This window comes from Asterias rubens, chromosome 21 (assembly GCF_902459465.1).
Source record: "Asterias rubens chromosome 21, eAstRub1.3, whole genome shotgun sequence".
Taxonomy (NCBI): domain Eukaryota; kingdom Metazoa; phylum Echinodermata; class Asteroidea; order Forcipulatida; family Asteriidae; genus Asterias; species Asterias rubens.
The window spans coordinates 487,087-559,175 of record NC_047082.1 but is presented as its reverse complement, the minus strand read 5'-3'; the positions used below and the strand labels follow the sequence as shown (position 1 = coordinate 559,175).

The following is a 72,089-nucleotide window of genomic DNA, read 5'->3' as shown; positions in this document are numbered from 1 at the left end:
TTTTTTGAGGGAGTGTTGACTCTGACAAGAGCCGGGTGTGGTCTCGACGTTTCGAACAGTATACCCTGCTCGTCTTCAGGAGAAAGCATTTCATGGAAATAGATTTAAGTAACTATACATCAGTGACATAGTGACTGAAGTCAGCCGTACGTTTTGTCGTTTATCTGGATCCAGGTCGTGGGACCTGATCCATTCTGGGTCATCTGATCCGGAAACTATGTCAAAATGACCCGGTTATAGGTCACATTTACGTACGCAGAAACTGGGTCAAGATCCAACTTATTTGACCCCGTGTCTGCCTGTGGGTCAGAGACCTTGAAACCCGGGAAAGTTTAGATTGACTCGCTTGCTAAATGTTGAGAGTATCATTTGTATGATGACCTTTGGACAATCTCTGGTTCTCTCTGTATACACCCGCGGGTCAGAATTGACTATATAGGAGTCAGTGTCCCTTACCTGACCTAATTTGGGATCAATAGACAATAATTGGGTTAGGTGACCCGGAATCAGTCTAAACATTACAGTCAGAGTTCAGCACGATCACTCCTATAAATAGCACCCTTTCCGGATCGTGATCTTGGCAACTTATTACTAAGGATCCGTACTTAATCTTCCTACAAAAGCTCCTTTACAGCTGATCCCAAAATGACCAAAGGGGATCCCAAATAACCAGAATGTGGAATCATAATGGGATATCCTTCAGCGGAAACACAAGCTGCGTCCATCAGCCATTCCTAAACCATAATGTTAGATACAACTACTCGTTTATGCTACGGCATTCTGCTTGATAGACAATAAAGTTTAAGGAGTAAGGACAGACTCCTGAAAGAGCAAATGTCCTCCTGGTTTAGGAGCAGAAGAAAGATGTATATAATAGTAGGATTAACACATCTTTTGAGGGTGTTAATTGGCGTGTATGGACGGCCATGGATGCCAACGGGGCTGTGTGATGTAAAGCATATTGAGGGTTGAATGGGAGGTTGCTTCAGCCGGGAAGGACACCATTTCAACGGCATTAGAAAAGAAAGAACAAGAGAGAAAAGGCTCAGCTTGAAGAGGCTAACAATTACGTAGAAATGTTCAATGACACTCTGGCTGCTTTTTAAGATCTTTTGGATCAGTTATATAAAAACAAATGTACCTCCATGGCCAGCACGATGGAAGTTGTTCCATACACTCTAAAAACTTCTGGGTCTTGAGCCCGGTTTTGGGTCGCATAGCGGCGGCCTGCAGCCGATTTCGAAACGCTGGGATCAATCCTATATCGAGTTCGGACGAGTAACTCGTCTTAAACTAAGGATGGGTTCAATGCATCCTAACGTCTTTGAATACGGAACTTAACTCGTCCGAAGTCCTAAGATTGATCCTAAGTTAGGAAGAGTTTGTTGAAATCAACGGCTGGGTCTTGAGCCGGAGTCCGGGTCGAGGGTTGCCTGACACAGTTCTGGGTTAACTTAGGCTGACCCGGAAAGAAGTTAGAAAGTGGGTTTAGCTTAGATCTGCTTCAGTTTGGCCCTTTTGGGGTCATTTTTAACCACAATGCGGTACCCATCGCAAGAACGTTACATTTGTCATTCTAATATTTAATAACGAATACTAAAGTTGTTTATAAAAGACTTGTCAAGTTTTTCTAGAATATTTTCCTTGAAAACCCTGCAAAGTGTTTCATTTAATGCAAGACTTCAAATTGTTAACATGAACCATATATGGAAGTGAATTTTGTTTGGGGTTGACGCTGGACGCTGGACGCAATCCGGCCCCTGGTCAAAACAGTCAAGGTTCGTTAAATAGCGTCTGATCCAACACCACGGTCAAGTTTCAATAAAGAGCAAACAGTTTATTATGATTGATGGTCTGGTTCGAGGGGTCAATTCTAGTCTAGCCACAACAGTCTAGCCGACCTGGGGCTGGCCTGGTCAATTGGAATCCCGCTGGTCTAAAGGGTACCCCCAATTGAATGTGAACAAGTATCGCCACTTCTATGATATCATCACACACACTTCAACCCATGGAGGGAGGAATTCCAGACTGTGCTAGTCTAGAGTTCAAGACCCTCATTGTGTATTTACTGGTGGATTGTAGAGTGTAAACAACGGGAATGACTTAAATTAAGACTACTGTATGACGATGGCGTGTTGGTTCTGCAAAGAGCCGGCGTGGTCTCGACGTTTCGATCAGTATACTTTGCTCGTCTTCAGGGGAAAAGTACATCGTTGTACCCGCACTTTTATAGTTTCTCCCTATTTATCCACACCATGCAAAGCTTCAAACAGTACTGGTTTATGGCGTGTGTTTTGAGTTAGTGTACTCATGAAACAGGTAACATGTGAAATCATATTTCTTTGTAGAAAGAGTGTGCCGAGTTACCGTGAAATTTACAGTCCTCTACAAACTTTTAATCCAGCTTAACAAAGTTTTGTTTACATCAAATGTTGTGTTTACATGAAATGTTTGTTAACCTTCCCTCATAGCCTGTCAAAGTTTTTGTTTACATCCAAACAACCTTTTAGATTTTCGACAGATGACATGAGAGAGAGAAAAACTGTGGTCACCTTGACTGGAAGCGTGAAATTGAGCACTTGCAAACAATAAGTCAGCTATTTCGTGTTAGTAAATGGTGGTATGGTACGTGGTGTTGACTGATAACTCCTTTGCTCAATGATTCCTGCAAAGCCCAAGGAAGGTCAGAAATTATAAAGCTCTAGCTTTTGGGTGAAGCTTTACAAGTGCCCCTTTGTTTCGATAACATCAAAAAAGACCAAAGGTAAACTCGAGTGGATCGTGTCATTTCTTTGGCAGAATTCCGTTGCTTAAAATAAGCTAAATTAGAGGTCAGCCGTATTTTCTCGGCTGAGACAAACCCTCACCGGACAACACCGTCCAAGGATATGTACATAGTGACGAGGTCGACGCAGTGAGAGACTGCCGATGATCGGCTTGTTTGAACCCACGGAGGCAAACTGTTATCCCCGCTGAGAAATTTAGCTCCTTGGAGAAAGAATATTGAAACAACTTTGCGGAACTGTGTTATTAGTTTGAAATGGAGACGGGGAAAGGTCATTCACCAAGGAATGGCGTGACATAAATTCCCGCCACGCGAGTCGAATTTCTTGGTGTTTTTATTAGCTCAAAATGAGGTCGACGTTTGCGATCATTAAAATCGTCTAATAAATTGCTATTCACACGGCAGCAATTTAACTAGACTTGTGGACAAGTCGTTAATGGTCCCACTCGATGAGATAGTCGAGTTGTGGCGGTGCTCTCGCGAGATGCGAGATCACTGCTCTCGCGCGAACTGCTAGCTGGATGGAAAAGTCGGGCAACCAGCAGCGCGAGAGCATGTGATCTATCTCATCGCGTGGGACCATTAACGACTTGTCCACAATTCTACAGCTTAACTGGGGTTCCTTGCTCAATATTGTAGCATGGTTGTAAAATTGTACCTCATGTGAAAGGCCAGGACGAACAATTTATTTTACTGTTCAAGTCCACTTGTAAACTATAAAACATTGCAACATTTTACAACCATGCTAATTAAACAAGGGACCCCAGTTAATGCCGTCGTGTGGATTGTCGGTTCGGATTGCTCTATTTTCATCTGTAAGGTTTTTGTTATCATGCATGCATGGTTGCTCACACAAAACACTCATGAACACTGGTCGAGACTATTTGTATTTGTAAGCTAAACCAAACCTTTAATAATGAATAGAGATGATCATTACACATGTCATTCTATAGTTGTATGCATACTCATTGTCCACTTCGATGCTTGACTCGTAACAAGCTGCTATATACTCACATGGATTAGTTAATGGATTGTACCAACAGTGTACAACAATATTATCTCCAGTAAATCCCTCGCGTCAAAGTGATTTTTATCCACACTAAACATGGAAGCTGACCACATGTTACCAGAAGTATATATAACCCAAACACCTAGCCATATTATTTCATACATCCCCGTTAATCCTTGTGCATTTTGTACCTTGACGAACGAGGCGTGTTGCGTCAAATTGATTTTCCCACAAGGGTGTTCACACGTTGGGAGTTACCACATGTTACCCAAAACCAAAATGTATGATAGTCATTTAGAACAACGGTCTAGACCCTTTGCAAACCCTGTTTAGATATGAATTATTATAATTAGGGGAATATCTCGTATTGGTAACGTAATGAGTTAATTTTTAATTGTTCATTGAATGAGTTGAATCTAAAGCTAACAGATAAACACTAATTTATATTTTTGATTCTATATTGACAGTGTAGTAGTTCTATAAATAACACACCACCTGTTGGGTATGACGTGCTCATTGCGAAATAACCAAACGGTATTGTGCGCGAATGTCAGCCTAATATTCAAAACAGATATTGTGAAATAATCACCAGTGATGAAATTTTCATAGGCTATCCGCACCGTTTCAGTCCCATGAAGACCATCAGAGTATACTGATCGAAACGTCGAGTTGGCCAATAGTTCTTTCCTGAACCACAACAGAAAAAGATTACTGCACGGTCTTGCAGCAAATCTTTACCGGGGGTACAATGTCATAAATCTAAAAAGCAAGTAGCTAAGCACAACACATTTATGCTTACTAGAAAAGTGTTACCAGTGAGCCCCCAAACCATGTCAGATATGGCATGTCACGGGCATCCCGTTCACTTTTTCTTTAGCATGAAGTAATAGATTCTGATTAAGCAGCTCGTAATTACTGAACAGGGCCCATAATTTAATAGAGTTGCTCAAGCAGAAAATATTACTTACCGAATTTCAGGTTAACAGAACAAAATCAGACTATCGGTCACAGACGGTACACGATAAATATGGTGTTTTGGCTGGTAACCTTATTTTTCTTATACCAGTATACTCAGACTATTTAACTGGCGATGACTGCACTGGCCACGCAATTCATTGATTTACGAACTCCACCGTACTACGGCAACTAATACCCCGCCCGACAGCATGATGACGTCACTGCTTGCGTCAATGTTTGAGCAATTTGTATGGCGGGCGTGTTTTGTTATTGCGCGCCGAGGGGATGGAGTAACATTTAAAACAATATTTTGAATCTATGGATAAAAACATGTTATGGTTCGAGTGTCTAATACTTTTTTAATAGGGGGTTGTTTTTATGTGCAAATTGATGAAACACAACATGCAGTTCGGTCTAGAAACAATGAAGTTCATACTGCTCTGAAATGAAGTCATAATGTTCGAGGAAACTATATCTGAAGACCTAAAAAGAAACGCAAATGGCAAGATGGCATGCCCTGAGTTCTGACCTATAGAAAAATGGCCCACTGCCATGGCTGGTCATTTCTCTCTCTGACCAAAGCTCCATTCTCCTAGTGAGGTGTGGGGGGCGGGGACCATCCCTGTTTGGCAGGACCGTTAGCTTCCTCCTTCCCCAACCATGCATCAACCTTCCCCCCAATTTATCAACCCCGCCCTACTTAGGCATCTTTTGACCGCCCCTCTCTCATCGTGAATAGGGATGCCGAACTATCAAGCTAATGAAATTAAGAAACGTCCGATATTTTCATGACCTGTTAACCTTTGACATGTGGTTAAAGTATCGGAATTGAAAACGGTGACCTATTTACTCTTACGAGTGAGTGGTGTTAGGTCTGGTGTAGCACTCCCTCGAGAGGGGTCAAGAGAGGCAGCAACCGCCCCGGTCTAACATAGTCCCACCAGACACCTGTTTTTCTGTAGTTGAGTAAATTCAATTTCCGCAAATCATCTGATCATCGGGTGATACCTACCGGGGCCGAGCGCTCTGTGCGACCCCACCGCTACCAGGCCAGTGGGTCTCTGACCCACTATATCTGATAATGTAATTACGGCCAGTATTAAGTCAAGAATGCTGGGATTATGCAACATTTGATGATCAATCCGTCATCCCATGTGTTCCGAGGTCCAGTTTGCCCGAAGCTGTCTTAACTTCTCTCATGCTGGAACAAATCTCCGTAATGTACACCTAATGCAGGGCAGATGAGCTATTTATGCAGGTTGCCGACCAACTTTTATGCAGATTGGTAATTTTTGGTAATCTTTCTAAATAAATGCACACACTGAAAAGACCAATAAGAAAAATCCCTCATTTGACAACACAAAATATCCATTCGATTTAAACTTAAATACAGATAGTCTGCATGGGCTTTCTACAGGCACAATTTGCACAAAGCTCAAGTGTAAGAAATGTCGATCTTTTCATTTTGTGGAGATTGCTCTGTCTGTTTTGTCATCAAGTTTTGATTTGAGGTAAACGGGCTACTTCTCAAACTTCTCCAGCTATTGCTTCTTTAATTCTTGATTTTATGTCGTGGTAGTTGAAGAGGAATAAAGGACTAAGTTCTCCAAACGACCAGGGCCGAATATTGAGCAGAAAACATTGCTTAAGAGGTGTCTGCTTAACAGAAACGACAAGTCAGAAATTGTACATGTCAGTCTTATTTTAGTAAGCAAACTGTTGTTGTGCTTAGCTACTTTGTGTGCTTAAGAAGCTATATGAAATTACTGGCCCAGTGCTGTATCTTGCCTGCCAGTCGGTGCTTTGGATTGCACAAGGACTTTCTCATGATCCACGACCCCCTACTTTTCAGCAGACCAGTCGGGCCGAACGAACACCGACGATGACTGACCATTCAATGCCGTCCTTATTGCCTCACACACGGCCTGTGTAATGACTCCTTTATCAGTCGGTCAATGTTTGTTATGATATTGGACTTAAGGTCACTTTATTTCCAAGGCAATTAACACCTTGTGTTAGTTGATACCTATCAGTCTCTCTACACATTTGAGTCCCGACGGACAGCTCTGCATACAACTCAATCCATTAAAATAATCTCGCGTTATCAAAACTTAAAGATGTCTAAATATTGTAGTTTGGGGGAAGTGTAGCTCGCAAGCCCGAGGACACAAACACCACTAGGGTTAAACTGCCCGCTCTTCCACGATGTTCTTTTACAATACACGGGACCTGTGGCTTTATGTCCCATCCTTAGGACAAAGTAGTTATGATAAAGTGTCTTTACAAGTACTACGACTGGGACTCGGACCCACGCTCTGTTGGTAGAAACTACAAAACCTCTCGGCCAGGGTATGCCAATAATTGTTTTTCTTTCAAGTGGTCAATCAGAAACTTATTTCGATTTGAGGGGGAGAAATGGGCCCCGACCGCACTGCGTCCAAACTCCATCCAACCATCATCAGACGGGTCAAGAATGGTCACCCAGAAAGTGCTTTAAGTAGCCATAGAAAAAGCACTAATTATGACTAATTATGATTTGAGAAAGAGAGGGTGGTGGCTATCCCACCTTATTCGGCTGATATGGCTCTATGTTAACATCGGCCTCAAAAAGGTGGGGTAAAGGTTGTGGGAACCGAATTGCGTCCAAACTCCGACCACTGATGACCCTTAGAGCTTTGACCATTCCTCCCCGTTGACCACTTCCAGACCAGATCGCGGAAATCGTTGACAGACTCTTAATTAACACTTAAGACAATATTAAGCTCGGTATGTGAACCACATGGCCTTAGGATGCGGTGTCATATTTCCCAATGATGCGTTTATACACAGCTCATCTATGGGAACAAATCATTATAGACCTTTGGTTAGGACAATTATTCTGAAGCAGGAAATTATTCATTATATCAGGAAGACAATTGATGTTTAATTGGTTGAGTTATAATTCGGTCACCCATTTATTACGACAAGTATAGTGTTATGTAAGTAAGAACACAGTACATTATTGTTTTCGGAAAGCTTTATAGAGGCATGGGGTACACTTCTGGTAACTTAACGACCAGTGGCCTTCTACTATTGGTGTGTCCCAACATAGGCCCATGCATAACATAGTGTTACAAACCTGTGGAAATGCAAAATGACGCCATCGAGATATTATAATCTCGTGTATGAAGAAATTAAAAAATTTCCGTCTTCATTCTGTGCCTTGTGCACTTTTACTGGTTTTTTTCCCTTCTTTTTTTGTCTGCATTTTTGACTAGCTTTCCTTTTTATCTTTTTGACTTGATGTACGAAGTGTCCTCAACTCAGCCTCTGGCTGCCATTGAATATTTTTGAATGAATAAACCAATACCACCAATGAATGAATGCATGAATGAATGGATGGAATGATGACGTCAGGGCTAACTGGCTAACTGGCTAACTGGGTCAGTAGGCAATTCATTTCCATTCATAAAACGTGGACCCTCGATTATCCATCTGGAAATCTTCACTCGCTTAAATATTTAAATCATTGATCCTGATACAGTAATTCCCTAGTTTGACATGATCTGACCTCTGGTTATTTCATGACCCTACAATCCAGGCTGTGACTCTTCAGAGCATTTGATTAGTCGCTGCTCCAGACGCGAACATCACATACCAATATTGCACTTTATTGATTTCATACACGCATGAGTGATATGACCAGCTGGGGGAGAGCCTACACCATGGAAGCACCCCGGGTGGCCCAGGCCTATCAGTGACCCTTTTTAAAATGGAGATCGGAATGGAAAGGTGATCCAATCCACTTAATCTGGTGACCTTCTTGTGCTAGTTGGAGCAGAGACCATTAAGTCAGTGTTCAATGGTTACCTATTGCATGCAATACATCCTGGGTACCAGACAAAGTTGCCCAATGGTCGACGGGTCCCTCCGTCGAACTCGAACCATGGTCGAACTTGCTCCTTGCTTAATAGCTGGTGGTGGGCATGGTGGTGGGGCGTGGTCCTTGCTTAATAGCTGGGGGTGGGCATGGTGGTGGGGCGTGGTCCTTGCTTAATAGCTGGTGGTGGGCATGGTGGTGGGGCGTGGTCCTTGCTTAATAGCTGGTGGTGGGCATGGTGGTGGGGCGTGGTCCTTGCTTAATAGCTGGTGGTGGGCATGGTGGTGGGGCGTGGTCCTTGCTTAATAGCTGGTGGTGGGCATGGTGGTGGGGCGTGGTCCTTGCTTAATAGCTGGTGGTGGGCATGGTGGTGGGGCGTGGTCCTTGCTTAATAGCTGGTGGTGGGCATGGTGGTGGGGCGTGGTCCTTGCTTAATAGCTGGTGGTGGGCATGGTGGTGGGGCGTGGTCCTTGCTTAATAGCTGGTGGTGGGCATGGTGGTGGGGCGTGGTCCTTGCTTAATAGCTGGTGGTGGGGCATGGTGGTGGGGCGTGGTCCTTGCTTAATAGCTGGTGGTGGGGCATGGTGGTGGGGCGTGGTCGGGAGGAAAGTTAACTTGACACTAATGTCACTGATAAAAAGTGAGAAGTTGTGTCCTACAGAAGTTTCACAAATGTCATAGTACCATTCCGTGGCAGCCATCTTCACAGTATTTTCATCAGAGCGAGGCTTGAAGGCCCTAAGAATCGTGGCCTCTTTTATGATGTCTAAACGCCACAGCTTTTGTTGGAATAGGGAGGTTTTCTTGTTGAAGGCATGGGTAGCACTTTTGGTAATATTGTCAAAGTTTTTGAACATTGTTGGTTCACTTTGATCGAAGTTATAAGAAGTGAAGGAAAAAAACTACTCTCGCTGCATGTGCCTGTTTAAGATCAGACTCTCTAGTTTTGGGGTGAAATATTACCTCTTTAAAAAAAACTATACATTACTTCAAAGGGGTCGTTTCTAACAATGTTTTATAATATCAACAGCTCCCCAGTGATATTTAGCAATAAAAGTAAGTTTTTATTATCACTATATTACTTGTGAACCTGTGAAGTAATTATCAAAAGTGCAACCTGAATGTTTACAACATTTGAATTTCTCGCAGTCAATAGATTTTTCTTTTTATATTTATTGCGTTCAAAAATACTTATGTATAGGGGTTGAAGTATCATGACCATAATATGCATCGACCCTCTTGAACTGGCTAGGGTACAGGGTTCGGGAAAACAGACAAATGGTTATATTATACTTGATGTAGACGTCATTTCCAGGAGTTGGAATTCTTGTTTGCCCATGGGGTGTATATACGCCTAACTCTGGAGTTCATACTGAGGACATGGGTTCAGTGAAACTAAAGTCAACTCATACTTGGGTCGTAGGACAGTTAAACCATGGAGCTATAATAAAAGAAACGTTTGCGTTATAAATAATTTACGATGTCGTCATGGATATTATCAGTTCTCCCTGAAGACTTTGCTTTATATGTATTGAAAATTATATAATAATATTTTCTTCTTTATAAGTATCGTTTGTGACTATTCCTGGTAGGTCTAATCCCTGTATAGCTCACAACTCACAAGGCTGGGGACACCTGTAGGTCTTAACACGAAGTGAACCAGAAACACCGGGGTATAGCCGCCACGATAAGTGTTCTGGGTTCTTGGGGCATACCAATCCAAGTACAACACACGGGACCAACGGTGTTACGTCTCATCCGAAGGACAAATTAATTATTGTAAAGCACATTTTCAACGACTGATGCCACGATCGGGACTTGAACCCACTCTGCTGACCAGACACATCAGAGCTGAGCTTGAATCTGTGTTTCTATATGTTGTGACAGAACACACGTTTTTTAGGAAGTTCGTCTCTTAGGCCTATTACTGGTTTGGCAGCAACAGGCTGTAGAATTTGAAGTATTTTCAGCTCACTGTCTAAAAACGTCAACTCGAAATAAATTATATGATATTCGATAACTGTAGACTCATCGTAGGCCTAAGTATTACAAATTTCTGCCACAGTTATGGCCAACAACGGTGGGTTGTGTACTTTTATTTCGCAATCAAGAATTATCATATCAGATCAAACATTTTGAGGTTTGAAGTCCCGGAAATGGTATACCTGCTAAATACATTATAATATATTGCATGCCTACGCATTTTCCCTTATGAAAAAAGCAAGAAATATAAATGAATGAATGTAATGCTGATTCAACATTAGCAACGACAATTACATGTGGTGGTAACATGGTTTGTGGAAAGTACAATTGCAGATGTCGAAATGGGGGGGGGGGGGATGTGTAAAAGTCGACCCGTGCAAAATGATATGAAGATAGGACCCGGTCAAAAGGTCGCATTCATATTGGTCCACCGGCATAGCATGGGCTATACGAATTATAAATGTTGTCACTTCATTAGACTAGATAATTGTTTTATTGTATTACATTGAATTCGCATCGGGTATAAAGAATATCTGTTTGTGTTTTACCCACCGATGTGTGTCAAGCAAGTTCAAAGGGGGTCATTTCTTTGATCAGTTTCTTCAGTCCGTTGTAAAGAGAACACACCGGCACAATTACTCGGGAGGGATTCGAACCCACGACCTTTGCCATTTTATAGAGCAGATATCATAGCCATCGAAATGACTTTTTTTTTTTTTTTTTGCTATCTATTACTGGTTTTACTTCAACATTACGAATTAACTATTTGACATTTTTTGTAGGCAAACGAATAATGTTCATGGGGAAAAAATCCTGAAAAGCAGTTTATTTTCAACTGGCACTCCCATAATATTTCCTAATTGGCCGGTTTGTATAATGTACAGGGTGTATTGACAACATAGTACATTATTTAGGTAACTCGTGGGTCACATACCCACCGAAGATTCCCCCGGGACGCCGATTCATCACTCAAATATTTTCTCAAGAAGTCCTGACCTCGATGGGGTCAAAGGTCAAGTTGGGGGTTAATCTCACGCCAAAACCGCTACATGTGTCAAAAGAACATGTGTGTTGAAATGAGGCGTCGGATGACTGCGCAGAAAACTCTGTCTTCTAAATTATTTATTGGATCGTAAAGAAATCCTTCAGAAGACAAGATGGGTGAGAGAATTTCAGTTTATGGCTTTTAAAAAACACTATACCTGCATTCTGTCAGAGACTCTGTCATTTTGACGACGCAATTCATAAATATTGCAGCATAGAATGAGGTTATCGAAATTATAAAAGAAGTGGAACAATGACAATTGAAAACCAGAAAATAACCAGTTACAGTCATTCAATTTCGTTCTTGAAGGGACACAGCAATTTTCCTCTTGTAAAAAGGGGCACTTCTTATGAGGAAAATTCAAATTTATATTAACTTTGCAAAGGGCACCACAGAATGTACATGGGTGTCGTGGTTTTTTCGAGACCTGTAAGTTTTTAAAATGTGGAATTCATAAACAGTTCAGAATCAATGTTTTTAGTGATAAACAACGATGATTTGTATCCTTACCAATACTGTTTAATACGGAACGAAGGTGGCCCCCACAGCTCTGTTTAAATTTCCAAAGGTGGTTTTTACCACAATTGAAAATTGACTTCCAATCCCACAGATTTTGAACTCGCCCTGTGTGGACTTAAACCGGATATTCCACTTAAACCGACAGACAATACAAAAAAACCAAAATGCATTTGGGACGGCGAAGATTTTGGTCAAGTGTCGTTTAAACAAATTCGGAGTTTGTACTTTGAACACTGTGACAATAGGAAATGAACTTACGATTAACTCATTTGAATTATTATGAAACATAGATAAAAATCGGTAGAGGATTCGTGGGAAGGTTTGGTCTTTATGGTCCCGGACCCAAAAAGCTGTTAACAAAAAATACCACTTCTTAGCTAAGCAAACATCAGATGGGGCACCAGCCACAACAATAATGCAAACTCCAATGTAAATTTGGCTGGTTACCTGTTTCTGCTAAGCGATACTTTATGTGCTTAGCAAACTTGTGTGCTTATTATTATTATACAGACTTGGGCCCAGTCCTCCCCGATTCAGTGACGTAACTACATGTATACATTTCCTTTGGGGGCGGGGGCAAAGATATCAAGGAGCTTTTTAATGGTCGTTTGGGGGGGGGGGGCTGGTTCCCCTGCACTCACCCCCTCTCATCCCCCGTGGCCCCCATTTACAGTTTGTTAACACCCAAAGTCAAGGAAACCCTTTCCCCAGGGATTAGTTCGAGGTCGTACGATGGTCTGGGGAGACGGGTGATAAAGCCGCTATCTCAACACACATCTTGTTTAGAGAAAAGATTAGTTTCTACATGGCTTACCGTGGTTGCATTGTCTGTTGACTTTATGGTGGGTATCAGCTGATTTGCGGTGGTCAGTGGGGGCTGTAGGGGCCCCCTAGGTTGGAGTGTAGCATTCCATGGGGGGTAATGCAGACGTTTTCTATCAACTAGACCTATGTGATTGCGTTTTTATGGGTGGGGAGTCTGTTTATTGGATGGGTCTAGGGTTGGGAAGGGGGTTGCTCCAGGAGGGGTTTGTATGGGAGGGGGGTAGTTCGGAGGGTTTTGGTTTCCTTCCTTCATGGTCTTAGGTGGGCTGGTTGGGGAGGGGTTTGGTTTGATAGAGGGTAGGGATAGGGGTGAGGTGAAATTATTGTACTACGTAGGCCTAGTGAAGGTACTCTGTAGGTAGGCATACTATACTAATCTACCAGCACACATTCAGGAGGACACAGTGACAAGACACCTGTATCAATCTAGTTCTGCCCGCCAAAGCCCAAAATGTATTTCCGTAACCCCACCTCAGTTAACACCACCAGCCCACACCAAATCTAAACCCCCGGACCCGTCCGATACCATCGACCCTTTTACCATGACCCTAGCCCTAACCCCCGGACCCGTCTAATACCACCGACCATTTTGCACCCTTCCCACAATAGTATACCCGTCCCCCATTAAACCCCTTCCTTCTCCCGGGTCGCATTGTCACAACTATTGTCCCATCCATCCCAACCTGCGGCATCTTCTGAGGCTAGGCCGCCCCACCCGCGTGAATAAATTATACATCTAAAACAAGATTACACTCTAACAAACATATCAAAGTCTAACTTTTGTGACAAAAATGGTGCCGGCGGATGCAATACCTACAAACGATACAATGTATTACTTTTTGGCAGACTGCCCGCTGTACGACCCCGGCGCGCGAAAAGTCTAATGAACGTTTTACTATAGACTTACTACACACACACGCATTTCAATGGGGCTTTGTAGACACACGTGACACAACACACATGTACTATTAATTTTTGTACTTTAAAAATGTGTTTCATGTTCATGTACTTAACACAATGTTGTACATGTGTGTGTCGGCCTACGTGTATGTGTATTACGCTTAAGCCGATCGTACATAACAGTGTGTGAGCGAGTTTAGATCGACGGTTCATAGACAAACTTTACAGGTAGTCATAAGGGTAGCGTAGCAGGTCATCTTTGTAAGAACCATCTATAAGTAATGTTTTACTTTAGGGTAGACTTGTTTTGGTGTGTTTGGAAAACACGTACTGCGAAAGGGTATAATGGTTTTAAAACACTTCTTGTTGATCCATTCCTTTAGCTTCATCTACCCAATAAGATTACTTAATACTTGCCTTGTAGGTAAGTAGTTGGAAAGGCTTGACTCAGACATCAAACATTGTCTAACAATATTGTTTACTTTCCAACTTCTTTCACAAACAGTGGAACCATCGAGCTTTTAAAAAACATCATGAGCATGCACCACAGTCAGTCGGTAGCTTTTGAACAGTTGGTGATATTTAATGCAAATAAACATAACTCCCCATTCATACAAATAAAAGTAGCGTGTACGAAATTATAAAGCAATTCACACAAATGCTTGAGACTTAACTTCTAATTGCCTGTTTTATCCATCACCAAATCAGAACGTTAAAAGTGTAATGCCAGTAGTAAAATGTGAGCTAAGTTTTATTGAAGTTATAAAAGAATTTCAATACAAAGCACGAGGGACAATTTGTCTGAATACTGAACTAGTAAAACTACCGCTTAGAACTCTTCATTATCGGTGTGAGTTTGCAATAAATTAAGGAAATTGAAACCTTACATGTTTTACGTTCCTCAAATGAAACAATTTGCGTTTAAAATCGGGTGCACAGGTACGCGCTAAGGTATTATATAACTTGGCCACAATTTAAAGTCTATTAATTTGGAGCACTGTGTTCTTTGTGTATGTACTTTAAGCTCTAACTGTGTAGTGCAATAGTTCACATTCCATAATACAAACACCCCTGGAGTAAAATGAAAGGATCTGTTTTGGGGTAATTCTTCTGATTGGTCAATATCTGTGGCGCGGGCTTTTTTCGTTCCGCCCCCAAAACTATTTCCGTTCTACGTTTGCTAGACTGAAACCGTCCGCGCCGCAAAACATATCTCACAATATTTCAAATAAAACATGCAAAATGTATCTGTTTCCAATAAGTGAATACAGCTTAGTGGAAAAGGCATTGTAAACTTTCCTCTAAATACATATCTGTCATACATTTTGATTAAATTAGATGAATTTTTAGACAAAGTAGATCATTACTTCAGCGGGGAGCACACTATCAAACTGTTGATAGCCGTGAGTAGAAATAAATAAATAAAATTTACTTCATTCTAACTTATTTTAATTGGAGTAATTTACCCAATAAGTAACTGACAGAGTCGGTGGTAATATTCTAGAACCACTTTATTTATTTTGAATTTAATATTGTTCGTCCATGTCTTTGTTTGTATATCATTTTCTCGGGAGACCCTAATGAGTATGTACGCGCTTTGTTGTCGTATGTGTCTGTGATTCGCATAAGAGTGGTACCCCCGTGTAGTCACTGCTAGCGCGCAGTAATCTCTACGGGTGTTGTGTGGTTGCCATTTATTAGCGGGATTTCCTTGTGCAATCGTCGTAGTAAAATTGGCTTGAGTGACTGAACGTCGTGCGAGAGTGTCCTGCTCAAATTCTTCAAACTACAGAGGCATTTTCCTCATACTATCACAGCTTTTGGATACTTCCGTTGCTTGACAAGCTCTTGAGGTAAGTTGCTATACTCTATGTTATCATTATAGTGCTACACTTGCTATTTGTTGTTGTAGAATTTTTAAAAACTGTAGAAATATGGCTATGTTTTGATGGCATGTGTGGAATGAGGGCGATTTAAATGCCCTCACGTTTCATTCATGAGAGCTGACTGAAGTTACGCCCCATTTAAAAGTCTCATGCCCTGCTAAGTAAAGTGTCAGCCGGCTTAATTGTATTCACTTATGTCTAAGATTTTTTGATGGGTTACTCAAGTAAATGTCTAGTGACTCAACAAGAAGTATGTGGAATACTACTGTCAAAGTATTGGGTAGATTTGACTGTCGTTTATGAGTAAGTTCACCGCACGAATGTCATCGAATTTGTCATGTTTCAGCTACACGAATCTTTCTCAAGTTGTTACAGTGTGTTCTGAGTCACCGGCAATTTCTTGGCCTCTAGCGTTGAAAACTGTTGCATTTTTGTTGTTCAGGTCATGTTAGGATACACCATATACTCCAGCTATCAAGCCTGCTTAGTGCAGTGCTTATAAATTGTGTAGTATATTTCTAAGGTTGGTAGTAGTAGGCCTAAGTATTATTTTATACATGTGTGGGGGCGTTGTGTTCATGTTCATATATACACTGACCTTTCTTTTGTACACGCTACACAATAATGACATGACATGAAGGTTGTTTCCGCATTGGCTTAGCGCGTAATTCAACAGCGCAAAACAGTTGACTTGTTATACATTTGTATAACATTGTTGCGGTATTTAACAACTTGGTTAAATTGATGCCACTGAGCGCGCCATTTATTACTATGTATGATGTGTACATGTACTCATTATGTATTTCTTTCATTCTTTCAGTGAGTTGGCATTGACAAAACTCCAAATTGGATTTATATATTATAAGAGTTGCTTTCGAAATGGCAGCAATTGCACACCGATTAGTGCTCACCAGCGATCAGATTCAAGTCAGAGATCACCGAGACCACAATTATCATCGGTCATCTCAATCCATACCAGACGACGATATGAACTCACTTGAAGACAGCGATTCTATGGAGTCTTGCTTCGCAGGAGAGGAGGAATTTTACTCCTCCACGCTAACCCCGCCCACCCCCAGTGAGGACATTTGGAAGAAGTTTGAGTTGTACCCAACCCCACCCCTAAGCCCAAGTCACAATCCAGATGACAAGGAAAGTGATCGTCACCCAAGACATCATCAACAAGATGGCGAAGCAGATCTCCTTCAAGAAGTTACCAACATCCTTATGGACGATGATGACCTTCCGTGGTTAACCCGCAAGTGCCACTTCTCCGACCCTGTCTTCCGCACCCCCTCCCCAATCAGCCCTGCCCTTATCCAGGATTGTATGTGGAGCAGCATTATCGCTGAAGAGAGGCGGAAACTTTTCATGAAGTCTGAGAAGAAACATGCGGAGGAGAGAGCCACCAAGAAAGCATCGACGCCGAGTTCCGGAGTGATGCTCCCACCCCTTGTACCAGCATCTGAGTACGGGTCCTCGGACTGTGTGGATCCTTCTGCTGTATTCCCATACCCACTCAGTGAAACCAGATTGGATTTATTCAGCTCGGGAACAAATACACCTTCTGACTCTGGTGAGTATTTTAAAACTTGCAAACAAAATTCAACCAGTAGACTCGATTCCTATTGAAGAAATTAATTGTGGTTTAAATTACGAGACAAACAAAAGAAAAAAAAGTCTGTTGCATTTAAACAAAAAAGCATTAACTCCCAAAGTTTGAGTTAACACCATGTCCGAATATGGCAAGCTGCATTTTTGAAAGGGCAGGGGCACAAAACTTAGTAAATAAGGGCACCAAGGAAATTGTAAATATGTATTTCAAGGGGGGGGGGGGGCGCCGGGCGGGCACCAACATGGCAAGCAATTGCCAGCTAGGGACAACTGAGGCGATTCCCTTCTACTGCTAAAGTTCTTGTTGCAGTATGTCACTGAATAGGTCTGCACATAATTAAAAAAGGCAAGGCCAATTACCAACAGTATGGTACTTTTGCTGTACAGATACCTGTATTTTATTGCGCTTAAGATTGAGTTGTAACTATATTTTAATTTCCGTGTGGAGCATGCCTCTCTCCCTAGCTGGCCTGCTTTACATGTATTCCATCTCTAATCAATAGCTATGCCACAGCCTGGGTTAACTGCTGTACTGTGCAACAGCTGTGGTTTTAATACATCCTTGTGAGGTCACCCAAGGGTTGATTCATAGGAAAAGCCTTCTTCAATATGCCCTGATTTCATAATGATGTCTTGACATCTAAACCCCATTCAATATAAGGAGGTTTTTAAATGGTGCTTCTATTGCCAAGTTCTGGCTAGGTTCAAAGTTATAATAGAAAAGTCTGTTTAAATTTTGGAAGGGTTTAAATTATAAGATGACCTTGATTTTAGCTTGCCTTGTATTTACCCAATACAATAGCTGACGGTGCATCTTGAGGAAATTGTTGAATGTAGGGAGGCTATTTTTGGCAATTTCCCAATAATGTTGTAGCAAAGAATGCTTGAAAGTTCAGCTTATAAGGAAATCCTTGATGTCACAATTCACATAAGGATTGTTGAAACTGTTTCCCTGTATGGACATGTGTTACTGTCTTTCCGATATCATGAAAAGGTCAAGCTACAATTTTTTTCTTAAACTCGCATGGTCTCTTGTGGGTCATCTGAATAAATTGACATTCAGTTAATCCTGGTCTTTAAATTGAAGGTTTTTTAATTGGTTAGCCACAAACTTTGCTATATTGTTAGTTTACCAGAGCTCAACAAAGCCTTAAAATCTTTATGGTCAAGCTTTGACGAACTGAGGATTTACTTTTGGTCAGATCCAGGGATCCTTTTGACTGCCTTTTTATATGCACACCAAACCTTTTCAGTACATGTGTAATGTGTTTTCACACATCCCTTTTTGAACTTGTAAGTCCCTTGCTAAGCTTGTATTCTCACCAGGCTTAGCTTGCTGTCCAATTAACACTTTGTTGTTACAACAACACTCTAAGCATACTTGCAAGTTGTAAACAGGCAGTTAAAAAGGGCTAACAAATTGTTGTCATTGTTGTATGCTGTGTAGGTTTTGCTCCCTTACTTTTTTCCATTGGCTGTGACAAATAGGATCTTTAATCCAGGGGTGTGCATTGTTCATAAATACCCATCTAATCTAGCCCTGTTCTATGTTGGTATTAACTAAACCACAACAGAGGGGGCAAGGGCACACACATCAAAGCCCTGTCTAGGAGGTATAAATAGACTAAAAACATTTGCAGAAAGGAACCATAACAAAGCTATCCTTGGATCAAACTGCCACGACCAGACCACTGTAGTAACACATCATCACTGTACCATAGACTTGTATTGCACAAAGCCACAGTGGGATTGCGCAATATGCAGACCTTTAAATCCACCATATGGGAGTGTAGTAGAGTAGAGGGGCCGGCTTTTCACAGTGTATTGCGCAATAATACTCCATGCACACAAATGTCATGGGCTTGATACATATTGGGAAATGGATCACAGGTTCATCTGGAGTGTCGTAGTATTGTTGGATGTTATCAGAGATACAGAAATGATTGTGATAATTTTAATCTCTGTTTTAATTTACACAAGCTTAAACAAAAATACTACTAAAAATAAGACCACCGACGCAATATTGGCAGTAAATGATACTTGAGTTGGTATTAATTGACTATTTGGGCGTGACCTTCAAGTGCAAGGTCGATGTTCCTGCTGGCAGCAAATATTGCACAATTTAGTTGGCTGGGTTTTGTTAATATCACCATAAGGACTTGTGTTTTATCAATTTGTAAATATGTATGGTTTGACAACTACTGTTTTATCTTAACTGAGATGTTCAGACAACATAAATATCCATGGTTTGTCTGTTTACATGCAATGTAGAGCTATCCACTGCCACTTTCCATTTTTTACGAGAGAATCTGACAAACCCATGCATCTTTTTTTATTTTTTTACCAGACTTCTCAAGTTTATTTACTGGTATCAATTAATGTATCCATGTTCGGCTCAATCAAGAATGAATGGGTTGACACAAATGCCCACTCAGCCGTTATTGTTTTAAATGCGTTGTTAATTACTTAGCCATTCCATTCTGTACACCCACTACTCGGTACCCACCCACACACTAAAGCCATGTTGTATCATGGAGCAAAATATATTAACTGAGGGGTTGGAAAGGGTCGTCAAAGTGAAATGGGCGACGACGACATGTTATACCTTCCCTACTCAAGCACTAGAACAAACGCCCACCCCCTGGCCCCAACCTAAGGCTTTCTATTTGTAAATATCAGTTTCATTCTGAAATGTCAAGAGGAGGAAGAGTGTATGGGGTGCTAAATGGGAAACGTCATTGACGTTAACTGTAATTTTGAATTTTAAAGAAATAAAATAACAATCTTTTTTTGTATGGACACACACTACTGACCTTGCTACGTATAAATGAACCATCCTGAACGACCTACCATATGGCATCTTGTACTTAATAAAATAAAATCTGTGGTTATGAATGGTTGACCAGTGACTTAATCCATCCCTTAATCCATCGTTATAAGGCAAAAGCTAAGAGGGGATTAATGAAAGATTTGGGGATAACTGAAGATTAGCATCTGTTTCACATAAGATGTATCTATGTACATGTACATGTACATAGGTTCATCTTCTTATATAGATGGAATACTCTGCGGCACTGGTCTTATACCCAGGGTCCTCTTATGCAATAAGTGTATTGTGACCTCCATAGTGTTGATTGTACAGCAGTGTTATATAAGTGTTTTCCCTTGGGGATATATTTAGGTTAACCAGACTGAAGGAAAGTAGTTAATTAGGACTCAATCTCCTCGTATCTTGTGAAGCTCAACTTATAAGAGTTGGTTCAGGCCTGATGCTTCAGGAAGGCAATGAAGGTGATTGCTTCGATGCTACCTGGTCATTGCCTTGGTGCCCTTAAAATGCTCCAGTAGAAATGTTCTCATAGGGTGCCCTTTACCAAGAAGCAAATGCTTTTGTGCCCTTGCCCTTTCATAAACGAAGCATACAGGCCTGAAGACTTCATTTGAAAACTTGTCACTTCTTAAGATTTCAATATTAAAGAGTGTGCAACTTAAACTTATGTCTCGTTTCTTTTTTCTTTGTTTGTGCAGAAGAAGAGATTGATGTCGTCACAGTTGAGAAGAAGCACCACTCCGTTCACAAAATCAACACGACAAGACCGTATCACAAGCAATCAACGAAAGTACGTCACCAGCACCATCACCGGCCGATAAGCGTGGCCCTGGTCGGGAGCAAGCGAGGGCGCCCTTCAACGGCGACGATACTCTCGATACCTATCAAGAAGCTGAAGACGGAGGGGAATCTGGAGGAGGTCAAACAAATCTTACAAAAGTCAAATTTGATTCGAAGTTCATCAGGAAGCAGTCGTGGGAGTAGTCGAGGATGCAGTCGAAACAGCAGTCAGCCGTCGAGTCAACCAAGCAGCCACCCATCATCCGATTCTGAAGACACCGAGAAGAGGGCGTGTCACAACGTCTTGGAGAGGAAACGAAGAGAGGATCTCCGAACAAGTTTCCTCCTTCTCCGTGATGAGGTCCCGGAGTTAGGAACCTGTGATCGAGCAGCAAAAGTTGTGATTCTTAAGAAAGCAACAGACTATGTGTCATCTCTTCGAGACAGGGAAGAAACCCTTAGAATGGACATGGCAACGGAGAAGAACAGAAACCTTCAACTAAGGAGGAGACTGGAAGCGCTCTTAGCTCCTCTAACTTTGTAAATAAGTTTATATCCTTTAAAGAACTGGACTTGGACCACCATGATGATTAAAGCCTTAGTTGCCGTCAAGAATTTGTGAAGGAATCGCAGAAACACTTAAACAACTATTTGTTTTTATTTTTAAAAGCATGATGGAAAAGAAAAAAAAGGACTCGCAGCTGATTGTATATAACAAAATATCACAAGGAGAGGAGAAATGGAAAAGATTTAGAGAAAAGTGATTAATATGAAAGATGTTTATTTTTTTTGTAAATAGGTGTTTTGATTGGTTTGTATGGAAAGACACATCTGTATAATAGTTTATACAGATATCGTGTACATATGTAATAAATAAAAAGATTGTAATAATATTTTAGTTCCTTATGTATCCTATGTTTTGTAATTCTTTTATATATTTTATTTGCACATTTTTAGCTGTCAAACTAACTATCACAATTATACCCAGCTTACATTTTTAATGTAAAAACTAAAAATCCAATTGTTTGTGTTTACTTGGAGCCAAGTAAGAATTGTAATGAGTTGCCCTCTATCAGTAGTTAACTTTTGGCTGTTTGTTCTTCCAGTCATGATTATTTGTTTCTGATTGCTAGGTTGATGGGTTTCATGTTGGAGGTTGCATAATTATTGTTTTAGTTTGGGTTTGTTTTTCTCCTTTTTTCATATTGCGTAGCTTTTTTTTCGAATAATATTAACGAAGTGCAAATTTTTTCAGAACTTATATATTTTCTTATTTTATTTTTGTGATTTTTTGAGAGACAAATTATAAATCCATAATTAAAAAAAGAGGTTGTTTACCGACATTATAAAATCAAACTTGATTGTTAAATTCCCAATGAATAAGTAAATGAACAACATTTTCCAATTAAGTTATATGATCATAACAGAAAAATATATTTATGATTTTGAAAGTTGCCACAAGAAGAACAACTACATTGATTTAAAAAATAATGTTCATTGAATGTTAACTGTTTCAACTTGAGACCACGTTTAAAACAGCCAGCGAAATTTGAAAGTTGTTATTGACCAATAGTCTGTATTGTTCCAGTGGTTTTGTGATTGGAGTCCTAAACTTACGGCCCCTCCCCCTTCACAAGTTCCAGGTTTTTATTTTTAAAAGGTTGCCTTGCGTATTTAAATAAAAATGTTCAACCATTGGCATAAAATCATGCCGTTGAATTATTTATGATAAGAATAATTTGAATTCTTACCCAGGTAGGGTCATTAACGTTAACTCCGCCATATCGTTATCTTCCAATTTTTTTATTGTAATTTTTCACTTGATTTAATCCAATAATGGACATTTAAATTATTATTCAAAAATTGAACCTTGCTTTTAGTACTGCCTTTTGTATCTTAAAACTGCCATAGAAAATATGAACCATAATGATATTTCCCAAGCTTGTATAATGATTTGTTTTGATTATGTTGATTGTTGGTGGTGTTGCCAACTTTTGGCAGAAAGAATTACTTGTTTTATTTACATGTAATTGAAGTTTTGAGAAGTTCAGTCCCGTTTTGTGCTGAACAGATAAATAAACCTACTTTTCCCAACTGACAGCTAAACCACTGGTCTCTGACGCACTGAGTTTCTTTGTGTTCTTTGTCTAGCAAGCTATACCAGCTGCTTATGCAGTCTTTTCTTTATCTCCGTGAAAAAGCGCGCGAAATGGATCACGTGTGCCGGCTTTGTAGTCTCTGGAATGCTCTGAATATTCATACAGGGGGTGTCTGCGATGGTTGGCATGCCAGTATCAAACATGGGATTGTTGGGGTTGCCGCAGAGTGAATGCTTGGGAACTGAACAGGGAAATGAAATTTGAGGTGAAAAGTGCAGTGTTGAAGTCCAGTACATGTATTAGTAAACTTTATAGGGTTGAGCGCTTTCCCATAAAAGTTGGGATTGGTTTAAATCATTGAGTATTTTAAAAGCGAACCTTGTGCTCTAGTGCGGTTACTGGGCCAAATTTCAAAGAGCTGCTTAAGCAGAAAATGCTGCTTAAAAAATCATTGCTTAGCAAAAAGCAGGATACCCGTCCCACACGGCATTTTGGCTGGTAACCGTATTCTGGTTGGCATATTTTTGTTTTGCTTAGCTTTATTTTATGCTTAGGCAGCTGTATGCTATTGGGCCGTGTATTCATAATAGGATGGAACATAAACTTATAAAACAAAGTCGGTTTCGAATTCTGATTTTTTTATAAATATTTATTCGGTGGTGACTTTATTCAAGTTGCTGAAATTAATGTTTCTTTGCAACTGGGTGGGAAACAGTGAAAGCGAAACAATAATATTATAACACAGAAACCCGGAAGTATTAAACATTTTGATACTTTCGTTTCGAGACAGTCTGCAAAATATTGTCTTTATGGGGGGTATTTTTTAATGTAGTGAATTATTGAGCTTCCAAGTTGCACAATGTTGTGGAATGACAGACCTGTGTGCCTTGTATTGTTTTTGAAAGGGCATCAAGGCATTTTCTCCTAGGCAATGACCAAGGGGCATGGAGACAATCGCCTGCCTTCTTGAAGTTTCAGGTCTGGTATGACGCGTGTTGTATTCTGGACTATTATTAAAATTCCCAATAAATTACACCCTTAAAAAGTTAATGAGCAGACCACTTTTTTGAGGACATCGGTATGTTACTCAATCTCACCGCTTGGTGGCGCCATTTGGTTTAACAATGGACGCACTGTTTCCCGTCAAATTCCCACGACCTTAGTCAACTCTGGTTCAAAAAAGTTTCAAACTGAAAGTTACTGCAGTTGATATTGCAATGCCTGGAGGACTTTACATTCCGTAAATAACTTAGTGTAATTGCTGGCCGTACGACTGGCTGGTAGTCCGAATGGGGAGGAAGTTAGATGATTAACTAGATCGTCAAAACTAGAGAGGTGGTCAGACAAAATGGGTTGCCCAACGTCTGTATACAGTTTAGTGAATGCTTATGTGTGTTGTGTTGTCATTTTAGTATTCGAGAAAGACTCTGTAGGGTCTGAACGTTAGGCCATTCATTATTTGTTTGCAAGTTTAGTGAATGGCGGTACCTCGATATGTAATATTCTTGGAAAAGCTGACAATGTTTGAGAAGAATTAGTGGTTTCGATATAGGAGTGTGTGTGTTAGTTTTAAAGTTGCAGTTCTTTCTCTTCAATGGAATATAATAATATTTAGGTTCTTTCACAAACTAAGACTATTTCGGTATTAGTGCCAAAGACAATTATAATATTAGGCCTATTATCCTCACTGACTTGTTTGATCCCAACCGTTATGCATACACTACAACCTTTTGGCTCATATTGGTCATAACGTCATCGAAGTTGCTATAACTATGATCAAGAATCTCATGTCACACCGGTGTGGTCTCGATGTTTCCAGCATTACACTTTGCTCGTCTTCAGGATAATCTAGACTTTAGGATTGGAGGGATGCAAAAACATGTTTGTATCTGGTAATTGAATTTATCTCATGAGCCTAATCCAACAAATTAAGTCATTGACCCTAAGTAACCCTAATGTATCATTCGACTTAACCCATACACATCACACGCCGTGATGCACTTCAACGTTGCAGTGGGGTTGGGTGGGTTGGGATGGGGTGGTGCCTGGCCCGGGGATGGAGAACCAATAGTTTAAGAGAACACCCAAGTAAGAATGTTTTAGAAGTTCAATATAGGGACCTTACCCTTTCAAACGGCATTTTGTATAATCTTGTAAACCATGCTAAAGCAAAGCAAGGGATCTCTGATAAATTTCCCACATCACGTGTAAATCTCTTTTGGGACGAGTGTTGCCTCTGAGAGGAGAGCCGGTGTAGTCCCGACGTTTCGAACAAGCTTTGCTCATCTTCAGTAGGATTGGAGGGATGCAAAAACATATTTGTGTCAGGTAATTAAATCTGTCTGTCTGTCTGCTGATCAGCCTTAATTCCACAGATTAAATCATTGACCCTAAATAACCCACAGTATTACATTATTCGACTTTACTCCCATCACACGCCGTGATGCACACGTGAAGTTGGGTGGGGTGATGAGTGGTGCTTGGCCGGGGGGGGGGGGGGGGGGGGCTGATGGGAAACCCAGAATTAAGAGAACGCCAAAGTTTGAATCTTTCAGAAGATTTCGCTAGGGACCTTAGACAGTCTAAAATAATTATTGTTGCCCTTTCAAACGAAGTACATTTTTTGTGTTTTCTTTTTTTAGCAAGTTCGCCTCAAACAAGGCTAAAAGCCACTCTTTGTTATTTTGGGGCCACAAGAAGAAACATTATTTAAAGTGGAAAGATCTCAGGGGAGCTGAAGGTAGGAATTTATATACTTCTTAAATCCATCTGCATTGTAGGATGGAAACATGCTTCAGGCAGGGAGTTCCAAATAGATGCAGTACGTGGAATAAAGTTTGTACAATCTTACACTAACTTTTATAAAACAAAGCAAGGGATCCCTGGTCAAATTATTTCATGGTGAAAAGGGTTTAATTATGAATGAGAAAGCATACAATATACATGTATCTGTTTCTCTATCTACCGATCTCTCGGCGGTCTGTTGGTATGACACTCTAGATTTGCAAAGGTCATGGGTTCGAATCCCACCAGAGTAATATGCCTGTGATTTTTGTTCACAGAACACACATCGGTGCATATATTGTGTACAACCAATAATAAATATTCTTTATCCCCAATGCAAAGTTTAACATTTATTAAAATGTGTTTGTAAGTTAACTGACCTGTCCGTTATTTGGGGTGGATTCAGAGCTTTAAAATGATTCGTCTCACGTCATCAAGATGGGGGATACCGAAGGCAACAAACAAATCCATGTCTGGCAATTATATCTGCCTCTAATAATCACACATAATAACAGCTTAGACCAGTGACCATCTCTTAATGTACTGACGTTCTAGAGCAGGACTACCTTTCAACTTTTACCCCATCACACGCTGTGGTGTACGCCTTATAATCAAGAATGAATGGATGGGTTACAACTCAAAGAGCAAAACTGAAGAGGTTGAACAAATGTAATGTAGGAGGATTTAGAAGTCATCAACTGACCTGAGAAATTTGTGGATCAGTACTACACGAAATCTCTTTCAAGGTGACACAGATATTTATCAAACTTATGGTACAGAGTCATTGATTTAAACCACTCCCAGGGTCAGCTTGACCCATCGGTTAGGCCCCCTGGGCGGGTCAATCTGACTCGGGTGTCTTTAGCGGGCATGACCAGAGTTCTTGAAATTACGGAGGGCTCATTGAATCAAACAACTAAGGGTCAGGGGTCACTGTGGTGAGATTGGATTGCCAGGCGACCACCACTGATCTCAACACTTACCTCTGTCTGGTAACTAGACTGCGTGTCGCAATCCAACCAAAGAGCTCTATGATCAAACCATGGAGGAAGGAAAAGGGTTCATCCTCTCAATAGCTAATGTCCTCATACGGGGTCATATAGAGATAAGATTCACAAACATCAACAAAACAACCTTTGTCCAGCAATTAAATCTGTCTCGTTTCTTAATCCCATGGTAGCAGATTAAACCAGTGACCCCCATAGAATCGTCACTAATGCACCAAGGTTTTTCTTTAAAAACACTCCTTTTTGATTTTTACCACATCACACGCTTTCTTGCATCTCTTAATCAGGAATGAAAAGTGGTGTTAGTTACATCGACGAGTTTGACAAATAATGTGATATTGTGTCAGGGAAGTCTTTTAACTGATTTGTGTTCATTCTTGGAAACTTCTGAGCTCAGGCTGTTTTTTGTGTAAGTAATTCTGCTAACCGCGTTTGACCCTTCTGTAAATCCCTTCCTTGGGACTAGATCGCCACGTGTGGAGAAGGGCTTACGGAAAGAAATTCCCCTTGGGTTTTCCTCAAAGTATAATTTGTATTTCTGTATTTGTTTTATTCATTTATCATAATATATTTATATCATGATACGTAATATCAGCTTAGAGGTCGTTTCACAATATGTTCATGTAAAACTTTGTTTTAAAATAAAACCATCAAACAAGCACACAAAACCAAGCCACACTGTCTAGGCAACTGTCTTTATTCAGGATGCAAATTTACACCTATTATTATTTATAGCAAGTAAAAGTACAAGGGGAAATATAATGCAGAAAAATACTCCAGACTTTGAAAAAAGAGGGGTGTATAGAAAAACAAACTCCCCCCCCCCCCGGAATTTCCCTGATGGACAAATTGCAAAGCTTAAAGACACTAGACATCATTGGTAATTGTCAAAGACCAGTCTTCTCACTTGGTGTATCTCAACTTATGCATAAAATATCAAACCTGTGAAAATTAGTAATTGGTCGCCGAAGTTGCGAGATAATAATGAAAGAAAAACGCGGTTGTGTGCGTTTAGATGGTTGATCTCGAGACCTCACATTCTTAATCTGAGGTCTCGAAATCAAATTGGTGGCAAATTACTTCTTTCTCGAAAACTGTGTCACTTCAGAGGGAGCCGTTTATCACAATGTTTTATACCATCAACCTCTCCCCATTACTCGTAATCAAGAAATGTTTTATGCCAATAATTATTTTGAATATTACCAATAGTGTCCACTGCCTTTAACCATGAAATCAACAACAAATCATTATGAATAATTGAAAAACATTCTGGTGGAAATCGAAATCGAAATGCAATCGCTCACTCAAATTTCTTGGAATAAATGGGCACTCGTCCCTGGGGAAGGAAATAACTTCATTCTCCAGGTACGCATCAGCAGAATTTGCACATTCTGAGGTAGAGGTTGAAATCATCTAGAAAAGTCATATAATGACTCCTTTAATAGCAAGGTGTTTTATTATTATTTGTTATTATGATTTAGCAAGCCTCCTGGCACCGAAACATAATTCTATGCAGTTGTTTTGCCCTGTAATATTCTTTGCCCCCGAAACCTAATTCATATGCAGTTGTTTTGCCCTGTAATATTTTTTGCCCCCGAAACCTAATTCTATGCAGTTGTTTTGCCCTGTAATATTCTTTCTGGTTGGTATGTCAAGCTTGATACTTCATTGGGATGACAAATATTGCCCACAATAATAATCATTATTTGCCCAAACTCGAATTTATATGTAACAGCAAAACGAGCAGTGAATGAAGGGGAGGGGTAGGTCAGACTTGTCTTCACTGTTCGAAACGTCGAGACCATACCGACTCTTTTTACTTCAGAGACAATACTTCCTCAAAAGAGATTATACGTGGTTGGTATCCGCAAGTTCACTATGTATTTAATATCGTTACTTCTTATAGCCTTCTTCATATCAATTCTAATCCTTTAAATCAATGGGAGTGTTTTATTACATGTTAGAATTATGGAACCTGACACAGGCTTCCATACAGCAGCAGACGAGGAGTGCGAAGCACATAACTGCCCCTCATCCCTGCAGCGTTTAGACCATTACGCTCTGGAGCTGTTACGCGTAGGCAAACTAGCAGGAGGCAGCCAGCTTCACGTTGGGAGAATGCTTGAGATGTGAGTCAGATATTCCAGTGTCATGACGACCAAGCAAACAGGCTGGCTGGCTGACTGGCACTGTGTGACATGGGGTTGAATAATCTATGTCATACCACACACTGATGTCTACACTAATTACCATATAGCGGTAGGTTCTTAAAGGGGTGTTGGTTGTTAAAGACATGGGGTCGACTCAAAGATAAACCTAACTTGGGACTATGAGTTATTGAAAACTTGAGGCTAGTCCTAAGTTAGGAAGAGAAACTCGTCCCAACTCTAGATACAAGACCGAGATCTTCAACTGTTGTATCCTATGCACAAACTAACATACCTGTATATTATGCTTCATTTTATGAAAGGGCAAAGTCACCAAGACATTCAGCACCCTGAAAGAAATCAGGGATTTGACTCCCCCAGAGTGAACAACAAAACAATAAAAGAAATGTGACCAGCCCTCACTGGGTGTTTTAATACGGAGACGGTTGATACATGTGCCCCCTTATAGGCTGACTGGGGTAGGGTTTCGGCTGGGTGGGGGTTAGTTAGGACTATTCTATCGGTAGGGGATGGGTGCTCCCAGCTCCGGGAATGGCTAAGGAGTTGGTTTGGTACTAGTGTGATTGGACGACATGGGTTGTAAGAGAGTTGGTACCAACTGGGACTACTTTTGCTATCGCCTGGCGTGTGGGTAGCGTGTCCATGTCAATCTACTGTTACATAATACCTTGGGTTAGTTTAAACACCGGGCAATCCCCCTGTAGCGTGACCCAGTACCTTTCTTCTTCCCCCAGCTTGATCAATAACCTGATCATTGACTTTGTCAAGGGGAGGCCAATCCCTTCTTTGGTCTTCCGTGAAACTTTACTTACGGAACAAAGGAAGCTGGTCCCACTAGGTTGGGATTGAGACATTCCCGGGGACAAATGACTTGAGACGTTTGGGGAATTACGCATTCTAACCGGCCTTCACCTCTCTAATGGCATTTCTTTTCTGAATGGATCGAAAATCTTATAGAGCCAGTTTGAAAAGTCCTGGAATTTTCTTGTTTGAGCTATCCTTTGCTGAAGTGACATTATGGGATGTACATTGGTAGTTTCCAATATGTAATTTCCATTTCTGTTTATTGATTTAAATGCAGTGGATACTGTTGGTAATTACTCAAAATAATAATATTATGTTGAGATACACTGAGTGAGAAGACTGGTCTTCTCACTTGGTGTATCCATGGAGGAATAAATCATATAATTTATTCCTCCATGGTGTATCTCAACATATGCATATAGTAACAAACCTGTGAAAATTTGAGCTCAATTGGTCATCGAAGTTTGGAGATAATAATGAACGAAAAAAAACCTTGTCACACGAAGTTATGTGCTCTCAGATGCTTGATTTCGAGACCTCAATTCTAAATCTGAGGTCTCGAAATCAAATTCATGGAAAATTACTTCTTTCTTGAAAACTACGTCACTTCAGAGGGAGCCATTCTTCACAATGTTTTTTTTTTTTTACTATCAACAGCTCTCCATTGCTTGTTACCGAGTAAGTTTTTATGTTAAAAAATATTTTGAGTAATTACCAATAGTGTCCACTGCCTTCAACCTCTTATCTTATTAAAAGGAAATGCATATGTTTGTGTCACTCTTTAAATTATTGGCAATGAGAACTTTTGGTTAGATGACTGTGTTCAATGGACAAATTTTTGAAGTAGAATACAAATATTTCTGTTTTTTTTTATACAATTTTAATTTGAGAAGCGTTACTGTCATTACGCTTCAGACATGAAGCCTCCTCAGCCATCTGGAAAGCACACTTATGATCGTTCATTGTTTTCTTGCTCGATGACCAATTGAGTCCAACTTTTTACAGGTTTGCTACACATCACATAAGTAAGTCAATTGCTCTTTCTGCACCCTTTTGCAGAACCCTTTTCGTTTACGCCCCACCCCTTCCTCCAACCCCTATCTCGTCAGGTTTGACCTGGAATCCGTGGTGGCACCCGTGGTGCTGGATATGGGGCATGGTGGTCTACCCCCCCCCCCCCCACCCTCAACACACGCCCCTGTATTGTGTCACCCTTGCGTGCTCTAAGTATATCAGACATAGTTGCACCCATGTCATACATGCAATAGCCCTTCCATCTCCCCATCTCAAATCCCTATATCTCCCCTGCTCAACCAAGTCATGATGGATTAAATCAACATTACATCCTTAATGAACTATCCAGGCCTGATACTTCACGGAGGCAACGAAGGTGATTGCCTCCATGCCCCATGGTCATTGCCCTTCAAATGATATGTACAAGTTTCTCATATGGTGCCCTTTACCTATGAGAAAATGCATTTGTGTCCTTGCCCTTTCGAAAACGAAGCATACATGCCTGGGTATCCAATCTCTCATACTAAGTGCACAGTCCTATGTTTCTCCCATGCATCACTGCAGGAAATGGCTTTGCATACAAGACACAAGGAATGATGACAGAATGCAAATGAAGTCATTCTCTGTTTATAAACAAAAAACACTGAGTCATCATTTTTACAACCTCTCGAAATCCCCACCGCATTCTCCTAGACATCCCAGACGACAATCTGATGATATTCACACATGATGATCCATTGTGTCTCATCACTATATGTACCACCATCTCATTCTTCCCTCATCCCCAGCCGTCTCTTCCATTCCTCTTGCTCTTCAAACGCAGCGTGTGGTTTTATCAATGAGTCATCTATATGCGTAGGCTAGACGACAGACCATTACAGACTATACGGGGCGGAGTCTGGAGAGAGAGACTGCAGTCATCCAAGACGTTGCTCTCATCCGTGAGGACATCTCCATCTTTCCTTGAAGCTCAAGAGACTGGACTGCTGAGGATTATTTCTCGAACTCGCAGAGCACCGGGCCTGATACTTCACGGAGGCAATGGAGTCGATTGCCTCCGTGCCCCCTGCTGGTCATTGCCTTTGTGCACCTTGAAATGCTCCAGTAGAAATTTACAATTTCCTCGGAGGGTGCCCTTGATTAAAACTGCGGAGAAAGTGCTTTGTGCCAATGCCCTTTCAAAAACGAAGCACAACTAGCTGTGAGCATCATTAATTTATGCACTGATACTACATCTCTTCATGCCAATTCCGAATTATTTTTTTTTCGGTAATAAAATCCAATGCTCTTTCAGATTCATACAATTTAAGAATCATATTACACACATTTTTTGTTCCACCATGGGGATGTTCATTATTAGGAACTTCACCAGACTTGTAGTTGTTGACCCTCCCTCCATCCCTCTGATCATAATGGACTCGTCCATCTGAGCTGAATGATGTTGTAGAGAATGTCTGGAGAAGGAGGAGGAGGGGCCAGACAGCATCACACATACGACACAGTCAGACTGTAGTAATTGGATGTACATATAAGCTCGCAGACAAAGGGTTAGACCAGACAGATGATGTTACCAAGGTAATGCCACAGGCAACGTTATTCGTCTGGAATCATTGATGCGGGAGGAGGGATGACCAGGAGCACGGGGTGATGGAGGAGATCGTACGGGGGAAACAAAGAGAATGGACGGCGATAGTGGTAGAAGGGGACTCCGCTGGTGATATTTACATCTTGTCATCTCGGTAATGATGGTGTACCTCGGGAGGTTGCTCTTCTTGCTAATTAGAATATGAAAATATTGCTTAATATTTCTCTGCTGAGTAGAAAAGAGTATACCGGTCATAAAAAAGTACTTGTGAGATGGTAGTTTGGCTGGTAACCTTTGAATCTGGGCCCAATTTCATAGAGCTCCTTAAGCATAAATGAGCAGGATAGTCACACCAGTCACACACTTGTGACATGGTAGTTAGCATGGTTACCAATACCTTATTCTGCATGGTAAGCATAATTTTGGTAAGCGTAGTCTTTCATCTTGCTGCCACGATCTGGGTCATGTTCTCTGTATCCAATAACGGTACTGGGTGCTACTATTCTTTGTATGTAAAAGAGTCTCAGACTATGTTTTGCATTCAAGCCTCGGTTTGATTACATTGATTTGAATGGGTGAAAATCAAGATGGCCGCACTATGATGAGGTCAACAACGTTGGATATAATTTATGCAATGATTTAAGCAAAATTAAAACCAAATTTGGAGTTATGAAGCACCTAAGCTTTTGAAATTGCAGAACGGTGCAAGACGCCTTCTTTGTTCAATTTCAAAGTAATTCATCAACTGTTTAAAAAAATTATGGTCTAAACGGATACAAAAACAACAGACCAGCTTAATTTTTCAAATAAAACATTGGGGGGGGGGGAATAAACTGACAAATAGTTAATATTGGACCCTCATGACAGAAAAGTTGCATACGCTTTGTCACGTGTGAATGCTCACAAACAGACCAAAACAATCCCCTTGAAATACCCATCATAAGTTACAGTATTTCCCCCTTGAAAAGCAATCGTAGTGTATATATATATAATATATATATATATATATTTTTTTTAATACAATCATGTTTTACAGATGTTTAAACTCTCAGAAAAGACAACCTTTCTGCTGGTAACAAACAAAGCCCATTTTCCCAAACACTCTTAAATTAAACACCACTGTGTGTGAAGTTGTAAAATAAATCAATTATTGTTCTCTTTAACTCTGAATGGAATAAACACATGTCATTAAATGAATCAGGTCATAAATAAGCTAATTCCAATCACATTGCAGAGTAGTTTTATTGATTCATGTTGCTGGATGTTATATGCCAAGCGTCTATGCACGACAATATTGAGCTTTGTGCATAGTCTATGACAGCTGGGTGATTATTGATAATTAATAACACACTGTTAATTTCCGGTTAGCGGGGCTTTGTGACATCAGCTTGAAATTTTAAAGGGGTTGTAATACATTGTTTGTTTCAATCGTTTAGTTGGTTGTACGTAGGCATACCACGCAACCATAGAGCAAAAATGAATTTGTTTTCATTTCAAAAGCAGGCATAGAATTTCTGAGTGTCCGCTTGTCACTAGAGGGCGTTTTCGGTCTCTTGTCTCCATCACAAAATAATTTGAAATGCTGCTCGTTGGTTAGAAAATCGTTCTCTTTTAGGAAGTGCAATAACCATTTTTCTCTGGGAAAAAGTGCGTTCTTTCGGGCTAAGGACATAATCTCATCAAATTAATTTGAGAAAAACAAACACAGTAACACTACCACAAACTCCCCCATCCCCCCTTTTGTAGTTATTTAAGACACTGGACACCATTGACACTTCCTTGTCAAAGATCAGTCTTCTCACTTGGTGTTTCTCAACATATTTATGCACAAAATAATAAACCTGTAAAGTTTGAACTCAATATTGGTCGTTGAAGTTGCGAGATAATGGGAAGAAAAAAATCCCTTGTTGCACAAGTTGTGTGCTTTGCTTGATTTCGAGACCTGAAAATCTAATTCTGAAGTCTCGAAATCAAATTCAAGTTGTTTAGTGAGAAATTGTTTCTTTCTCGAAAACTACACTACTTCAGAGGGAGCCGTTTATCACACTGTTTTATACTATCCAGCTCTCCTTTAGTCGTTAGCAAGTAAGATGTTACGCTAATAATTTTTTTTAACAGTGATGACGTAATAAGCCTATACGGGATTAAAAACAAATCACAAATTTTCTCACACCACAATATACTCTGTTACTTTGATGAATGGAATAAAATTAATTACATAATTATTAATTTATAAGTTTTGTAGTTGTAATGTATATGTACTGTAAGCCCTATTCGTATAGTGTATTGAGGTAACCATTTTACTCACATCTTTGGAATTCCAACTATCCAATGTTTGGGACAATACTCTAGCTTCTTTAGTCCGCGTTCCCTTTGGGTACACCCCTCTAACAAAAGACAAACTAAACAAGACACATCTTAAGCCTTAGACGAAAGGACAAAAAAAGCATTAGGCGAAATGAAAAGGTGTTCGCGATAGACGCACAAAAAGAGGTGTCTTTCGGTATCGACTGGTAAGGGGGCAATTTGGGTCGTCTTCCTGTCGGATAAAAGGGTACTGGGTTCACGAACCATTTCAAGGACGAGGGGCTGATTGGGGGACAAAATGACCCCCTCTTATATGGGTTCAATTCAGGGGGAGCTCAATAGCTAGTTATAATGACCCTCCCTTTTTTTAATCTCGGTAATGAATCGACGAGACTTCACCGATAGGAGTGATAAATCATTTGGGGTTTCAATCAAGAATGTAACGGTAATGGGTGGGTCTTATCGTGTGACTTTGCCATGGTGAAACTGGTGAGATACTTTCTTGTGGATGAGAAAATGAAATAAACAATGCGGCAATAAACTTTTGAAAGCAATAAACTTCTGAGTCACAACTCACAAGCCAACAAGAGAACGCGTCTGATTTTGAACCACCTCAACCAATAGAAAATCAGGTCTTGCGTTTTAAGGCGAAGTTTACCTTTGGGTTTTGCATAGAGAAACTTGCTCTATGGTTTGTTGCACCACTCAATATTCTACAATAACATTAACATGTGAAAATGTCATTTCAAAAGGTGGAGCGAATTTCCACGCAGGGAGAATAATCCCTAATAAATAGTCACACAATCTGAGAAACGTTACTGACCCGTGACACTTCTCATAAATTAAAATTTGGAGCATCAAAACTGGTATATATTTTATATAACCATACTTCGAAGTGAGTGTTTCTAAAAAATAAGAATCAAATAATATCAAAATGAAGGCATGCCTTTAATTTTATGAGTGGATTACCCTTAAATGTAAGTTCACTTTAAATCATGGATGAAGGAAAGTACACCGTCCTATGTGTTTAAACTGACCAATCGCAGACTGTGATATGACAGACTGTCTCGTTTCTTATTGGCTGGTGGATTATCGGCCTTGCGTTTAAACATGGAGGAAGGTTCCTTCCTTTGAATTGACCAATCGTAGACTGTGGCAGGCTGTATCTCGTTTCTTATTGGCTAATGGATTAATGGTCTTGCGTTTGAGTATGGGTTCCTTCCTCCATGGTTTAAACAGACCAAATGGGGCAGACTGTGTCTCGCTTCTTATTGGCTGGGGGATTGTTGGCCGTGCGTTCGAACATGGGGAAGGTTCATGGTTTGAACTGACCAATCGCAGACTGTGTCTCGCTTCTTATTGGCTGGGGGATTGTTGGCCGTGCGTTCGAACATGGGGAAAGTTCATGGTTTGAACTGACCAATCGCAGAGTGTGGCAAGCTTATTGACCTTAAATTTGAACATGGAGGGAAGTTTTTTCTAGGTAGTGGTATGGACCATAGAGGGCTTCATGTTTGAACTTACTACAATACTGTGTCTTTTTCCTTCTGGTCAGAGATATTCAACACTAACATCCCTCAGATCGAAATAAAGGAAGCGTGTTTAGCAACAGTAGCTAGCTTTATATTGACTGGAGATCAGGGGCTGATTAAGGGCTATTGTGCCCGGTCAGCCCTTAGGGGCATCAGGTCCACCACCAGCCGGTCAGGGCGGTGTGGAATGTTAAACCCGACGTCTCATCACTCAGTGTGATCTGATCGATACAGCTTCATTTAAAAGTCCCGTCGGCCTATAATTAATTCGGCATTTACTTCGGTTTTAAAGTAAGCTTGTTTTCTGGTCGCACAGCAGACCCGCTGTGGGCGGATCGTTGAGTATTGAAAAGGGGGTTGTGTAATAGTAACTTGTTGTATAGCCAGTTGATTACACTTATATGATGATCATGTGGGATTATCCTGGATTAGCAACATGAATGTATTCATATAATACTGTCACTTAGATAATAGTTACAACTTTAAATGGTACTTCCAGAGTGTTTTATTCGACGCCTCCGGGATGAAAAAGTAAAGCAAACTTGCACCCCTACCATAAAGGTACCTACAGCATTTGGTAGTTAATATACTTCACACGTTAATGACCATACAACCTTAAGCACTGCGGAACTGTTATAAAACATTATTATAAGCGAAGTGAAAAGGTTTGAGAGAAGAGGGAGGTAAGTGTTCACAAAATCGAGAAAGGCTTTATACTTTAGGCATGAAACCTTTGTCCGGTATCTGCTGTGGGCAATGGAACCGGAGTCCAATGCAGTGAACCAGGAAGAAACCACTGAGCCAAAATGCCCCAGTAATAATATTGATACAGGGCAAGTCTCGCGTGGGGTTGCAAGGGGCACCAAGGACATGAAGGCATTCTTATTTTTGTTTCTTAAAGATTGGTGACCTATATATTATTAGAGGGAAGAATTTTCTTCAAGGACTGACGCCATGATGGTAGAAATTTACACAAATCATTCCAAAGAATGCAGCTTCTTGTACCATGGTGGTAGAAATACAGCCCCCCCCCCCCTAATAATAGATACTAGAAACGCACGTAAATGTATTTTCTCATGGGTGTGGACAGTTGTGCTCCCCAAATACAGGTCTGTAATGTTAACTTGTTTTCTCTTACAGGTGTAATCGACTGTATGTAGACGCTTGAGGAAATGTTGTACTCAAGGCAAAGGAACGAGTTAGGGAATATAAAGTGGACTTTTATGGTATGTCCATACTCTATGGTCTGTTACTCTATGGTTATAACAACAGGTTTTCCACCAACAGTGCCCCCCCCCCCTCCTTTGTAGTCTCTTCCCCCCTCCCCAGTCCCCTGATGACCTCCCACGGGTAAAAGATAACGGTAGGTAATTAATTATAGGTGGCCGTACAAACCACAGTTGCCCAAGCCTATAATGTGCAATTGTTGGGCTTATCTCCTAACGTCTAGACCAGTATGTCCAGTATTGATAGGTAATCCTTTTATTCCGGGTGAATTGGTCGCACCCATTCCGAGAGATCCGCATCCCCGGGAGGTACGGAAATGAAGGGGGTCTCGCTCCGGGTCGGGCTCAGGGTATCAATTTTGTGAGTGTTACATTAAATTCGTGACATGCAGCTAGAAAAGATGGGGATATCACAGTAAGTGATGCCGACAGTTTGCGGATTGCGTCTCTCATTATTGTGACGTCAGGCCTGTAAATATGATTCGTTTTTGCAAGGGCAAGGGCACCAAGTCATTTTCTCCTTGGTAAAGGGCACCCTACAATATCAGGGAATTGTACTGGAGTATTTCAAGGGCAACAAGACATGATCAGGGGCATGGAGGCAATCACCTTCATTAGCTTGAGCTCCGTGTCAGTGATCATGCTCTGGGTGGGGGTGGGTTGTGTCAGGACTAGATCCCCTTCAATAACACGTAAAATACAAAAAACTGAGGATTTGCTTGGTCTTCACTGAGAGCATGCACTGGATTGACATTTGCCATGGTGTTTTCACATTACTTTAGGCCCTATACTGAAAGGGGGATACAAATTTGGTAGGGGACTCCATTTTGTGTATTACCTTAGATATTTTATACCTATTGGATCATTCACAAGTGAAAAAGTGGAGGTCACTGAGTTTCGGCATCTAGGCTGTTGGTTTCCGAACCTAGTGGCCATTGACCGAGAGTCGTCGACCCAACAGCCTTTTCTCATCTCCTAGAGAGGCGAGAATGTGACCATGGAACTGGGCGGTTCGGTGACCGATTTCCCCCGCCCTGTGGCCCCTCTACTGACCGCGGTAATTGTCTCCATGCATGGAGTTTAAAACCTCTATGCGTTAACGTACACGTCATCTATTTCAAGCCTTGACAATGTGACCGGCTTGGATCAATAGGTTTTACTTAAGGAATTAAAGGCCTTTACAGTTTCCAGGTATCGCCTGATGTGGTCAAACGTCGGCTGGCTTTGCCCACGCGGTCTTTGTAGTTAGATAATTACGAGCAACGACAAATTGGTTTCTTACATAAGATCATTTCTGTGTATAATAATTGTGGGCGTTTTTTACATTCAAAGTTTTCAAATGAACATTAAAATGTCATATTTTTACCTCTTTTTACACTTTTATCGTGTTTTATGGAAACAGCTTATCTCTGTAGGCTACTTGTTTTTTTTTTTCTAAAAAATTCATTTATATTTTTTCCTAATTAGAAAATAGAATTCATAACTGTTGCAAACAACTTACCAACCGTAAATGCAAAACATACGTAATGACGTTTCGACCCTAGCAGAGTCTTTCTCGAAGGCTAAAATGACAACACAACAAACATGAACAGGTAACTAAGTGGGTTTTTTCTAATAAGGTTGATTTGTAATGGAGGGGCTGTGCGGTTGTGACTTTTATTGCACTTTATTATTTGCTGGTATATAACAAAACCTTTGGCTAGCGCAGGAGTTTAAAAGTTACATGGAATTTAAAAGGCAGTGGACACGATTTTAAAATAATCTTAATTGGAATTAGCACATTCTCAAATAATTTGAAAGGTACCCAATTATTAACTAAAGACATTATGTTTTTACGTTCTTTCGAAAGACTCTTTGCTTGATATTTGGGAGGGGCCTATTATTGTAGGGAGGGGGGGGGCTTTATCCACCACAATTATTGGCAGAACTTCAAGACAAAGACTTTAAGTAAACCGACAGTTGTTAGTTGATTTATACAATAACATGTTGTTTAATTGCGAAAACCAAAGAAATTACAAAGTTTCTTCGATCTCATTTAGGTAGGGTGGGGCGAGAGTTCTGAGGGGGGGGGGGTAGCTTAAGCCCCGCCTCCTCCTGGGTTCGACACTGAATTTTGAACTCCCATAGCTGTGTTAGCATTTAATTGATTTGTCCAAGCATGGAGAAGTGTATTGCTCCATGGTCCAAGCTATGTTGTGCTTAAAAAATTTTATAATTTGCAACGTGACAACCTAGTGTCACTTCTATAATACCATTAGCAGTTGTGAGATAATGAACATTTCGGGAACATTGTTTGGTTTGGTTTTTATTGTATGGAGACTGATCTACCCTGAAGTGTTATAGTATTGTGTCCAATATATCTCAAAATGGCTTATTGGGTCATTCGCCTGCGATATAAAGGCATGAATACAATGTGTGAGTTTAATTACTGTCAGTTGATTTAAGTTGAATGAAGGATTGTATCATATCCATGTATAAAGAATTGCATAATACCACGGATGGTTGAAATTCAACCATCCGTGGTTGTATTAGATAGATCATTCACTCATCCAAATCCTCTGTTTTTCTTTATATAAAAGACAACAACAACTACTACAACAACAACAGAAAAAGGAACAACAACAACAACCACACTTGTGGAACTTTTAATGAACACAAATAATATGAGGGGGAAAAAATGAAAAATAAAACTTATTTTTGTTCGTATCACCCCATGAAGTGATCGCATCATGATGGATTCTGTTCGCTCAGGTGTCCGCGATTTGTCCTGGTCCTAAGCTGCCCCGAGGGTGGAGGAAGTCTCTCTTTATATTAGCAGTCTCCCCCACTCGACATTCCACCTAATTTTTACAAACACACTGGACCCTCAAGGACAAACCGGAATACCTGAAAGAAGAAATAACCGTTTCAGTTTGAAAAGTGTAGCTCTAGAAAGAGTTGATGTAAAGCGTTAGGATTGGTGGTTAGTAACAGGGGAGTTTTCCCACGACAATTAGACCGCAAGGCGTTCTTTAAAGTGACGGTTTTTTCTTATGAACGCCAGAGACTAAAAACCGCAGAAACGTCGGGGTTTTTGACAATAACCGCTGATCTAGATTAAGAAGTTATACATTAATCAGGTTGATAAGTATTGTTTGATTTCCTGGAATTAAAGTCTATAAACCAACAATCAATTATTTTATGACACTAGATACACAGGAATGTTTTATTTTGGTCTTCTTTTGTTTCATTTTTGGTGATGATTGTTTAAGAACTGTGTGAATTCAACCAGGGCTCAATTTCATCGAGCTGCTTAAGCACAACATGCAGCTGAGCACAACACATGCTTACCAGAATTAGTTTACCAGCCAAAATATGTCTCATGTACAACTAATATTGTGACAGGCCTTCTGCTCACTTTTGCTAAGCAGACAAATTAATATTAATATTTTCAATTATATTGGACCAAGACATTGCTAGTGGAGCGTGTTGTTTAGATTAATGTGCGATCGAGGCCAACCTACTTGTTCTTATTTTTAAAACATAATAATCCATAAATCATCGGCCTACCATCAAAAATTGTGTCCGCAGGTTCAACCGGCCGTCTTACTTTTCAACCCAAAAAGGGGGCGGTATTTATCCCGCCCGGAGGCAGAGCGCAATAATTATGTTCATAAACATTCGTACTTCCAGCCCTCTTGAGGGCGCTATGTCTTACTTTTTAGAAACATGGCCGCGCCAGTTTCTTCAGTTTTTCGTCTGCCAGTTGTTGTTATTCTTGGTGCAACTGGAACCGGAAAATCAAAGTTAGCGCTTCAACTTGGCAGGCATTTTGGTGGGGAGATAATCAGTGCTGACTCAATGCAGGTAAGCATGTGTTCCGTGTACATATAAACATTCTTATAAACATCCGAAACTCGACAGCCGTGCCGTGTGCTTTGCCTTTGTGTATAAAATAATTGAGAACTGTCTCGCCCCGGGTCCTACTACTTGCCGTCAACTCGCCGTCAACTCACTTGCGCCGTCAACTCGCCGTCAACTCCTCCAATATACATTTAAAATCCACAAAAGAAGCATAGAACTGTAAAGTATCAGCTCAAAGAACATTCGCGTAAGTTTTAGGTCATTATTTCGGAATAAAAATTGAGAAAACGCAAACCATGAGAAATATGTAGTTTAGCCAAGACTTAACACTTCCGTGCCCCCGTTTTATAGATTTTTCATGTAAATTTAATGAGTTGACGGCACGAAAATGAGTTGACGGCGAGTTGACGGCAAGTCGGCGAGTTGACGGCAAGTAGTAGGACCGCTCGCCCCTTGACTTGAGTTGACTGGAGTTATAAATATAATGACTGATATGACATTGCCATCCGCAGTGCATTTAACCATATTAACCATAAAGCAAGGAATGAGTAGCAACCTTTAGTGCATTACATCACTGGCTAAGCTAAAATTTACTCTGCTAATTAAATCTCATATTCCCTGACTTCTATAATAAGAGAATACACTTGGTCGTCACTCGTCAGATGCATAGTTATAGTACTATGGTTTCCATTGTCCGTGTACAGGTTTATAAAGGGCTGGACATCATCACAAACAAAGTCACGAAGGACGAACAAGAAGCCTGCCCTCATCATCTTATAGACTTCTTGAATCCGCTTAGCCGGTACACGGTGGTTGATTTCCGAAATAAGGCACTACCGATAATAGAGAACTTACTGAAGGACAACAGAGTACCGGTGATAGTTGGCGGCACCAACTACTACATCGAATCTTTACTTTGGAAAGTTTTACTGGAAAAAGAGGTGATAGCCTAATACATATTTTCATTTTAGACCATAATACAATGTTTTTTGTCAATAGAATTATCAAATGATATGGAGCTTGTTTGGAATAATTTGTCAAGGTGAGATGATGCTAACCAATCTTGTTGGGCTGTTATGGCTCTCTTTTCTCATTGGTCTTTAAATCATAGCCTCCATTACAGCCCACCATCCATACATGTCTTATATGCTAAGTTTTCAAAGTATGAGCAAGTCGTACTTTGATTGCAAAATTTTTCCACTTATAAACATCCCATATTACTACGTTGTACTTCATTTTATTCTGTACATTAATTTTGTGGAATTACTATGATACATGACATGGCTTACCAAATGATGAATATGACCAGATGTGATGTTTTGAAAATAGCAAAAACAAAAAAAGTTACATTCAACTTAATCGTGAATTATAATCTGCATTATGAGTTGCTGCCTGCTGATCGTGAGAAGTCAGGGCACTTAGCTGATCTACATCGGTGTATACGGGTAAAAAACAAAACTAATATTCTTTATGCAAATTTAACAGCAATTATAATGTTGGGGTACCCGCTGCCAAAACATAGGATTCGAGCTGCCTCTAGATACCGGGCAATCTCAGTGGTCTAGTTGGTAAGACTAGAATTGCAAGGGTCATGGGTTTGAATCCCATCTGAGTAATATGCCTAAACACTCATCTGTTTATATGGTTAAAAATTAATAGTATGCATTGATTACAATGTACTGCAACTCGATAAATTAATACAGTTTATAAAATACTTTTGTTTCTTAGGACACGGTTACACAGGATTTACTTCTTGAATCAAGAGGAGACCCACAAAGTCTGAGCATCAGAAAGAAACGCAAACATCCAACGTCTCACCAAGACAGGAACAAAGATGTTCACTCAGAGAGCGTCTGTAACAGCCAAAGAAAACTACTGAAGACTGACTCCTCAGAGACCAGTGAGTTACGTTTAGAACCTTCCTTGATTGATAGAACAAGTGATATTGAGGTAACTGGTGCGTCTACTTCATTAACATCCCCTGAGGGCTTTAAAGTTCAAGTTCCCTCGAGTCACAAAGTTCAAGAACCAGACAAAGGAGGCAATGAATCGTCAAATGAAATGAGAGCTAACAAACCTGCCACGACAACAACAGACTCAACAAATCCTGCTGAAATTATCTCGAATCTCCTTCCAGTTGGACTGTTTTCAAATTCTGAGGATGTTGTCAATGAATCAGAAGTCGATGAGGAGTTGGACGATGACGACCTGATGAGGATTGACGTGGAAGGGACGAAGACTGAAGAGCTGTATCAAATCCTGGCTGAGATTGACCCAGCGAGGGCAGACTCTTTACACCCAAACAACAGGCGCAAGATTATTAGGTTAGATATCTATTGGTATTCTGTCTGATGTTTTAATTACCTCTTACAAACTTTTGGGTATGTTTTTTGCTTTCGACATCCAGTGTAATGCAAACACTAATGAATTTGCCTTTAAAGGCAGTGGACACTATTGGTAATTGTCAAAGACTAGCCTTCATAGTTGGTGTATCTCAACATATACATAAAATAACAAACCTGTGAAAATTTGAGCTCAATCAGTCATCGAACTTGCGAGATCTGAATGAATGAAAAAAACACCCTTGTCACACGAAGGTGTGTGCGTTTAGATGGTTGATTTCGAGACCTCAAGTTCTAAATCTGAGGTCTTGAAATCAAATTTGTGGAAAATTACTTCTTTCTCGGAAACTATGGCACTTCAGAGGGTGCCGTTTCTCACAATGTTTTATACCATCAACCTCTCCCTATTACTTGTCACCAAGAAAGGTTTGATTGTATGTCAAGAGCTGTGTCCTAAAGTCCGATTTGATTATTATCATTCTACAGGAGCCTCCAGGTGTATGAGCAACTCGGTCGACCCCACAGTGAGATTCTGTCTTGTCAGCAGGATGAGGAAGGAGGTGGGCCGCTGGGTGGACCTCTTCGATTCAACGATGTCTGTATTCTCTGGCTGCAGTGTGATCACCAAGGTAACTCTATTAAATAATATAATTCAGATTCTCCTGAAGACGAGCAGAGTATACTGTTTGAAGTGTCAAGATCACACCGGTTCTTTCTAGAGCCAACACTCCCACTTAATAGATTTCAAATGGTTGTACATGTACCCGCAAGTTTACTATTTATTTGTAGGTTCTTCCTGTCTAGTAAACAAGTTGTACTATTTCATCGATAAGCACCTACAGTAGTAGGGCAGGCTGGAGAAGTATATCGTCCATGGGCATCAATTGTAATGTATGAGATCAGCATGGGTTAGTGCTGGGTTTTCTGGGATTTAGCGCTGTAGAAAGAAGAGGGGTTACACATTTATTTCATAGGTTCTTATATAGCGCATTTTACACCGGTCATTGAGCCAATAGCATTCCTTTAATCTTTCTCAGATCCGTGGGGAGTATACAGCCCTGACCTGAGCTGCCATGGCGCTCCAAAGGCTTGTTATACACAATATCAACCTCTACCCTCGCAGGTACCCTTGTGTGAAGAGAAGCAATTACAGTGGGATTTGAACCCATACTCCTTCATTCATAGTTTTTTTTTGTTATATTTGTTTTGAAGTATTGGACAAGAGACTCGATGGTAGAGTTGAGGACATGATCTCTCGGGGATTGCTGAATGAACTTCTTAATTTTCATCGAGAGTACAACGAGGAGAGAGTACAATCAAAAGCAGACAGGTAAGATGCCGAGTCTGTCTTGGGCTTAAGTTTCATAATGGGCCAGTCAGAAAAGTCAATGGGAAAAGAAAATGAAATTTTGGGTGGGTATGTCAAAAGAAATAACTGAAAATCAAAATTCAGTTTTCATTTAAAATATTCATCATCATCATCATCATCATTCTGCATATACCTGCGTCCGTAGCAGCCTCGTCCTCAAATTGCAATCGGGGCACACTCCTGGAGTCGCCGCCATCACCTGGTCTCTTTCAATCGCTGCTCTTCTTAAATATTAAAAAAAAATTATTAACAAATGAAAAAGAAGAAAAAATACCCAGTCTGGCCAAGTTGACAATTTCATTCCTGAGTGATCTACAAAGTTGTTTGTTTAAGCCACAACAAAACACATTAAGACTACTGATGCTTTGAGGTGGATGGGTGGGTCAAAACTATATTTTTGAGGGAATGAGGTTGCACTGGAGGCAATGCAGCAGGATTTGTTAAAAGAAACTTTGAGTAATTCTTGATTTTGTGTAATTCTTGTTTTTTTTGTAACTCTTGTTGACAGCGAGACTTTATATACCCAAGGTATCTTTCAATCCATTGGGTTTAAGGAGTTCCATCCATATCTCATCCTACCTAGGGAGCAGAGAGATTCCTTAGAGGCAAAGAAACTCCTCCAAGATGGAGTGGAGAAACTAAGGATAGCAACGAGGCAGTATGCAAGACGGCAGAACAGATGGGTCAAGAATAGATTTGTCAGACGTAAGTTTGCTGTTTCATATTGCTTTATTTATTTATAAAAAAAATAACAGTAAAAAGCCGTATCTCGGAGTAATGTGATGATTATACAGAAATGAATGGTCTCTTAAAAGTTAAAATATCAAAATAATTATTTAATACAAAAAGCATTCTGTGTATAAAAGCGATTGCATATTTTAGAATATTATGTAAATTTATTGCGATAAGCTGCATTATTCGACCTCTAGGACCCTGGATAGAATCATGGGTTTTCAGTCCCCTCCTGATTGTGTGGTTTTTCTCTGGAATAATTCTCTAGGTGTTTCCCCCACATCTTAAAGTGGAACTTCCTTCCTTGTCTTCTCTCCATTGGGTTCTTGGCGAGTACAGTGATCAAGTTTGCTTCTCTGAGAGTCCTGGGCTTCACAATCAGAATCAATAAAATGAAACTTGTTAACTTTGTTTCACTGGTACCATGCAGGTCCCGGTGACAACGTGCCCCCAGTGTACAGTTTAGACTCTACAGACCCAACATGTTGGGATGAAAATGTTTGGGAACCAGCTAAGAAAATCCTACAAGCCATCAAGGAGGTAAGAAAAAACACTACCTCTCTCAGAAGTAGATTTTAAAAACACTTTTGTTATCAGGAGTAGTTTTGGCGACCCCAACCAAAGCCCAACCGTCTCAACAAGTTGGTTACCGGTTGGTCTGAACAGCAGCGTCACCGCGCTCAACCGAACACGCGAAAATGCTCAACTGATGACCAATGCTTGTGGTTGAGGTCGCCAAAGCGTACTCCAGGACTCAGGCAGGACCAAACTCTTGTGGCATCCTCATGTGTGCACTAAGTACAAAATTCATCCCAAAGTAGTGTAACCGATGGGGGTCCAGGGGGTATTGCCAACATACTCCCCCCCCCCCCACCCCCCAGTTGATGTCCACTATTTTAGCCAGAATCTGACACAATTAATTAAGCCAGAGTTTTTGCAGGATGGCTATTTCACGTATGTATGAATTAATATGAATTAATACTGTCTGCGAATTTATTGTCAGCTCTGTCAATCCTGTTCCTTTAAATGACATTCCACCAGACACTTGCCTTCCACCAAGTTGCAGCAGTTTTCCTTTATTGACCCCTTGCACGCACGTCACACGCGGTGACTTAGCCACGCTCACCATTTTGGTGGGGAATAAGGTTTATGTGTAAACGACGCGTCCCCTAACATGAATAACGCACAGTGACATTGCCCACCAAATGGCACATCCAAGATTATTCTGTAATGACGTCAGGTGAATTGGGTCAATACTTTGGAAACAAAGTACACCTTGACAATTACTTGGTATGCTTAAATCGGGTATAAAACAATGTTTCTGGATATATGTGGATAACTAGTAAATGCAATACATTGTTAGGTTACTTTCATGTACATGTACATGTATAAATGACTAAGATGCTAAATATTCAAATTTCATAACCACTGGTTTTTGTTTCATATCGTTTTTCAAAAAACAAGAACTCTTTTATCAAGATCAACTCCATTTTGAGGAATGTACTTAGTAAACAAACTAAAAGCAATGAAAGCTGAAAACATAACATCGACACTGAAAGAGAGAGTTTATCATCAATTAAATTTCCGCGGAGTGAATATAAAACATCACGCTCACGTGAACTTATCTAAACAAAACTTTGCTCATTAAAACTGTCACCGTTTCCAACATTTTTAGGCAGCGTAGGGTCATACATGTAGATTAGGGAAAACTCCAAAAAATAATGCCATAACAACTTACTTGGTGAAAAGCATTGCAGCTGTTGTTAGTGTCAACTATTATGAGAAAAGATCCCCTTTGTAGTAGTATGGTTTGGAGAATGTTTCACCCACAAATATTTGAATCTGGGAAACGATTCTGGGTTATGCTGAATCGTTTCTCAGGTTTCTGGGGGTTGGTGTCTGTTTGTGAATTCTGCAGCCAGATATGGGTTGGTACCCGCTGTAACCTCACTACAAGTCGATGGATTTGATGTTCTTGTGAAAATACCGTGACTTTTTTATTCTGTTTTTCTCTGTTAGTCTACTCTGCATTCAACTGAGACTATTAGTGTAGATTTCTTAAAAAATTGACCTATAAATCAGCATAAAACCAATCTATGACCCTACCTGTGCAGACCTATGCTTTGTTTTTGAAAGGGCAGGGGCACCAAGGCATTTTCTCCTCATTGGTAAAGGGCACCTTATGAGGAAATGTTAAAATTTCTACTTGAACATTTTAAGGGCACCAATGCAACCAGGGGGCATGGAGGCAATCGCCTTCGTCGCCTCCGTGAAGTATCAGGCCTGGCTTTGTAGGATTGTTAATGAGAAACATAGAGGCATGGTGGTTTGTGTTGGTCGACCGTCCATTTTTAGTTAGTCCGACATTACACCTTGTGAAACATCTTGATGGAGGTACAGTCTGCCACTGCCAGCTGCTGCCCGTCCGATGTGAACGTGATCCCGCTTGGGTTGTGCAGATCCTGAGCAATACAGCCCAGAAATTTACCTTTGGCGTCGTAACGGTGGATATGCCCGGTGTCGTAGGCGCCGTTACAGATCAAAACATACATACCGGAGCTATCACAGCAAACACCTCGGCAGTACTTTACCTGGTGGCTGTTAATGGTCGGCCGGAGAGTAAACAAAGACGCGATACCTCCGTCGACAATGTCCACTTCATGTTGGAGTCCACCGCTGACCACAACTCTGTTGTTGGTGCAATCGCTGGCTAAAAAGAAGGGTGCCGTCTTGACCAGTATGGTGTGAATCAGAGAGCCGTCGGTCGGGCTGTGCTCTGTCAGGACATTCCTCTCGACGTCCCCCACGATGATGTTGCCGTCCTTCTTGACTGCGACGCTCTTGAGGTCTAAGTTTGCCTTGCCCAACTCTCGGATTGGCACTGTTGTGAAGTCGAAGGCCAGAGAACCGTCACCGTTGTATACTTTTACGATCTTGGTGTTGTCGACAACGATCAAGCGGTTATTGAGAGCTGCTATGTCATGGATGTCTGGAGATTGGCAACAAAAAACAAAAAATAATTAAGTCTCTGCTCTCAAATACAGGATCGCTCCATAAATCATCGCCATATTCAAATAAGAATGCAGAGATGAATACAAGCTCCATACAAAACCTTAAAACTTTGGTCACTTTTTTTAATAGATAGCACAAAATATTTGTATAGGGTATAATCCTCAAAAACCTAACCCAGTAAAATTTTCACATATTGATGTATGGTGTGTTTACTTAAAAAACTAACATTAGACTTAACTCTTTGTCTATCCTTAAACAATAGTGTAGCATGTCATGGTCAAGTGTGGGATTCAAATTCAGGTCATGTGTTTTTTACTCTAAATAACCTGTGTACCTACATTTGTAGATCCAAAAATAATTTGACCCTCCCAGTTTGTTCAAATTGTTTTTGGAGTGATACCACACCCTATGTATACATTTTCTTAGGAAAATATTAAAGGAACTTACTGCTTCCTAGAGACAATGATGTATTGTGCTGACCCTCACGACTGAAGAACTGGACACCATGATTATGGTCCGTCACAGCAAGCTGGTCAGAGAGTGCAGCAATCCCTCGAGCAAATTTCACCTCGCCAAACTCCAGACTCTTCTCCCACTTTCCCTCCACGTCAATCTCACCAAGGACGATCTTGAAACTCGTCTGGTTCCGCTTAAAGCTCAGGCAGGAAAGACCGCGGTCAAGTTGAGGGACGTGTTGACCGAACAGCATCGGCATCTCGGGATAGATCTCAAGGAAAGTTGAGTCGCAGCAGTTCTCCATGGCATCTTCAGCTACCTCTAACGAGTATCGTCTCGACTGCAGCATCCCTGTCACCTTCTTCTCTTGCTCCATAAGTCTCGTTGCGCGATCAAGTTCTTGAGATTTGATGGCGGTGATCATACAATCTTCTTCTTCCTTCACTTTGGCGATTATCTCAGCGGCCGTAACGTGAACCTCAGACATTGCCGTCGCTACGTTGTTCTTCAAGTCCTTCATGGCTTTCAACACCACCTGCAAAGAATGCTGGCACACCTCGATCTCTCTCTCGTATTCTGGGAAGAACTGTTTGGCGGACTTCCTACGTTCGTTAGCAGCTTTTGCGCAGTCAACGTAGTGATGGTCTGGTTTCGGGTGATCGATGACAGTACAGTCTCGACAGATCAGCATCTCGCACGGCACACAGAAGAACAGTTTCTTACTCCCTTGATGCTTCTCGCATGCAGCATCTTCTCGAGGTTTCATGGCGGAGCTTTCATCCGTCATCTGAAGTGATGAGAACTTTTCTAAGAAACTCTCAAGATATAAGTTGGGTTTCAGGCCAGGAACTCCTTCCTCTGGAAGTACCGTCTCCTTCTCACATTCCGGGCAGGGCATCTTCTGGGCATCTTTGTAGTACTTCACCAGGCACTTCTGACAGAAGCTGTGAGTGCAGTCAAGCGCTTTTGGTTGGTTGTATCTTTCTTTGCATAGGCTGCATTGGAGTTGACTCTCGGTCATTTTCTTCACCAGATCAGCTGAAGCCATACTGTAAAATAAATCATAAAAATAAATCATCGTTAAAATGGTTGGCTTATTGTGGCCAAGTATTCAAATTTGGCACCGACAGAAGTAATGTAGTGCTACTCCCTCTCACTGTTATATTGTAAAAAAACTTATAAAAATATAAAGGAAAACCACAAAAATGGACCAGGCAATAATTAAAAATCACACACCACAAAAGTTATGAAAAGTGCCCCACTATATAAACATTGTTTGTTTAAGTTACAATCAGCAGAGGCATCAGAGAGTTGCTACAATTACAAATGCTGCACCATATCTTTGTTCAATTATGTGAGAACCAAACTTCAGTGCTTATAAAAATATAACAAAAGTTGCTGTCATACTTTAAACAACACTTTGTGGTCCAGTGGATAGACTGCAGTGACTTGCAATTACAAGGTTGTGTGTTCAATTCAAATCCCCTAAGCTAGCTAGCTGGATTGTCGTCCATTACTAAAGCACAATGTTTTGGTTTGTGCATTCATCTTCATATATATTCATATTAGAGCAGTGTTTTTATGAAAGAGATTGGTTTTTGCCAGCTTTGTGTTTTATATTCCCATGTGGAAACTTTGCCGAGTTTGAAACTTAGCATAGTGGAAATACGATAAAGTATTTGGTTTGCCGTAACACCATGTAATGATAATCTCTAAATGAGTTGGGGTAGTTCTGAAAAGAACTGTTAGTTTCAACTTGATTGTCTAAACAAACAAACACGTACCTTGTCTCGTTGTCAAAATCGTTGCCTGTTGATAGTCAGGCGGGTACAGTTCACAGCCCAGTATGCAATCAGCCAAGTTGATGAGGAAATGATCGCAGCCTACTGGATCACTAAAAACTTGGGGCGTTTCTGAGAGAAATGGTGCCTGGGGCTTGCAAATACCATGTAGCTCCAATGTACTGTAAGCTCTCGTCTGGTTTTATGAAAAAGAAGCACCGGTGCGTGACGTGGAAAGTACCAGATGTGTATTGAATAAATAATTCCACACAGTTGGAGTTTTCTATACCTTGTACAATGCCATGTACTTTTACTTTGCACAAATAAGGAAATGCTTTAAATAATAACAATTTGATCGCTATAAAAGTCTTGCTAGGTCGGCTGTACATGTATCAAACATATTTTCATATTGCATTACAATTTTCTGCTGAGGAAACATATAAACAGGGAATCAGTTACAAATGGTTCGCATGACGTGATATGTTGGCAGGGACCTTTTTTTTTTGTTTTTTTTTTCCTGATCAGCCAAACTGATGTCTGTTTGACTAGTTGTTTAATTAAAGGGGGAGTAGGTTTTTGGTAATTACTCCAAAAATTATTAATCATAAAAACTGACACGGAAAGAAGCACTGCAGCTGTTGATAGTGCTTAACATTTTGAAAAACAATTCCCTTTAAATGAATTTGGTTTTAGAAAGAGGGATTTGAAATATTAAAAAAATATTTTGTCAAGATCTTTATTCTTGGTTGGGGGAAGCTTTTCAACCTGTGACTGTCGTGTTAGCCAGAGATCACACCCAAGTTTATGGCAGTTAGAGATAGTAGTGAAGAAACTTTAATTTCCCTCAGAGATTTGCCAAGGACGAAACGAGGAAACAACTTGCCTCGTTGACCTTGGCAGTCACCCTAGAAAACATTTAAAGGAAAATTACATACACAATTGGTTTTTGCTAGGGGAAACATTTGCTGGCAGTGTAAGCACTTTATGTAATCCACCATGATACAAGATGTGAAAGTTTGAGATCGAATGCAATCGATTTTATTTCTCATCAAATATGACATTTCAGACAGAAATGTTTCAAGGGATGTTTTCTACTATCGTCATCATTAGACCATGTTAGTGTGATGTAAATCTGTGATCTAAGACAAGTTTTTTGTCATACTAATTCTGTAATGTTCCTTTAACGTTTCAGTAGACACTTTCATTTCCCTCAATGAAGTGCCAAAGATTAAATGACATGGAGGAAGCGCTAGGCTTGAGTATATCTGTAGATATGGTAGATAGCGTCAGGCCTGATTCTTTGTTCCTTGTAAGGGAAAGCTTCCTTATTAAAGGGCACCTCTGAAGTCTTGTCTTTCTTGGGAACATTTTAAGGGCACCAAGGCAATGTCTCGTAGTGCTTGTTCAACTCATTTTGAATCTGGTCATGTGAAATAAATTGTTGTCCCAGTAAAAATGTTGAGCTACAAGACCTGCAATTTGAACTCTGGAAGAGCAAAGCCAAATTAACAGAATTGCTTGTTAATGTTGATTCTTGTTACACTCCTGGGGGATAAGAGTTTATTGTCGACGCTTCACAATCATACATTAAATCATTATAAATAATATTCAGATGAAAAAAGTGGAAACAAATCACAGGAAATACAAGAAATGTTAATACTTTCAGCATTAGTCTTGACAATGTACAGAGAAGAAATCCCATTGATGGTAGAAATTAGCCAACTTATCGTTACTTGTTCTTGACTGACAGGGTTATGAGTCGCCCATACCTCCTCTAATGTATGAAGGTCCAACTCCATCCGAAGACGCCTGTTCCAAACATGTATGTGATGTATGTGATGGGAGGGTGTTCGTGGGCAAACAGCAGTGGCTTGGTAAGATTATATTTCCTTCTTCCAATCAGCCATTGGCAGTCATGTATGCCTTGTTTGAAAGGGCAAGGGCACCAAGGCATTCTCTCTTTGGTAAAGGGCACCCTATGAGGAAATTGTACAAACAATTCTGGAGCCTTTTTAAGGGCACCAAGGCAATAACCAGAGGGCATGGAGGCAGTTGCCTTTGTTGCCTCTGTGAAGTCTGCATTGATATTTTCACCCATCTTTCTAGTAAGGTGTGCTGTAACACCAAGGCCCTTTTACACTGATACAGCCCTGGGGAGGTCCTAGGAGTTTTTAACCCTTTGGTTACCCTGGCTCTCTTTCATACTGTCTCCATCTAGGTCCCATTCCACTAGGTTTTAGCTGCCTGTTTCAAGAACACCCATGGTTTAACCACTTACCCCTACCCCAACTCTAGAGCTGTGGTAGCTGTTCCCCGAGGTATGCCCAGGCCTTGAAGTAACCCATGACATCTGCAGCAATTGCTGTGGTGCCCTGTACTTTTGCTGTGGTGCCCTGTACAAGGTTCCTGTACAAATTGACATTGTCCTCATAGAGGTGCCCCTTACAAGAGGGAAATTGTTGTGGCCCTTCAAGAGGCCTGTATGCCAATTTGTAGATCCGGGGTAAAGCGATCCAAGTGGGAAAGGCTGATAATCCCCGGGGCTGCCCCTGGGGAATAGAGTAGTGTGAACAAGAATCATGTTGTTTATGAATGGACACCACTAATCCTTGTCAAAACGACCATAAGTTACTGACATCAAGTATAACCTCAAACCTCACTGATTGTATCTGCACAGTGAAAAGTTTCAAATTCTACTTTTTTTTTTAAACAATAAAGTAAATTTGTCCAGTGCTGGTAGTTGTAAACTTAAAGGCAGGGTATACTTTTGGTATTTGTCAAACACCAGTATACTCCTTGTGTCAAAGAGTAAGCTACTTTTGGTATTTTAATTTCAGGACATCTGAAATCCAAGCGGCATTACAAAAAGGCAAGGAAAGTGAAGCTGGCATCATTGATGAGGTCTTATCAGGAGAAATTGGTTACCGTAGAAACCACAGTCGTTGAAAAACATCAGGAGGGATTAATGGGTGACACGAAAGTTGTGGAACAAATCGTTGATGAGAACACAAAGATGTAGTTTGGAAACATATTGGAATTCAAACAACTATAAAATTCTACAAAATTCATTGAGAGTCACTGTTTTGCTACAAATAATTGCAGGGATGTTATTCATCCATTTCAAAACGATATTCTGTTTTTTGTTTGCCTAGATTAAAGAAATTGGGTTTTTTTTTTGTACCCCACCCCCCAAAAAAAAGGGTCTATGTACTTTTTGTAGGACACAAAACACAATGTCCACAGATTTACACTAAACTTACACAGTTTGGAGATAATGATGGTAGAAAGCTTCCCTGAAAATATTACTTGCTAAGGTGCTGTAGTTTTTGAGATATTTATTAGTAAAACAATGTCATGAAAATAATTTTCGTCTCACTGATCATGAGACAAAAGTTATTCTAGCATGTACAAATGTATTTTAATGACATTGTTTTACAGAAAGGGTGCACTTTTTGTTTATATGTCCCATAATGCACAAATTATTGACTGAATAAATTATATGTGTTCAAAGTTACTATTGCTCAGTGCTGTAACAGTTGAGGTGTCCCCCTCTAACGTGTTGAATGAAGTGATCTTGAAACAGAATGTGCTGCCGTTTTATATAGACCTTATCTCAATGCAGCGCGTGCTGTGATTGGTTGAACTGAATACATTACTGGCCTGTGATTGGCTGAATGTTTTTAGAGGACAAGCACAGAAAATAGTAAAACCACTACGCTTGAAATGTGAAATGTGTCCTAAGTTTCAAATTGACCCGTTATACTTTTGATTTTCTCTGTGCAAAAAAATCCCGTAGGGAGGCTTGTTGAGTTCGTTTCGGAGCACAGCCGCCTACTTTTAATTTTCGGTGTCAAGAATATCTTGATTTATGCAACTCATAAACATAGACTCTAAATCAATGTTTGTTTGAGATTTCAACTTTGCTAGCTTGGTGTTTATATTCTCTTGTAGGAGTTTGCTGAGTTCCCTTGATGGGAAGCTCATAAAGACAGACAGACAGACAGACAGACAGACACATAACATTTTATTAAAGGAGCTTAACAGAATTGGTTAGTAACAAAATAAAAAAAGTCATAGATTTTCATCAAACTTACACGGTCTAATGATGACAGTTAAAGAAAACATCCCTTGAAATATTTATGATTGAAATGTGATATTTGGTGAGAAATAAATAATCTAATTTCGCATTTGGAGTTAATAAATTTTCTTAAATTGTGAAAACTATTCTAGATGTGTTCATGGTGTTAGTGACATGTTTTGGTCTTCTTCCCTTTTTTAAACAAACAGTTAACATTTTTTGTAAATAAGTGCACTATTGTAAGCAGGCACAATTATGCGTTTTTATGCGCTACTTGGCGATCTTAGGGCCTTTGTGGTGCGTCACTCGTATTGTTTGGAATCCGGAAGTACAAAGCATGGGAAATTCCAGACTTATTGCGAAAAGGGACTTGGACACATGCACGTGGTATGTGGGGTCTCAGCCCGGCCGGTTGTTTCACAGCTGGTGGTTGATCTTAAAGGTGCATCATCTTCCTCAGCGGGTAGGATGCTCTGGTGTTATCACAATTACATGTATGGTTGACCAAACGGGTTAGTTCCTAGTCTAGGCCATGGGACTAGGGACCGCGTCTCGGGAGTAGGGGGTGCCCCCCTCAGACAGGGGCATGGACCTGGGCGCTCTGTAAAAAGAGTGCGAGGGACCTGATGATCTCCTTGGCCTGTTTTAGGGACGTCTTGTAGTGTCGGGGCTGGTATCCTGGGACCTGCACGTGGTGGCCCTGCTTTTAACTAGCCTTACCAGGATGATATGAGCAAAATTAAGAAATTAATTAATTAAACTGCTTGCAATGGTGCACTTATACAACACCTTACACTTTACTTTCATGAATTTAATATCCAATGTAATACAGGCACAACTTTTCAGGTCATCAACTTATTTCCTCATTGTGTTTTCTCAGCTGTACTGACTAAATAAAAGGCCCCAAATCAGTCAAAAGAACAAGTTTAACCCCTTGCAATTTTTTAAATAAAAGATCCTGGCTCAAAAAGGCCCATTTTTATAAATTTGCCGAAAAAAAAAATGGCCCCCAAATCAGTCGAAAGAACAAGTTTAACCCCTTGCAGTTTTTTTAACAAAAAATCCTGGCTCAAAAAGGCCCATTCTAAAAAATTGGCCGAAAAATAAAATGGCCCAAAATCAGTCGAAAGAACAAGTTTAACCCCTTGCAGTTTTTTTAACCAAAAATCCTGGCTCAAAAAGGCCCATTTTTAAAAATTGGCCAAAAAATAAAATGGCCCCAAATCAGTCAAAAGAACAAGTTTAACCCCTTGCAGTTTTTTTAACCAAAAATCCTGGTTCAAAAAGGCCCATTTTTAAAAACTGGCCGAAAAATTAAATGGCCCAAAATCAGTCAAAAGAACAAGTTTAACCCCTTGCAGTTTTTTAAAACAAAAATCCTGGCTCAAAAAGGCCCATTTTTAAAAATTGGCCAAAAAATAAAATGGCCCCAAATCAGTCAAAAGAACAAGTTTAACCCCTTGCAGTTTTTTTTACCAAAAATCCTGGCTCAAAAAGGCCCATTTTTAAAAACTGGCCGAAAAATTAAATGGTCCCAAATCATTCGAAAGAACAAGTTTAACCCCTTGCAGTTTTTTAAAACAAAAATCCTGGCTCAAAAAGGCCCATTTTTAAAAATTGGCCGAAAAATAAAATGGCCCCAAATCAGTCAAAAGAACAAGTTTAACCCCTTGCAGTTTTTTTAACCAAAAATCCTGGCTCAAAAAGGCCAATTTTTAAAAACTGGCCGAAAAATTAAATGGCCCAAAATCAGTCAAAAGAACAAGTTTAACCCCTTGCAGTTTTTTAAAACAAAAATCCTGGCTCAAAAAGGCCCATTTTTAAAAATTGGCCGAAAAATTAAATGGCCCCAAATCAGTCAAAAGAACAAGTTTAATCCCTTGCAGTTTTTTTTACAAAGAATCATGGCTCAAAAAGGCCTATTTTAAAAAATTGGGCGACAAATAAAATGGCCCCAAATCAGTCAAAAGAACAAGTTTAACCCCTTGCAGTTTTTTTAACAAAAAATCCTGGCTCAAAAAGGCCCATTTTTTTAAATTGGCCGAAAGATAAAATGGCCCGAAATCAGTCAAAACAACAAGTTTAACCCCTTGCAGTTTTTTAACAAAAAAATCCTGGCTCAAAAAGGCCCATTTTTAAAAACTGGCCGAAAAATGAAATGGCCCCATATCAGTCAAAAGATCAAGTTTAACCCCGTGCGGTTTGTTTAACAAAAAATCCTGGCTCAAAAAGGCCATTTTTAAAAATTGGCCGGCACAACTATGTACTTTAATGCCGGGGAGGGCGCTCTACAAGGTATTTTGGAGGCTAAGTTCTTCCGCACTCAAGAGGGCGCTATAGCAAAAACTTTTAGGAACTTTTGGATGCCGAGTACTCACGGCCACTATAACAAAAACTGTTATGCAATCAAAATGATGAAAAAAAATTCATGTTTTTTGTTATAGCGCCCTCTTTTGACTAAACTTTACATGTTTTGCTGTAAAAACTGCCCTAATGATCCCCTCTCCGATCCTGCACCCAAATCCATCCACTCAAAAATGCTCATTAAATTGGCCGAAACTTAAAATGGACCCAAATCAGTCAAAGGAACAAGTTTAACCCCTTGCAGATTTTTAAACCAAAAATCCTGACCCCAAAAGGCCCATTTTTAAAAATTTACCGAAAAATAAAATGGTCCCAAATCAGTCAAAAGAACAAGTTTAACCCCTTGCAGTTTTTTAAACCAAAAATCCTAGCTCAAAACGGCCCATTTATAAAAATTGACCGAATAATAAAATGGTCCCAAATCAGTCAAAAGAACAAGATTAAATAAAAAGACAGACTCAACATGAATATTATAAACTTATTGAGCAATTTGTTTACACAAAACAAGACTTCAGATGTATTCATGACAATGCACTTATTTTATTTTTTTCTCAAGTCCTCTCAAACGCCCTTTTCCTCTTTTTTTATTCATCGTGAGAGCCAAAAAGTGAACTCAAACACGTTTTTTTCTGTTGACTAGTTGCAACAAGCTTGCAACCAAAATTTAATGAGCAAAAGAGTGAATGTCTGGCACAGCAATGTACTTTAACCTACTTTCAAACAGTACAGCTGAAAAACCACAATTAGGAAATTGATGACCTGAAAAGTTGTGCCAGTAATACATTGGATATTACACTCATGAGAGTAATGGGTAAGGTATTGTATAAATGCACCATCGCAAGCTTTTAATTTATTTGGTTCATAATTTTGCCTATGTCATCCTGGTAAGGCTAGTTAAAAGCAGGGCCACCACGTGCAGGTCCCAGGATACCAGCCCCGACACGCCCGGGAGATCATAAGGTCCCTCGTACTCTAATTAAAGAGCGCCCAGGTCCATGCCCCCGTCTGAGGGGGGCACCCCCTACTCCCGAGACGCGGTCCCTAGTCCCATGGCCTAGACTAGGAACTAACCCGTTTGGTCAACCATATTTATGATAACATCAGATGATGCACCTTTAAGATCAACCACCAGATGTGAAACAACCGGCCGGGCTGAGACCCCACATGCCACGTGCATGTGTCCAAGTCCCTTTTCGCAGTAAGTCTGGAATTTCCCATGCTTTGTACTTCCGGATTCCAAACAATTCGAGTGCCACACCACCAAGGCCCTAAGATCGCCAAGTAGCGCATAAAAACGCATAATGTGTGCTTGCTTGCAATGGTGTACTGATTTACAGAAATGTTTTAAGTAGTTTAAAAACTTAATTGAAAAACACCATTAAAACATGTCAGGCCTAATAACACATTTAGAATAAATGAAAAAATTTAAGACAAATTACAGTGTTGTTCATTCATAACTTGACAATGAACTTGACAGCTATAGTGTGTTCTGATGACTAGATGCTGCTCTCCTTGTACTTTGTAGCCTTCAGCAATGTCAATGGAGCTGGTTCCCTCTGCACTTGATTTCGGGGAACAGCTGAATCTCTGGCTCTGAAAGAATAAGTTTACAGATACAAAGTTGTATGGATGCCAAAAAGTTCAATTAGCAAAATACCCTGCAGAGGTATCAAATCTGGCTTAAAAAACAATGCATAATGGTAACTTGCAATTTGCTTGCCATTTCGATTTTGTGTAAAATATACATCAGATTCAGGTCTTGACGAATTTGCTTTTAAGGAATTTACCCTTTACTACAGAGTGCAGTTCCTTAATCAAAATTTAAATAAGAAACTCACCAATTCCAGAAGTGACAGATCGTTGCTGTCCAATGAAGGCTCCACATTGACAACAGGAGTAGAGGTCTAGGTTTAGGCTGAAGCAGACAACGTTGAACTCATGCATCGTGGTGACCAATTAGCAGAATGCCCCGATGGGCCGCGATTCTGCAGCTTAGGTATACCCATGGAGCTAGCTCCATGGGTATACCAACCACCACATTCGATTTTGGGGCGGCGGAAATACGCTTTGAGCGGCAAGAATTCGCATTCACAAACAAAAACAATTTAAGCATGCACACAAACAGGAACACATCAACAAACTCATACAAATTGCAAGCGAAAATATAAATCACAGGAAAGGAAGCAGAGAGGTGTTTAAAAATTAACAAAACTGATTTTCTTAAGCACAAGAAAAAAAGGTAACACTAGGACTGCTCAAATAACAGTGAAGTGTATCTTGCCATGTGGAACGTCCAAAGCCTTCCTGTAACAAAACAAACAGTAGATGTAAAATAATTAATTACTTTCAATTGAATTGCTTTCACTTTAGAATTTGTATCAAAAATACTTGCAGACCACCAACACTTTAAAAAAACTACTCCAAGAAACTTATGCGGATCCAGTTTATTTTCAGTGTTGAATGTCTTGATTTGGATCAAATTGATATTTTCCCTCGAACAAGTTTCAGACTTACAGAGAAATGTGGCACATAGTGGCCCCTTTGTATTTTCCAAAGTTCTAGAGTTATTTTTATGAAACTTGCCACAATTGTACATTTTACAACTTGTCCTTACTTGAGATAAGACTAGTCTTTACTCTTCATGAAATCCACCCCAGGTTACTAGCACTGCCACTTTCTTTGGAAAAACACGTGGAAAGTTTGTAGTGAAAGACCCCAAAATCATTTGTTTTATTTTAATCAATTGTCCCAAGGTCAAGCAAATGCTTGCCATGCTGGCAGCTGATCATGATAAGAACTATTTTTTTTAACAATTATTACCCTAGATAAGTATTGCTTAAAGTAAACAAATGTGGTGGTGGTAAGATGCAGCAAGAAAAAGCTAGACACAATATATTTTGGTAGTGGGGATCATTTTCTTTTTGGGAAAAGAGCATAGGAATTTTTTGCCAGCATGTGGCATTAACGTTTCCATATCCTTTTCTTATTATGTCACTCCACAAATTGGTTGTACTTCATAAGATTGGAATGAGACCCTTCTGGCCCAAGTCCTTAATCCTTCACTTTGGACACTGGAGAAAGTATTGGGATTGTAGGGTTTCAATTAACCTGTTTACAGAGAAGGTAGTTCTTTATGCCAAGATGTATGATGATAAGTGGGTCTCAGACATTCATGTTGACACGTTGAACTTTTGGAGACTGGAGCTGCAGGCAGGAAAATGAAACAAAAACATGTTTTGTTTTAAAAAAAGCTAATAAAAATCTGACAGTTATTTCATTGTATCACCACTAAAAGTTTTTTTTTACAATCTAGAAAAAAATAAAAATAAAACAAAGGTATTTTGTGCTTACTCTCAATTTTTCTGGAAACTATACAACCTTATAATGAGGAGAGCGCAGAACCTTTATTAGTTTAAAACGATCTCTGCTTTTCACCCTTTCAAAAGATTGTAAAAGAACTGCTGGATCCTTACCAATATTAATATGTCTTGATTAAAAAATGTAAGGAAAACTGTTATTAAATATCTTCAAATTTGAACTAAAATATGTATTAAAGGAGTAATTTAGTAAAACCCGGTGCCTCATCAATGTGATTTATCAATGTGATTTACTGTTAAGTGGAGCAAACAGCTTTAGGCTGAAAAAACCCAATATATGTTATGTACTCCAGACATTTGTTGTTATTTTTTGGGGGTGGCTAAACTATCACAAAATGTATAACTGGGTTGGCACAAATTAGCCCTTTGTGGTAAGGTTTTACAAAATCTGTAAAAAAAAAAATTTACTAAATGATTTGTTGTACTTTTTGAAGTAAAGGTTGCCAGTATGCAATCACTGGTTGGCAAACATAACAACTGTGCCGTGGCAATTATTTATATTGAACCTGTCGTGTCCAAGTCATTAAACTCATTCAATTTATGGTTCATAACAAACAAATTGCCAAAAAAGTTGCAGCATCGACCTAATTGAAAGTAGATTTACAGTAAAAATTAACCATGTGTGCATTTTCCACAAGTTTCGTACAGATTTGTCTACAACTATGCAAATAGTGTGTGAATATTATTTTGTTAACGCACATGCAATTATTTTTGTTAGAATACATTAGCCCAAAAGGTTAGAATAGCTAAGAATGTCTGGAATTAGGTGTGGCCTTTGTGTGAGTGTGTAGTGAAATGGAATTGAGTGGGCCAGGAGGGTGAATGTGGTTTGACCAAGAAACACCCTGCATGCATCTCAATTTCATAAAGCAGTTCAACAACAAAAAACTGCTTAGCAACTTTGCTTAGCAAAAAATAAGCGGGGCATCAGTTGCTACAATTTTAAACTTAATAGAATTTTGGCTGGACGCCAGTCTCAAGCAAGACTTTTTCTGCTTACAGGCTTTAAGAAATTAGGCCCAGATCTATGACACTACATGCAGTGGTTTCACTTCTCTCATGAAACATCCTATTTGCTCATTAGCAGTGCGAGACAGGGCTGGCCCAAGTCCTTCTGAATCCTTCACTTTTGGATACCGACGGAATTGGGATTGTAGGGTTCCAACTTACCTGTTTACAGAGAAGGTTGTTCTTGATGCCAGGGTGTATGATGAAACTGGAGCTGCAGTTAGGCAAACAAAACACACTTTTTTGTTAAAAACATTTAGCGGCCCCACAAAGTAATTTTGTACAAGCAAACAGACGAGGAGAATCTCCTAAAGAGGAGATGAAATTGTACCCATTCAGTTTGCCACAATGTTTACAATTTTGTATTCATAAGTATTGGGGTCTATCAGGTTTTTTTGTCTCAACTTTTGTTTCCACTTCAAGATTGACATTCTTAATGGCCCAGGGTTTGTAGTAAGACCAAAAGACATTAACCTGGAGCAAAGGAAACAAACACACCTTATTAATAAAAAGTAATATGTGCTTTTGAAAGAGACCTTGTAGGCCTAATGAGCAACTGGCCATGGTAGACTAAGAGGATCTTGAGAGCTTGAGGCCAATATTATGCGATAGCAAGGAAGCTCACAATTTTTGTTCAAGCATGAAAGTGTAGATCCTTACCATGTAAATAATGTTTAAATTTTACCACAGTATGTTTATTTAACCCTTTGGTGAACAGATTAATGTTATTGTTTTTACTGTAAATTAAAACGGACAATGCAACTCCTTTGCGGTTCTTTGTGCTGTAGGCGAACCTGGTTAAAGCCATCTGACACTTTCTGAACAGAACAAGAATTCAAAGTTCACAGATTTACAAACAACTTACAGGAAAAACAGAAGGTAATGGTGAAAGACTTCCCTTGAAATATTATTCCATGAAACGCATTACTTTTTGAGATAACATTAAACCAATTTCCCAATTATAAATTCTCGATATATCGAGAATATTAATTTTGGTTTTTACCCATACACCGATGTGTGTTAGCACTGTATACTCAGTACTTTCCCGAGTCCTGTGAAAAAATATCACAGGCATGTTACTCGGGTGGGATTCGAACCCACGACCCTTGCAATTCTAGAGCAGTGTCTTACCAACTAGACTACCGAGGTTACCCGGCAGCTAGAGGCAGTTCGAATCCTATGTTTTGGCAGCGGGTACCGCAACGATATAATAGATGTTAAATTTGCATCGGGATAAAGAATATATCGTGATATTTTTTCACAGGACTCGGGAAAGTACTGAGTATACAGTGCTAACACACATCGGTGTATGGGTAAAAACCAAAATTAATATTCTTTATCCCCGATGCAAATTTAACATCTATTTTGAACAAACTCGCATACTTAAATGGGTGCAAATGCTCAAATCGAATTGATTTTTTTATTTTTTGTTTTTACTCTTCAACATATTACAAGTACTGTAGAACAAGACAGAAGTTCTTAAAGGCACTGGACACTATTGGTAATTACTCAAAATAATTATTAGAATAAAACCTTTCTTGGTGACGAGTAATGGGGAGAGGTTGATGGTATAAAACATTGTGGGAAACGGCTCCCTCTGAAGTGGAGTAGTTTTCGAGAAAGAAGTAACTTTCCACAAAATTGATTTCGAGACCTCAAGTTTAGAATTTGAGGTATCGAAATCAAGCATCTGAAAGTACACAACTGCGTGTGACTAGGGTGTTTTTTCTTTCATAGTTATCTCGCAACTCCGACAACCATTATTTTCTCCCCACTCTGATCCAATTGAGCCTAAATTGTATATATAAATTGTGATACACGAAGTGTGAGCCTTTAAACAATACTGTTTACCGATGTTGTGCGATTGCTTTAAGATACAGATCTGAACCAGTGAAATTATTTTTAGCCAAGGAGATAGCATTTGAGAATATGAACAAAGTAATATAAGCAACGATTTAATATAATAATATCCATGGCTAAAGAGGAAATCACAACATGCAGTGAATTTTACCAACACAGGGTGTCAACTGTGGGATTTAACAAGTGTAACAATTTGATTTTGTTTTATTGACACAGACTGACAGAGTATAATCATGACATGTTTCCAGGCATCTTCACCTTGTTGACACATGCTTCCCAGCATGGGCTCGAATTGGTGGTAAAAAGAAAAAAGATACGGTAATAATTACTGTTTTTCGATAACATTGGCGATTATTGACAATCAACGTCACATATTTATTTTGATTTGTTGTATGCATCAGGTACATAAATTAACTTTTTAAGGGAAAACACAAATTTCATTTATACTGGGCAAAGTTTAATAAAGCTGTCTGAACACAGAGAATTGCAGAAACAAAAACATTTATGAAATGTTGGCTAAAGTAACCAGTTTCTGTCGGGCATTATTTTTCTGTACGTATAGCAAACTGTATAAGCTTACACTGACAGGCTTTATCAAATTTGACCCAGTTTAATAAAGTTGTCAAGATGTCAAGCAGAAAGTACTACTTGACAAATTTCTTTGCTAATCAAAAATTTAGTGGGGCACCAGTCAAAACAATGTTAACTTGTCATGGAGTGGCTGATAACTTGTTTCTGTTTAGCAATACTTTTCTGCGCTAGGCTTTGAAAATGGGCCCACATGGGAGGCACAGGCCACAGCTCCATTGAAATAATTCAACTTCTTCTGGAAATGTGTTTTAAAATATGTTTGTAAGATATAAAGAGCTAAATCGTTATGACAGTATACATGTCAAATTATTTTAACAATTTTCAGCACAGTTGTGTTTTTATTCAGTGACACCAGGGCCCAATTTAGATAGTCTGGTCATTGCTGGGCGAGTACAAAAACTTGCTAAGCACAGACAAATCTTGCTTGGCAGGAACAGCCTTACCAGCTACTTTTCCATAAAGTTTGTATTGTGGCGACTGGTGCTACACCAACTTTTTGTTTAGAAAAGAATGTTCTGCTAACCGGCTTCATGAATTTTAGGCTCAGTTTCAGAACAAACTCGCTTGCTCTTTTGTTGGTTGGACGGGTCATCATGGACGATTGTACAAAAAGTAAGTTTACAAAACTCAGCCTCACAAAATGTAAAAAAAAAGACTATACAGCAAACTCACACAACCGGAACACAGTTTTTCTTTCCTAAGGGCCCGTAGCACTTGGGCATGCTTTTAAAAATTGTTTAGTTGTGCATAATACGTTCCAATTTGGAGAAGTTTCGGACAACATTTTCGGTAATTCTAACCTGCACATTTCAACAATGTCGTCTGCGCACCGAATAATTGAGTCAACACATGTGTTATTTATTTTACTTTTCGGCCTGCGGGTTGTGTTGTAAAATTCAACATTTCTTCAAATTGTGCGAATGAAAATTCTTTGCAGCACTTTTATTATCAAGACAAAACAAATCTCAACTCACCATTGCACTTTTGTAGTAGTTTGAACTCGGAAATCCGGTGAAAAGCTGAGTTTCTTGGAGATAAAAGACACGGAAACTTTCAAAGTCCTCCATTTTTCTTTGAAATGTGCAAATCATGCAGATTTTCACCTACGACCCCGGCCGGCGTGCTCCGTCAAGCCCCCAGCCAATCAGCAACCAGCTTTGACATTTGCATAACAAAGCCGGACCTTCTAGAATTTTCTTGCCCAACTTTTGTGACCATATTAGGTACTAAATGGGCGGGCCCTGCAAGAGTTGAAACTATTTATTTTAAAAGGGGTGATCGGGTACGTCTTCTTGCATGGGGTAAACTCGTGAAATTATTAAACCAGTGTTTACATGGTGAGATTATTATTGACTGATAATTAAGTGAACAATGACCCTAGAAGAAAATAGAAGACACAGAATAATAGAACTGAGATTTGTTGTCTTAAGGTATGGAGAATTTAGAAGTTGATCAATACCACCATCCGCTGAGAAGTAGGTATAACACCTATTTTGATAGACACGTAGTGAGAAATTAAAAATATTTATCAATTGGATTATACTATTTTTTGTATGGTTTCAATATCCAAAATACATTTTCTTTTCCCAAGACAGTTTTCTTCGCTCTTTACATATAATTACTTTTTTCAATTTTTAGTCGCTATCTGCCAATTTACCAATTTGTTTTCGGGTAATTTCGTCAGTTTCTTTTTACCCCGTTGAACCCGACTTTTCCCTGCCATTGATCCATTATTATTATGGAAGGATACCCTTCCCCACGTGGGTGACCCAACGCTTCTCTGTCCCTACCAAGTAGTCTGTACACTTTCTGTACAGCCTTTTGTTAAGTTGTATTAGCGTCTGAGAAGTCAGATGTTGTTGTTTTACACGTGTTTGACATACGATCGAAACATGGGACTGATTTCATAAATCTGATAAGCAGAAAAAAACACAAACAAATGAAACAAATTTATTTGCTAAGCAAAAATTTAGTGGGGCACCAGTCAAAACAGTAACCTTTTCTGTGATTAGCAAGATTTTTTTCTTCGTAAAACAAAAGTTAGCTAAAAACTAGGTCAAAGATCTACAATTAAAGTTCAAGTTACATGACGCCCGACGATAGTTGATTATTTATTTATTACTTTTATTTATTTATGTAAAAACAATATTATTGAATGCCGGAATAATGAATACTCGAGAGTTCCAAGACTCCTCGAAATTGTTTTTATCAGAAAATACATTCAAATAAACTTTTTTTGTAACAGCCGTGTTGATCCCAAGAGGGCGCAATACCGAGGTATGTGCACTTTCGTACCTAAAAGCACAACCAAATGCTTACCAGAATAAGGTTACCAGTCAAACTATTACGTGAGATGTACAATTTGTTGTGACTGGTACCCTGCTCATTGCTGCCTAGCAGAAGACATGGGCTTTCTCATTGATATTCCTTGCCAAAACAAAAAAGGGTCGATTTTTGCCTAGAATCGATTCCATGTTTTGTTATCTTTATGCTACTTTTGCCTATCGATTAGCGTTATGTTTTCAAAATTTAGTGTTCTTGAAAATATCGACTTTGGTAACCGGCTTGTGTCGGGTTACTTTTATTATTCGGAAATCGGTATCATCATTGGGTCTGTTCTTCGCGCGCCAGACTACTTCCAACGATGAGGCGACTTATATATAGACTATCGATGCGTAGTGAGCAATTTGAGGCCGAGGTAAATGTCAATTATTTCTTCATTAACCACCACTCTTCCTTCTTCTAAAGGAATCGAACATATCTTCAGGTATTTCTCATTTGAAAAATTCAACTGATCTTTGCATAGGTTGTAATACTTCAACAAATTATGAGTTTATTTTTAGGTAAGCGCGGATTCACTTTTTAAAATGGCGATTTTACCCGCACCGTACAGCCTACGTTACACACGTTACACTGTAGCCCCATAAATCGGTCCAATCCACTCCGTATCCTTGTCCCTAGCCCCATAAATCGGTCCAATCCACTCCGTATCCTTGGCCCCAGCACCACTGATATCAAAACCTTTCGCTTCCTTGAAAAACCATCTGCAACGTTCTGTATCATGAAACTTACCGATCTAGGAACCCCGATCTAATGCTTCAGAAGTTGCAGATAGCACTACACTTGGAATTGTTCAAATAGGTATCACAGATTTTAGGTAAAAATCAAGTGAATTTTGCATGTGAATTTTCTCAACTAACGCTCTTTTACCGCTAATGCCGCGATATGCCGATTGCGTTACGGAGTGGATTGGACCGATTTATGGGGCTACCCTGGCCCCAGCACCACTGATATCAAAACCTTTCGCTTCCTTGAAAAACCATCTGCAACGTTCTGCATCATGAAACTTCCGATCTAATGCTTCAGAAGTTGCAGATAGCACTACACTTGGAATCGTTCACATAGGTATCACAGATTTTGAGTAAAAATCAAGTGAATTTTGCGTGTGAATTTTCTCAACTAACGCTCTTTTACCGAATATCGAATATTCCTTGCATCAAAATTTAACACCAAGAGTGATAACTAGTAAACACAACTGGTAGTGTGGGGGTTGTTTTGCTTTGCATAGTTTGTCATAAAAAAAAGCATGAAACCAATTTTCCTATCATTTTCACCTTTTGGTTGTGTGGCAGCTGGTAAACTTTTTGCAGCTGTTTGCAGCCGCTTTGAGCGTTATTTTTGGTACAAGCTGATTCAGGTCGCTATGGTCTCTAAAGTATTCAGACACTTAGTACACGTAGGGCCACTGATTTTCCGCGATCGCGGAAAATGGACGGAATTCGCGGAATCCGCCCCTTTGAAACGGACAACGGGATTTCAGAAAATTTTATTATTATTATAATTTTTTTTTTTTTTTTCGCCAAAACTATTGAAATTGCATTCTTTATTAAGATTTTGTTTGTTTAACTAAAAAAGCATCAGAAATCAGACCATTAGAAAGTATGAGATCGTAACCGTGGATCATTCTGTTTTACTTCACACCATCCTCCATGTTTACACACACCATGTACACACGTTGTTAACATGGTTAAGCGAAGGGCATTATTCGCGGCACATTTTTAACATTTTTTGTTCATCCAAATTGCATTTTCTCCCTCTCTTTTACCAACAATAATACACAAACTAGCTTACCTATGAACTATAAGAACACATACAATGTTTTTTCATCTCGGAAAGGTCTAAAATAAAACCAGAAACTGTCAACATTCTGTCGCCAAAGCGAAAACAAAATGGCTGACATTTGTTTGTGGATGGAGAACAGTCACGTCCATAGACTTGTTCCCAAGTCTTTGATCATGCTGAAACAGCGCCCTCTTGTGGATACACTCCTGTCATTAGCCTACAATGTGGCTGATGCAGAGAATCAACTGCAGTTTTAGACTTGGAATCAAGTCTATCACATCATGTGCATTGATACTGCAATCACAGTGCAACCTTTTTACCCTGACTACATGTTTTTGTTTCATCGAACAGCAGTATACAAAATATTCCACAATAAAAAATAAAAAAATTAAAGTATTTTTTTGAAATTTGTCAGTTCAAATGAACATTTTACGAAGTCAGCAGTGCAACTTATCTCAAATTGATTTTTATAAGTGTGTCCCCGGGTATTAAACAACCTTTTATCTAATTAAAAAAACATGAAACAGAATTTTTTGTGCCTGAAACGGAATTCATGTTTTTGCCAAACGGAATTGCACTTTTCTGAAACGGAAAATCAGTGGCCCTATACACGGAGATTCACCCGAAAAAGAGTGGAATTATCACCTACTCGAGTCCTCAATCAACAAAATAACCCCAGTGGACAAACAAACCACAGAAACATGGGCCATCTTTTTTTTTTGCCTGAATTGTTGAAAGATGTTGAGATGACTTTAATGGGGCTCTTTGGTCAAAGCATTATTAAACGGTTGCTGCAGAAGAAGAAAAACCAGAACACACCTCTTTTACATAATATTGTTTATTCTTGTTAGCTACAGACAGATGCCAATGTCGGATGAAGTCTACCACTCCAAAAGTAGATGCATGATGTCCATGCTGCCCAGTGTCAAAGTACAACGATGTCTTCCCAAGCAAAGAACCAGGTAAGAACCAGCTTCAACATTGAGGTTCAATAGTGTTGCTTATTTGGACTATTTAAAATCCTGGCCCAACATAGGCCTCTGAAAAAATGGTTTTATAAACATACATGTACATGTTAAAGAATCAAGGATGTCTTCATCAAGAGTTAAATTGAACAAAATCCAGGCCTCAAATTTCCCGATTTTTAGGGCAAGGCCACTTTGGCCTTGAATTTGTCAAATTTTGAAAGGGCACCAAGGCCATGGGGTAGGGCACCAAGGCCAACTTAAAATTTCAAAAAGGGCATCAAGGCCATAAAAAATAAAGATCATGAAACAATTTCTGTTCAGGTCCATGAAGGCTATTTTAATGAACCATTTCATTACTTTTGCTTTCCTTTAACAAAAAAACATCAAGTATTTTTAAATGTATTTAATGTTATTGATTAATGGGAAGTAAAAGTATGCATCCATTTTTTGTTGCGATGGCCAGACGTAAACAATGAACTGTCACTTAACTGTGTGCAGCGGAGATTTTGTTGCGACGGCCGGACGTAAACAATGAGCTGTCACTTGACTGTGTGCATGCAGAGCGGAGATTTATTCAACGGACATACATGTACATGTACCATACTTGTACATGTACCTTTCATGTACATGTACATGATGCGTGATTTACGTAACATGGCCCACGTGCACAAACATGTACGAGTACCAGTGAACAAGCACAATACCAGTGGAATAGGCGGACGCCCAACCTCGAATGGAACCGAAATTGTGATTAGCTGGTACCCATCATGGACAACCTTGCGTGGGTACGCGTGTTGCAAGATGAGTACCAGTGCGATTGTTCTCAAATGGTCGTTGCAAGTACATCCGGCCCGTGTATAAACTTCGAGTACACAATGTCTATGGATGCACGTCTGTCGTTCGTTCTGCATCGTGCACACACACATGCACTGCATGGATATGCTGCCGTCCGTTTAAATTCCGTGTGATGAGCATTCAACCGACCGCGCTCTGTGTGCGTGTATTAATATAGAATGTACATGTAAGTGTTTGATTTTATGTGCACACAGACGGCGGATGGTGGTGTATCAAAACATAAATTTTGATCTCAAAAAGGGCACGGCGGCCATCGGAGAAAAAGGGCACGGCCTTTTTGGCCGCGAAAATGTCCGATTTTCTCGGGGCACCACGGCCAGTAAGCAGGGCACCGGCGGCCATGGCCGTCGTGGCCGCCGGGAAATTTGAGGCCTGAAAATCAATAACCACATAATTTGAGATACATCATGAGAAGTGTAAAGTTCTTCTCTCTGTTGTTTTTGTTGAAATTCTCTGTAGTTTTTGTTGAAATTTTATAAAAACAAAACCTACCCACCCCCTTCATTTTTTTAACTAGTGTTTTTTTCTGCCATTGGTGGCGCTTTTCAAAGTTCCCAGCACTAAAGACCCATAAAATCAAAAAGTGAAATTAACACTGAATTACCACTTCCTCAGAATACTAGTGTAAAAGCAGTCTGTGTTGTGATATAAAATTTGTCAAATCATGAACTTGAAGATCGTTTATCTCCGCTATTATGTGAAACTTCCAATGCGTGTATCCAGACCTCACAGCGCTGTTCTCATGAAAACTCTGCATTTTTGCGGAGCTTGACACAGATCAAAACAAGTTTTTTTTTTTAATTGTGAACCCATTTTTAGATATATAGAAAAGGAAAAAGAGTGTGTATAATTGTAAATCATTACACACTCAATTTTGTTTTAAAACAAAAGAACAAACATTTAAATCTTGCTTGAGGTGATCTTTATTGAAAAATCTCATTTACTACCCTTGTGCTTATTACTTGATATTATTGTTACTTGCTTAATAAGGCGTTATTGTTTTATTTGTTTGTATGATACAGCGAGGGTTGTCGTCTCCACAGAGATCTACACATCACCCAAGTAGATGTCTGAGACCTGGAGTTGATGAGCTTTCTAACAATGTACAAAGAGTCTGATAAATGAACTGCTCTCTCCTTGATAAAAGGTAAGGGAAACTCCTGAGTCGTGAACATTAGAACAGCTGTTAGTTCATAATTATATCATAGTTTCCTTCATTCATTGGCAAACTTGCCACCTTTCTTCTATTGTACCTCCTACTGGCCACCAAACTGTAAAATTAAATGGTGGGGGGGGGGGGGAGTGACAAAAAAACAAGTTTCAGCATGTGGGTTCAATAACTAATAGCGCAAAATGTTGCTTATTTAGACTTCTCAGGTGCTACGGTCAGAAGCACTGGGGTGAACCCCTTCTCTCTTTGATAAGTGCACTGGGTTCTTTTACATGCGTTACACAACACACGGGACCAACGGCTTTACGTCCCATCTGAAGTACGAAGCAATGGTTAAGAGTCTTGCTTAAGGTCACAGCTGATTCAGGCCCCTATGATCTCTAAAGTATTCTAACACCTTAAAACCTGTGCCATTATTCTAGAACATGGAGTTTCATAAAAAAGAAGAGTATAATCATCACCTGCTTGGTTCTTCAACCCCCCCCCTAAAAAAACCCCAAAAAACAGTGGACATGCGAGAGAAAAACAAATATCACAGAAACATGGGCCATCTTTTTCATTTTGCTTGAATTGTTAAAATCAAGTGTTTTCAGATGACTTGAATGCCGCCCTCAAATGGTGAAAAGCCTTATTAAATTGTTG

The 72,089-nt window shown here is 39.8% G+C and overlaps 3 protein-coding genes across 5 annotated transcripts; 2 read left to right on the top strand and 1 right to left on the bottom strand.

Annotated features, from left to right (window-relative positions):
• The first annotated feature begins 15,602 nt into the window (after positions 1-15,602).
• Positions 15,603-23,098, top strand: LOC117304616 (myc protein). 2 transcript variants are annotated; one of them, XM_033789159.1, is made up of 3 exons: positions 15,603-15,735; positions 16,589-17,344; positions 20,911-23,098. In XM_033789159.1, the coding sequence occupies exons 2-3, from the start codon at positions 16,648-16,650 to the stop codon at positions 21,534-21,536; spliced, it is 1,323 nt and encodes a 440-aa protein (XP_033645050.1). In that variant the 5' UTR covers positions 15,603-15,735; positions 16,589-16,647; the 3' UTR covers positions 21,537-23,098. The 2 variants fall into 2 exon arrangements, with proteins under 2 accessions (XP_033645050.1, XP_033645051.1); XM_033789160.1 differs by lacking the exon at positions 15,603-15,735 and adding an exon at positions 16,049-16,071.
• Positions 23,099-41,226: 18,128 nt separating this feature from the next.
• LOC117304442 (tRNA dimethylallyltransferase-like) lies at positions 41,227-54,261 on the top strand. 2 transcript variants are annotated; one of them, XM_033788899.1, is made up of 9 exons: positions 41,227-41,364; positions 42,066-42,302; positions 43,090-43,685; positions 44,190-44,332; positions 44,916-45,033; positions 45,581-45,777; positions 46,235-46,344; positions 52,804-52,927; positions 53,891-54,261. In XM_033788899.1, the coding sequence occupies exons 1-9, from the start codon at positions 41,227-41,229 to the stop codon at positions 54,070-54,072; spliced, it is 1,845 nt and encodes a 614-aa protein (XP_033644790.1). In that variant the 3' UTR covers positions 54,073-54,261. The 2 variants fall into 2 exon arrangements, with proteins under 2 accessions (XP_033644790.1, XP_033644791.1); XM_033788900.1 differs by lacking the exon at positions 52,804-52,927 and having other exon boundaries at positions 53,891-53,918.
• Positions 48,019-51,431, bottom strand: LOC117304444 (tripartite motif-containing protein 35-like). Its single transcript, XM_033788901.1, has 3 exons — positions 51,057-51,431; positions 49,264-50,321; positions 48,019-48,793 (listed from the first exon to the last, which is right to left on the bottom strand). Exons 2-3 carry the CDS (start codon positions 50,318-50,320, stop codon positions 48,171-48,173), a joined length of 1,680 nt encoding a protein of 559 aa, XP_033644792.1. The 5' UTR covers position 50,321; positions 51,057-51,431; the 3' UTR covers positions 48,019-48,170.
• Positions 54,262-72,089: the final 17,828 nt, after the last annotated feature.

Excerpts from the sequence above, each read along its gene's own strand:
- LOC117304616 (XM_033789159.1), top strand. The coding sequence starts at position 16,648 with ATGGCAGCAATTGCACACCGATTAGTGCTCACCAGCGATCAGATTCAA. Across the intron at positions 17,345-20,910 it reads AAATACACCTTCTGACTCTG|AAGAAGAGATTGATGTCGTC; the intron begins GTGAGTATTTTA and ends TTGTTTGTGCAG.
- LOC117304442 (XM_033788899.1), top strand. The coding sequence starts at position 41,227 with ATGGCCGCGCCAGTTTCTTCAGTTTTTCGTCTGCCAGTTGTTGTTATT. Across the intron at positions 44,333-44,915 it reads GCTGCAGTGTGATCACCAAG|TATTGGACAAGAGACTCGAT; the intron begins GTAACTCTATTA and ends TTTGTTTTGAAG. Across the intron at positions 52,928-53,890 it reads GGGCAAACAGCAGTGGCTTG|GACATCTGAAATCCAAGCGG; the intron begins GTAAGATTATAT and ends TTTTAATTTCAG.
- LOC117304444 (XM_033788901.1), bottom strand. The coding sequence starts at position 50,320 with ATGGCTTCAGCTGATCTGGTGAAGAAAATGACCGAGAGTCAACTCCAA. Across the intron at positions 48,794-49,263 it reads ATCATTGTCTCTAGGAAGCA|ACATCCATGACATAGCAGCT; the intron begins GTAAGTTCCTTT and ends GCCAATCTCCAG.